Here is a 71128-nt window from a genome sequence, read left to right as displayed (position 1 = left end):
CTAAAGGAATGAAGACCAAAAAAGGATCCCTCAGAAAGAATTCTTTACTTTGTGACCTTCCTATATACAGCTTATTGCAGAGATCACTGGAGACAACACAGATTCTTTTACATTTATTTATTTAGCAGACACTTTTTTCCGAAGCAACTTCCATCAAACTCTGTGTAGTGTTATCAGTCCACACACCTTATTCACCGCGGTGACTTACACTGCTAGATACACTACTTACACTGGGTCACTAATCCATACATCAGTGGAACACACTGTCACTCACACACTATGGGTGAACCTGAACAGCATGTCTTTGGACTGTGGGAGGAAACCAGAGCACCTGGAGGAAACCCACACAGACATCAGAAGAACATGCAAACTCCGCACAGACTGAGCAGGGATCGAACCCACATCCTCTCACAAGGGTACTGTAATGCAGAGTTTGGGACTGTGGGAGGAAACCCCTGCAGACACAGGGGAACATGCAAACTCTACACAGATAGAGCAAGGATCAAGCCCACATCCTCTTGCAGCACAGAGGCACTGCGAGACAACAGCACTACTCACTGTGCCACCATGCCACCCTTTTCACCTTGAGCACAAACAGGGTTTCCAACCTCTGTGTGAAAAAAAGCATAATAATAATAAAATTTAGATTTTTGTTACTCTAATATTTCACATTTTAGAGACCTTTAATCTGAAACAAAATAAAATAGTGTGTGAGCAAACACATGTGAAAGAGCAAAGAACTTTAACCTTTAAGTAAGAGAAGATGTGTGTTTTCTCCAAGTACGCATCCAGTTTCAGCAATGTGATTACACTTTTCTACCTGCACGTCCTTATAAATCTAGCAAACGTGTACGAGTTCTCATTTGTAATATGTGTGCATCTGTATGTTTTCTCTATAATGTATTGTGTGTGCATGATATCAGGCATTTTTGCCAACCCTGATTTCAAGTCTGTGTCTTTCTGTTTTTAAATAAGGTGTGTATACTGTGTTCTCTCTTGCCTGTTTGTGTGCTGGTGTGTGTGTGTGTGTGTGTGAGGAGGGGGGGGGGTTGATGTGGTTTGCCTTGCTTTATTAGAAAAAAGTCATCTCTAAGGGTGTTTTCTGTTCTTGAGAAAATATCCTGTTTTTTCTCACTCACTGTAACCAGAAAACACCTTAAAATGTATTTAGTATGAGAAGCTGCACAACCTGCGCTGTTAGAGGCTTTCGGGTGATTTTTTTTTCTAAGATGGGTGCTGAGGAGCTGAAGATCACCTTATTCGGAAATTTAGGAGAGGGTTTGATTATGCTCGCGATGTATGGTTTACATCACTTCCTGAGTGGAAGTCGCAGCTCAGTGCTGAGTTTATCAAGCTGAGAACTTCCACTGACTGCACCCTTCTTGTCACAGTTAGTTACTTGTCACATTGTAAGCCACATGTCTATAGCGCAGATTACACAATTCCTTCGCCTCCTGTTACTTGATTACACTGATTTGTTGTATTTCACTTCTATATTATAAAAAACTGTAATTATTTTATTTCCAACACAAATAAATTTTATGCATGTTTTGCACTTTTTATTGTTTTTCAACTCCACTCTCACACACTACTGCCCAAAGGATATTCTTTTATATGCTTCATTTTTATTTCACAAGTTTCTTTCTTGAGGAGATGGTATATCTGTATGTTCTGGTATAACAAGGACAAAGAGAAATTCCAAAAACTCTAAGAGTAGCGCTGACTCTAAATAATGCAAAACTCAGAATTCGGTGCAAGGTTTTATGTTTACTGTAAAAAAAGATGAGGAATTTTTGTCCATTGTCTGTCTTACTACACAGATATGAGCATGCACACACTGAGGGGAGGTGGAAGAAGCATTAGTATTTCCCTTGATCTTCTTTGAGGATTTCCTAGTCACCTTGTCTCTGGGCCTCTGGGAAACATACCACTGCAGCCAACCACTGCAGCCAACCACTGCCATTTGCTACTTTGGTAGCATCACAAGTCATGTACAGTGCACCATCATCGTGGACATCTGTTCAAATTTCACACAAATGCATCAGGAGCAGACAGTGGAAATGTGGCTGCATAGAGAGTGCAGTTCCGGATTTGCTCTCTGCTATCAGCCAACATTACAACGACTCTTAGTCTGTATCATTAATTATAAGGAAGTTCCTTACAATACTTGTCAGATTTTGCTTAATATTCTGTATAAACCATTATTTTTTAACACAATGTGAAAATTAATCTTGACAAAAATGTATTCCGACCTCAGTAACTTTTCTTCTGGTAAAGTGACAGGCAGCTTTTTTTCTGACAGCTGCTGTTTACAAGTCTGTAGCAATGCGGTCAGTAATTTTCCATTGGTTTCTTCACCTCTGCAGAGCATCAAAGGCCTTTGCAGGAAGACTGACCGCCCAGCAGCGGGGCCCTCGCTTCACGAGTTTCAGTTCAGCAAAACCACACCAACATCAGGCCATGCTGTGAGTCTTCAGTCCAGCCCAGCTCTAAAAATAAATTATGACTGTTTGTCCCTACATGAGCAAACACAGCACCAACAGAAATGCATACATCAGTTTACACTACATAGAGTTCATTGGCAGTCGCTTTGAAGAAAAGCATCTGCTAAATAAATAAATGTAAATATAAAAAAAGAAAAAGAAATTTCAAAAAGAAATTTAAAAAAGAAGCTTAACAGTAGATAAAAATGAAAGAGTAAAAATCTGGACATCTCACTAAAATTTACGATCTGCTTTACATTCCTTTAAGAAAAAAGTGCAAATGCTGGACACTTCCAAAAGGTTTCAACTTCTAACCCCAATGACTGTTTGTTTTTAACAGCGACAGATCAAACTAATTTCTGTAAGTAATATGTCACTTAAACTTCCATCCTTTTTTAAGGAACTGTATGTTCAGTGTCCACAGTGAAGAAACATTAAGAAGACCCTTGATGAAACCCCTTCATCCTAGACCTGTGGCTTGGTCCCAGACTGGACTTCAGCTGGATGGATGTGGATTCGATCCCTGCTCAGTCTGACAAAACCTAGTGTTTCCACAGGCATTCCAATATACAGCATTTCTGAGAGCTTAACAGTGTGACCATTGATCAGTTTCAATTCAGTTTATCTTCATCTTCAAACCTGCACACAACACAGCTTGGAATGCGTGAGCAGTCATCAACTCTACCTGCCGAGAGTTGAGAGTAGTGCATTTAAAAAAGGGTCAAAATATTTTTCCAAGGTAGCCTGCTGCTCAACCCGCTGGACACAGTAACCCTGTGCATACAGGGAAATACACAATACTGCTGCTTTGACGTAGAAGGAAGATGTCGGATCATGGTGTATGGGGTCAGTAAATGGTGTATTTAACCCCTCGGTGGGACTGACTCTGAGATTTAGAGGTCCCAGTATTTGTACTGCAAGTCTCTGGGGACAACTGGTGGCATAGTGATCAGTGCTGTTGCCTTTGGACCCAAAGGTTTGAGTGTCACCTCCTGCTATAGTATCTATGAGCAAGGTACTTACCCTAAATTGCTCCAGGAAAATTACAGCTGTGTGGATGGGTAAATAACTGTAAGTAGCTTAGCCTTATAAGTTGCTTTTGGGGAAAAGCATCAGCTAAATAAGCAAATGTAATTCAGACAGAGACACACACCTATAGGAAGAGCATGGTGTGTTAGTGCAGAAAACACATGTCTATGTCCGTCTGTCTACGAGTCAGATATAGAGAGCTGAAGGACTTTCTCTGTACCCTAGTTAAGGAAACCTAGAGCTAAGGGCGCTGACACAAATATTTGTCTTATTTATTCTGGAAGCTGAAACAGCCTGCCTTTTGTGGTCATGTTCTAGTTTGTAGTTGCTAATAAGGTCAGTCAGGGTTTGGGGGGGCTTCAACTGCCGGAAGAGAGAATAACTTTGATGTCGGGTAAAGCGCCATGAGGTCCTACGTACAGTGAGTGTAAAAGGAGCAATACTGGCTTGCACACAGCACAGGGGGTGGAACGTTGCTGTCCCACCCACTCATAAGGAGTTCCACAGAAAACCACAAGCCAGCGCTGTGCCAATCAAGTTGCAGTGCAAACCAAGCAAGACAGAATGAAACTGTGTACAGTAGTGGCCTTATGTGCAACTCACTTGTAAGTTCCATAGCCCACATCTGCAAACGCCCATGTTCTATATTATATCATATTACATTATATCCTTGTCTTGTTCGCCATAATATTTTATTAATTTGAAAGTGCATGAAAATTTTGTGAGATGAGTCTTCAAGATGGTGCACATGTATTCACACACACACACTGTCTTAAACTTCATCTCAAGTGGGGTCACAGCGACCCGGAGCCTAACATGGCAACGCAGGGCACAAGGCTGGAAGGGGAGGGGACACACCCAGGATGGGACGCCAGTCCGCCGCAAGGCACTCCAAGCGGGACTCAAACCCCAGACCCACCAGAGAGCAGGGAGCCAAACCCGTTGCACCACCACACCACCAAGTGTACATGTGCTTTTGAATTTATTATATTAATACAGTGGGTGGTGCAGTGGGTTGGACCGGGTCCTGCTCTCTAGTGGGTCTGGGGTTTGAGTCCTGCTTGGGGTGCCTTGCGATAGACTGGCGTCCTGTCCTGGGTGTGTCCCCTCCCCCTCCGGCCTTACGCCCTGTGTTGCCGGGTAGGCTCCGGTTCCCCGCGACCCCGTATGGGACAAGCGGTTCAGAAAATGTGTGTGTGTGTGTGTATATTAATACATAACTTCATTCTGAGCTTGGCGGATAAGTTTAAAAGGAATTATTGCTGAACTAGAGGAAGCGCTAGAAGCCAGTTCATATCAGTGAACAGGTGATAAAATCCATCCTTCAAAGCTTTCTACTGCAGTGTGCTCTGTGTGTCTGCGCTGATCTGCTGTAACGCAAATAAACACACAGCTACTGCCATCTGTTGAGGGACCATCACATGACATGCAGTAAATAATGTTGCCACTGGGTGGTTTACCATGCCCACCGTGGGGATCTGCTCCTGGCACTAAACCAGCACATGTGACAGCTTCTTCATGTGCTGCATTTCTCACTGTATTGGTGGTTTGCAATGTTACCTGCAATAGTTAGCGCAATAATAGTTACACTTTAGATAGTTTAACCGTTCTCGACAATATTTTTGGAAAAATACGTATCTAAAGAGATACAACAAGAAAAAAAGATGGAATATTTAGTTTTTATATGAATTGCATATTCATGTAAAAGGGGTGCGGTGGCACAGTGGGTTGGACCGGGTCCTGCCCTCCGGTGGGTCTGGGGTTCAAGTCCTGGTTGGGGTGCCTTGTGACGGACTGCTGTCCCGTCCTGGGTGTGTCCCCTCCCCCTCCAGCCTTACGCCCTGAGTTGCCAGGATAGGCTCCGGTTCCCCGCGACCCTGTATGGGACAAGCGGTTCAGAAAGTGTGTGTGTGTGTGTGTGTGTGTGTGTGTGTGTGTGTGTATTCGTGTCATCATTAAAGTTGGGTAAGGAACAATGGTGTGACTTTTACATAAAGAATAATATCAGTGATGTGCCCCTGCCTATTTACCTTTTTATTCATACAGACCTGATTACACCGAGACGTGTAATGTTAAAATCTTGGCAATCAACATCGTTTCTATTCATTTTTGTTGTGTTCATTTAATCTTTTGATTTTGTTAAACCAATATTTATGATTTTGTAAGTGAAATAATTCAAAGTGTCTGCAGAAACAGAAGGGCACAGAGAAAGCAGCTGTGAGTACTGTCAGAATCAAAGCTCTGCAAGCCGTGGGAATTTCAGTGAGGTGGTGGTTTCAGCTGCTTCACTTTAACCTGTGAACCTGTGGTCTCTTCTCTAGCAGCACCACCGCCGAAAAAAGTACATTTCACTCTCTTGTCATAATGATGAGATATTTCCAAAAACCAACCACAAAGCATAAACAACAGCACACCGTTGTGAAGAACACTTCTCGCCGGTCACCTTTACTGAACTTTTAAACGGAACGTTGAAAGAGACGTCTTGAGCTGCCCTCAACCCTCCACAACATCACCTTCAGCGTTTTCATCACAGGTCCCTGACTTGCTGTTTGTCCTACAAGCTCACCATTGCACATTGTATACACCATCAGCTACAGCATACTGATTAAATTACAGTAACATAGACCAAATGTGAAAGCAATGCTCTATGTCAAACTGAACTGTCCAACAAGTCCTTGATAACCTTTACAGAATCATCTCAGTGACTTGATCTTCTCCCTCATATCACTAACTAAACCCTGTTAACAAAAACAGAACAATCATAAATGTCCTGTAGCATCAGAAAATACAATCTTTCAGCACTGTGGTTTTCCTGCCCCACCTCCTTTTTTTAGCCTCATCAGTTTGGTGCTGTTGCCACCACTGCTGGATGGTCATCCCCGATTCAGCTTGTTTAATACACGGTAAAATCCAATGCCTTGAATATTCAACCCCTCAGCAAGAACCTGTCAATACCAAACTATCATTAATCCTTCCCAGTTCATTGTTTGCTCCTCCTGGCAGCCCAGTAGAGGCTAGTTAATCTTGTTGGGCCACAGATGCAAGCCCTCCAGAAGGAATCAAGTCACAGTTAAAGGATTTCACACGTTTTCCTACAGCAACTTCCATGATCTAATACTTCTGATTATGAAATCTTCTCAAGACCTGACCATGCTTGTATGTTTTCAATGTCGTTTGTTTTTGCATCTCATGTTTCTTAAGATCAGGGGGCGCGGTGGCGCAGTGGGTTGGGCCGCAGTCCTGCTCTCCGGTGGATCTGGGGTTTGAGTCCCGCTTGGGGTGCCTTGCGACGGACTGGCGTCCCGTCCTGGGTGTGTCCCCTCCCCCTCCGGCCTTACGCCCTGTGTTGCCGGGTTAGGCTCCGGTTCCCCGTGACCCCGTGTAGGACAAGCGGTTCTGAAAATGTGTGTGTGTGTGTGTGTTTCTTAAGATGAGATTTCTGAGATCTGAAGCTATTGGCACTTTTTGCAGGTTAAAACAAGAGGGGAAAACCCTTGTGGTATTTTGCAACTGTATACTTTTGTGATGGGTAAACCACCAGGCTGACAGTGAGATTAATTTCACAGCAGAGCAGAGCGCCGGCTGAAGCATAAACTCAAAAATTTTGCACCCATGAAGCCATGTGGTAACCTCCCACATCTAAAGTTGGATGGCTGATGGGTCCATTATTAGAACTGTAGTACATTAATCTCAGGTGAAATTAAAACCCACTTGAAATGCTTTCAACGGAACAAATAACTGTCATATGGCAATCAGAAAAATAACAATTCTGAAGCCATCGGAAACCAGCCTTACAACCTTCCTGTCAGCTGATGTCAGCTTCCCAACAGTGCTTGTCCTCTTGGATCTCACTGCAGCGTTTGACATCACTGATCATAGCATCTTGTTACACAAGTTGGAGACTCACACACACACTTTCAGAACCGCTTGTCCCATACGGGGTCACGGGGAACCGGAGCCTACCCGGTAACACAGGGCGTAAGGCCGGAGGGGGAAGGGACACACCCAGGACGGGACGCCAGTCCGTCGCAAGGCACCCCAAGCGGGACTCGAACCCTAGACCCACTGAAGAGCAGGACCAGGTCCAACCCACTGCGGCACTGCACCCCCGTTAAGTTGGAGACTCTTATATCACAAATGGGCTTCGGTTCATATATTTGAATGACAATTCCTTGCAGTCCTCTCTTTCCATAGTCCAATATGGAATAGCTTAAGGTCTGGGGCTATAGCACTTATTTTTAAATATGCTACCACTAGAATATATTTCAGACAATATTATTAACAATATATTACACACAATGTCAATTTCCACCCTACGCCATGAACATTCAACTCTACCTGTTCATCAAGCTTGCAGATACACTTGCAACCAAGGGCATGTCCTGCTGTCGCTGTAGTATTAAGGCCTTCCCCTGAACCTCAATAAAACAGAGATCATGCTCCTGGGACCAAAATTTTCCCACAGCAAACTCTGTCAACATCAATGACTTCAATTAGATCATTACATGATCCACAGGGATTTCTCAAGTTCTCTTCGACCCATAGCTGTCTTACAAATCCTTGATCAACTCAGTTATGCAGACCTGCCACCTGTAGCTAAGGAAAATCTGCAAATTATAGTGCAATCTCTCTGCATTGGACACTGAAATACTGCTTCAGACCTTCATTTCCAGCAAGCTTGACTACTGCAAATCCTCGCTCTCTGGTTGCCCTGCTTACTTAGTACTTGGATCCCAGGGTTTTTTTTTTCTCCTCTTCCTTGCAGTTGGGAATTTTTTTTCCCTCTCCACTGTTTCTAGCTCTCTTATCCAATTAGTTTCCTAGGTCTGTCACATTAGTAAATGGATCACTTCTGTGTAGCCAATTATTCCACATATTTCACCTGTGTCTTCATTATGGTGATACTACACTGCCATACATTGATTCATATTTAATGTAAAACAGTCACACCGCTGTTACATAGCCCTACTTTAACGATTACAGTTCATGAATATAAAACGAATATAAAAATCACATTTTTCACATTACAAAAATTAAAATGGCTCGTATGTGGTTAAATGTGATCACTGATTTCTATTAGAAATATAAATATATTCTGAAAACTGACACAATGCATGCAGCATGAGTATGGAAGTCTAATAGCCTAAATAGAATGCATACATTAAGAAAAGTATTAGAAAAGTATTGGCAGTCATTTAAAATTCTTTTTATTGTAATTATTGTATGAATCATGCCGTCATACATTGAACTGCAGAGCATACATTATTTTTTTAAACAAAATGTATAAATCTTTGTATTTTATGATGTCTTTCATGAATGCCATTGTCTTGCATTTCTGCGTCACAAATCATGTACAACCTTTTCTGAATGTAAATTTCAATGTTATTGTTTTAGCTGCCCATAAGTGGTAAACAGCCAAGTTCCGTTCAAAGATTCTAACTATAGAAGGCAGTGGGTGTGTATATTACTGCAACTTTGGCAAATGACAGGTCAGCCAATCATACGTTAGACTGGTTGACACAAAGGTTAACAGAGTATTCTGTCCCGCACCTCGTCATTCTTACCTGGCAGGCTATTACACCAGATATAACAGAACACAAAAATGATAGGACCGATCACTGCCGTGGTGCTGCTGTTTCATCCAGGTATGGAATTGTTTCTTTTCAGCACAGGATATAATAATGGAGTGTTTGACTGACACAATGTATTATAGGTTGTAAATTATTTGTATTGGGCTGCATAAAATGTAACTGATCTCCACAGAGTAACAATAATGCCATACATGGGTAGAACACTGTCACAGCAGATAGAGCTTGGGCCTTGGGGCTCCTTGTTTATTGGTTCCACCATAACTTCGGGTGCAGCTCGGTCTGTTTCGTGTTCTGCCTGTGTTCATTTGGATTTCCTCTGTTTCTTCCCACAGTGCAAAGGTGTAAAGCTATGCATTTCAGCTAAAATGATCATTCTAAATTACTCTTAGCTAGTGTTTGAGTGTAATTGTCCTGTGAGGGACTGGGGCTAGTCTAGTGTCCTGTCCATGGTGTAGCCTTCCTCATGCTGTTCTACGAGGGCTGGCGTTGGACAGGTGTAATCCTGCACTGGAAAAAGCAGTTATTGATGCAGAATATAATGCAGTGTTTCATCAGACACACTCTAGGCATTTCTTTCCCTTCAGGCTTGACTTTTGCCATGCTCTCTCAGAGTGATGTGGTGAAGACCTTCCAACTTGGAGACAATGTCACTCTAATGTGTACCATATCTGTGGGAGCCGGAAGTTATTTCTACTGGTTCAAGCAGCTGGTGGGGCACCCTCCTCAGTGCATACTATCTCTCTATGTTCACTCAAGTGACCCTGTGTTCTACGGGGAATTCGAGAAAGATCGTCGCTTTATTCTGCAAAAAAACCAGACCAGCATGGGGCTCACAATTTTAAATGCAAAAGCCACCGACGCAGGACACTATTACTGCTGCACACGGAGCTATGAGCACATATTCTTTGCGAAAGGTGTCTTCCTGACATATGAGGGTAAGAGAAAGAATAATTAAATCAAATACTGCTGGTCAAAATTTCTGATATGTAAAGATTGAATTTTGCTACAATATATTTAGAAATAATTTGTTGGAAAAAAGAATGCAAAATAAAGAACATTGGGCTGATATTTGTAAATGAAATGTTTGTACATGAAGTAACTGGATAAGGAGTTTTCCTGGATGCGTGGAAGTATTTATTCTGATGCATGTTGTGCATAGCTTTAGTACATTTTTGTTCACTTATTGTTACAGGCACAGAAACTACAAACAGATATTTTACCGAAAACCTTGTACTTGACGCAGTAAATCCAGGAGACTCGGTGACTCTGCAGTGTACAGTAGACAGTGAGACCTGTGCAGGAGAACACAGTGTTTACTGGTTCAGACACGGCTCAGGAGAATCCCTTCCGGGACTCATTTACACCCATGGAAAGAGGAGCGATGAGTGTGAGAAGAGCCCTGAGGCTGGGTCTCCTACACACGGCTGTGTCTACAGCCTCCCCAAGAGGAACCTCAGCCGCTCTGATGCTGGGATTTACTACTGTGCTGTGGCCACATGTGGGAACATACTGTTTGGAAATGGGACAAAGCTGGAAATTGAAGGTATGTAAATTGGTTTCAACATTTAGATGTTGTGATACAACATTTAGATTTTGTGTATATGTGTATACATTTTGAGTATTACATAGTGTATGTGTTGTGTACCTAATGTAAATGTAATTAAGGTAAAACCATAAAATAACTGGGAACAACCCTTCTCAAGACGATATGTTGGAAATAAGGCAGTGGTGGAATTTCTAAGTAGAAAATGGCTATAAAGTGCTACATTATTTTTGTTTTGTTTGGCATTGTTTTGAAAAAAAAAACATTTGTTGGATGAACAAATACAAATGTTTTATTATTTCTGAAAATCTACTGCAATACATATAATTAATGTAAATTTTGGAAAATTTAGGAACATCTGAGAATGGTGATTGAAAAAAATTTAGATTACAAGCTAAGTCTAATATCAATGAAGCATATAGAACATTTTTCTGTAACTGCACACTTGAAGGTGAACGAAAACATTCCTGCATCCTGTATCACATCACAGGTTCAGACCCAAAAGACCAAACAAGTCCTTTAATCGTTGTGCTGGTGGCATCTAACATCTTATGTGTAGTGATAATTGTCATCTTCTGCCTGAAAAGGACAAGAACAAAAGGTTTGTGTTGAACAGACATTGTAAAAGAAACTTTAAAGTACAGTATTTTTTTGTTACTTAATGTTTTTTTTCTTAAATTTACAATAAAGATACCTTTTTTCTTTGTCCAGCAGAAGCAAACCAGAAATTATCCCCTTTTCCAAAAACAGAGGTACAGTACAATTAATTTTAAGAGTTATTTACATTAGAGCAACTGTGAATAAACATATGTAAAAATTACTGTGTGTGATAGAAATCAATGCACATGTTGCTGGTGCGTATTATTAAAATTACTTAGTTTTGCCTGTCATCACGGGTAGGGTATAGGCCATCAGTTTGCCCCACCAAGACTTTTATCCTATGTCATCTTCATGTTATGGAAAAACTGAAGGTATAATCAATATTCATTACTATCTAATCCACTAAGTTAGTTAGCAAGACATTTTGTCTTTGGGGAATATTTTCCAGTGAAATATGAGAACACCCTCTTTTCTAATATATTTAGCAGAAGCCAAATTTTAAGTAGACTAATGATGCTGTTATTCTCAAACCCAGGAGCGACAGCAGATCAACTACGCCGAGTGCAGTTTCCCAAAGAGGAAGCCCCACACTGGGACAAGGAGGGATCAGACTGAAAGCCATGTCCTTTATTCCGGTGTTCGATACAAAGAATGGGACTAAAAACTCACAATAAAAGGAATAAACTTCACATGGGTTCATGTAGAGGGGTCAGATCAGCAGCCATACTATATATTCAGAGGTTAGAGTTGAAGAGAAAAGCACCACAGGAATAACCCAACATTTCCTCATTGTCACAATGGCATCTTATCAGAAATCCCACTAGGAAATCTCTTGAATTCAAAATCTTGTGATAACCTTAAAGGAATACATTACAAGCAATAATGTTTCCTCTAAGTGTAAATCCAGGGATTAGTCAGACTTTTATACAAGAGATTTTCAATAACACCCTCTTTTCCAATATATTTAGCAGAAACCAAATAAGTAAACAAATGATGTTCTATCAAATTCACATCATCAACAATTATAGTCTGACTTTGCCATCTAGGAGCATATGAATTACTTGAACTGCTGTGATTGTCAAGTATGTATCATTCTTCTGTGATGGTTATTTAGGTTTGCAAGAAATAATGATATTCAAATCTATATATTTAAAATAATCCATTTCTTCTTATTAATTTTAATTTTTAACTTTTTCTAAATTGTCAGTGATTGCTCTTTCCTGTTAAAACGTCCTAATATATTTTGAAGACTCCGCTTTAACATGAGTTATGGAAAGGATTTTAAAATATAATACATACACTACATATAACAATATATTAGTCATTAAAACCTGCAAAAGCACTGGACAAGAAGATATTTCAAGTATAAAAACAGAAATCGTGTTTGCTGTGTAAATATAACAAATTTTGTACCCTGAGTGATATTTTTGGCTGTTTTGGAAATGATGCTGTTAGTACTTTAACTAAGAAAGTTCAGTTTGCACTATTAATGTCTGTCTTCTTGAACTACAAATATACTTGTTGGCAAAAACTTTTAACTCTGTAGCCATGTTTGTTTTATTATTTTGTTTCTTTGCTTGCTGATTAAAATTTTATGAATGGTTCTTCTAAATACAACCCAGACCACCAAGTAACATAGGATACAATTATCACAATCAAACCCTTTTATATTACTAGACTAGACTGCATTAGGTCACCTCACCATTCTTGGGATTGTACTTCCTCACCCAGGGAACATGTATAAAGATAAAAGACAATGATCTTTAAAGCAAGTTTAACTTATTAGGAAATTCTGGTTGTGGCAAATGATTTTCTTGGGGGGTGGTGGTTTAAGCGACCAGTTACCTCCAAGTTCACTCCAGTGGTCCTCTCACTCAAGCAAATAATCTTGAACTGAATTGCATTTACCTTTATATTTCCATTTACATTTATTCCTTTACCAGATGCTTTTCTCCAAAGCGACTTCCAATGAACTCTATGTAGCACCAAGGTGACTTACACTGCTAAACACACTACTTACACTGGGTCACTCATCCACACATCAGTGGAACACACACACTCTCTCTGTCACTCACACACTATGGGTGAACCTGAACAGCATGTCTTTGGACTGTGGGAGGAAACCAGAGCACCTGGAGGAAACCAGCGCAGACATGGGAAGAACATGCAAACTCCACACAGACTGAGCGGGGATCGAACCCACATCCTCTTGCAAGGGTACTGTAATGCAGAGTTAAAGACATTAGTGAGTTAATTATTTAATTATTTCAGCACTGAAAGGAATGAGGGGGTGTGGTGGCGCAGTGGGTTGGACCACAGTCCTGCTCTCCGGTGGGTCTGGGGTTCGAGTCCCACTTGGGGTGCCTTGCGACGGACTGACGTCCTGTCCTGGGTATGTCCCTTATGCCCTGTGTTACCGGGTTGGCTCTGGTTCCCCGCGACCCCATATGGGACAAGCGGTTCTGAAAATGTGTGTGTGTGTGTGTGTGTGAAAGGAATGAACACTATACAGAATTTTGGGAGTGAAACAAATAATCATTAACTAGCATTATGGTAGGGATGTCCAGAAGATACTCTCCAGCCCCTAAGAGGCTGGGGTCCTGCCTTCAGCAGCAGAGGTGCACTGTCATCTGGGCCCTGGACTAACGCTGCAAGTGGCTGGAGATAATCTAAGAAATTACAGTACAAAGAGCAGCAGGCAGAGGAGAAAAATGTAAGGATGTGGTTGGGTGACAGGGTTGATCATAGAGCGTCCTCAACAAAAAAGCAAATCTAATCAACCAATGCAAGCAGTAATAACAGAGCAGACTGAAGAATAAAACCAAAATCGGTACCAAAGGTTAAAAAAACACCCATAATGCCATGCAGTGATTGTTATGAGGCTTTTTCAAGACTGAGCACAGGCTGCCTCTGCTGAAGCAAGTTCAGGAAGTGGCCAACAGCAAAATGAAGACACTGTTACTGGACCACGGACAACCTCATCTGTTGTCCAAAAGGGTCACACTGCCCTCTTCTGGATGGAAGAATTCATAATAACTAAACATTTAGGAATATTAGATGCTAGCAGTTTCATATGTCTGAAAATGTTTTCTCTGTAAATACAACAAATTCATAGTTAATGTTATTTATACATGCATTATTTTTAATAATTTCACAATTTAAAAAAAGAAGTAATCAACAGTGTAATTGGTTTCATATTATGCAGAAGAACAGGTTGCCAAGTGTTTAATTATTCAGATTTGGTTGGTGCTGAGGATTGAGGGGTTTGCAGTGCACACATCTTAGTTTTGCTCTGGTTAATCACTCTGTGGTGTTTTATTATTTCTGAAAATCTACCGCAATGCATATAATTAAAACACTGCAAAACAGTGTAATATAGTAAATAAATAATAAATACTGTAAAACAGTACCATGCTCCTCCACCTCTGGATGCTTAGTGGTCCCACTCACAAATCATCCAAAATGTGGACAAACACAGTTCCACTCTCCCTGGAAAGTGCGAAATCCCTCCAACATTTAAGAAAAGGCTGACAAACCCACCGGCTTGGTGTCCTGTATCATTTTCCATGATTATCTGTGTATATCCTGATTCTTTTATCTGTCGGCAGCTGAGTGAGTGATGTGTACCAGCGAAATGGCACTGATAAAAAAACAAGCTGCACTTTCACAATTGTGTGTTTGTGTCTGAAGATCTTTGTTTTTGAATCCATTTCTGTTTACGATGAGGTGTACATCACTTTGGGAAAGTGTCTGCTGAATAAATAAATGTAAATGTTAATACATGCAACATAATGAACCCTCAAGCTGCTTACTAAACGTGTTGTTTTATCCTTATTAAATGGAAATAAAGACAATTCAATGAGCCACATCATCAAGTCTTGACTCAGTGTGACTTGGTTTGTCATTATGTTCCTGTATTTGAGCTTGTGAAACACTGCTTGGCAGGAATTACAAGTCATTTAAGCTGTCTTTCTTAGACGGAGGACAGTTTCTGCTTGTAGAGAGCGACATACACAGTGACCCAAATATGTCAGAGACATAGTCCAAATTCTTTACTAATAACTTAATAAGTTCACAGGGTCACTGTTCATAAAGCCATCAATTTAAATCTATATGGGGGATACTTGCAAAAAAATCATTATAAATGGTGTATTTTGGCTAGTAAGTGAAGAATCTGGGGGGGGGGCGCAGTGGGTTTGACCGGGTCTTGCTCTCCAGTGGGTCTAGGGTTCGAGTCCCACTTGGGGTGCCTTGCGACGGACTGGCGTCCCACCCTGGGTGTGTCCCCTCCGCCTCCAGCCCTGCGCCCTGTGTTGCCGGGTTAGGCTCTGGCTCCCTGCGACCCTGCATGGGACAAGCGGTTTCAGATAATGTGTGTGTGTAAGAACCATTCAGAGAGAAAGTTCTAATCTCTTGAACTGCCTATGTAGTACGAAAAGCTTTTAAAACAGCATTTAAAAACTAAATCACAATTCGACTTCTTCAACACCCTAATATAAACGTTTTAGTCAATAAAATCCATATTCAAGTGCATTAAGGCTGCCAAATGCATGAGTACAAATATTTCTGGTAGTGATATAAAATGTTGATTTTAGAAGTTCTGTGAGTATCACAATACCGTTGCGATACACATAGGTCAAATAAATGCCTTTGTCAAATAAATGTCATGAATTCCTGTAGCCAATCAGATGCGCTGTGAGTACCGTTCTGTTTCTTATGCCTTCACTTCGCTCCAGTTTCTCAGTCCTTTACACAGAGGTTCCTTCAAGAGGAGTGGACGTACAGAGACGATGAGGCTCTCTTTTCTTCTTATATTTTCTTGTAAAATGCTTCAATCCAAATACAATTTCTGTTTTAACTTTACAAGTCTACAGCAGTGCTACTGACTTTTACACTAGTTACAGTAGTGAGCAATGAATGTAAAACTGTAAATAACATCAATTTTTGTTTTGTCATTGGAAATTTTTCTTTTTCCTTTCTTCCAGGTACCACAGTTGCTAATGATATTTTGCAGCCTGAACTAATAACAGCAGAGCTGGGACACAGTGTGACTCTTACATGCTTCTCAAGAAAGGATGAAGTAACCTACACTGCCTGGTTCAAGCAGCAGGCTGTCCAGAAACCTCGGATCATGGCGAAAGCATTTTCCTATTCACAAACTCTCAAAGTACAGGGAGAGTTCAAAAACATGACGCGTTTCTCCTTCCAGTGGAGAGCAGCAAGTTTTAATCTAACTATTGCGAACATTGAGCCGTCTGATTCAGCAGTGTATTACTGTGCTACAATGTCATTCAATGAGATCAGCTTTGGAGATGGAACCGTCCTCATACTCACAGGTAGGTTTTGAACTCCCTTTTTATAAGATATTTATGATTCTTGCTTAACTATCAACATGTTTTTTAACGATTATGTTATTTCGAACCTTGTCTTCATGATATTTTCTGTTACGAGGGACTCTCAGTCAAAACAGTCACGAATACCATAGTGTGAAAATATCTGATGAAAGAAGATCCATGTATTTTTACACCATGTATCTTCCTTGTCTGATAGTGTGGGTGAAACTACCAAGGATAAAATGTATTTTGACAGATTATAACAGACGGACTGTGGTGCAGCAGCCTGTGTCAGACCCAGTGCGTCCAGGCGACTCGGTGACTCTGCAGTGTACAGTAGACAGTGAGACCTGTGCAGGAGAACACAGTGTTTACTGGTTCAGACACGGCTCAGGAGAATCCCTTCCGGGACTCATTTACACCCATGGAAAGAGGAGCGATGAGTGTGAGAAGAGCCCTGAGGCTGGGTCTCCTACACACAGCTGTGTCTACAGCCTCCCCAAGAGGAACCTCAGCCGCTCCGATGCTGGGATTTACTACTGTGCTGTGGCCACGTGTGGGAATATACTGTTCGGAAATGGGACAAAGCTGAACATAGACACAGGTAGGGAATTTACTGAGGGGAAAAAAATTGTTAGAAAATGTTCTAAAAATTTTTAGAATTGCAATGATGGTCAAATCTTAAATTTTCTACTGGACATATTTTCTGTAGCTTTCTGAAAAACGGTATTTGTGTTTTTCTATCTGCAGTTTAGTAGGTCTATGAAAGGGGACAAATTAGACTCTTCGAATGTACTGAATGTGCACTGTTCCCATAAGTTTGAATCCTATCACATTAAATATATCAAGAGTGCCAGGAGCAGCCAAGCATTTGAAACAAAACTGAGATATGCCTGAAATATAATATGAAAATGCGCTGGAGTGGGTTAGATTTTGCAAATAAAAAAATTACAAAAACTTGCCATCAGGTAAAGTTTTTAAGTACAATTACAGTATAAAAACTTGGTTTTTCGGAATGGATGTCTAACTGAAAATGATTTATACAATGCATATTCTATACTATAACTACACACACACACACACACACACACACACACACACACACACTTTTTGAACCGCTTGTCCCAGTCGGGGTCACGGGGAGCCAGAGCCGAACCCGGCAACACAGGGCGTAAGGCCGTCACAAGGCACCCCAAGCAGGACTCAAACCCCAGACCCACCAGAGAGCAGGACCCGGTCCAACCCATTGCGCCACCAAACCTCCAAACTATAACTCCATTAGAGAATAATATCATTTATTACCAATTTTTTTCTTTTAACTATTTTAATTTAATTATTTGTCAATAATTAATTGGATTGATATTTACTGTTTCAAACTATGTTTTCTTTGTTTTAGGCCACTGGAATTTGCCTCCTTCAGTTGTTCTTAGCTTGGTGATAACATTAGCTGTTAGCATATTTGCAAATGCTGTCTTTGTCTGCACAAGAAATAATAACATCTGTGGTCAACATGCAGGTAAGTGACTCTGTAGAGTAAGAAAAGAAGTGCACACCCTGTATTGTCCGCAGGTTTGTTCTTAGGTGCACTAAAACCAATGTAAGGAAATATCTGAAGATCAACCCATGAATTTTTGCACCTAATTTCGTCTTCCTGGAAGTCCTGTTGAGCATCTCATAATATTCTCTGTACCTTACATGTTAACAGACATCACTTTGTAATGCATCTGCATTTATAGCTTTATAAATGTAAAACAAAACCATTTAATTATTATAACCACAGTAATGCATATAGTTAAAATTTGCATGGGGTGTTTTAATAATTACTTTTCCTGGTCTACCATCTTGCATTTCATACTTGACATTTGTTGAAACATAATCTTTAAATGGGTCTTGTTAAAAAAAATCCAGAAATAACCACAGGTGACCAAATTAGCAAAGTAAAATTGTTCTGGTAACGTTTTACACTTTTGTAAATAATATATTGTGACATGTATAATCTGAGCTGTCACTGTGGATTAGAGTTAAAACTAAATTTTGTAGTTTAGTTAAATTTCTTGGCAAACAAAGCAGTATGTTGATTTAAGTTGATTAGTGAAATTATCATGCATAACATTGTGTGCACATAACACAGTAGAGCATACTCTTTTTTCTTCTAGACATATCACACTTATACATTTTGAAAATTTAAGGCAATGGACCTTTTAAATTGAAACGGAAGAAAGCATATTAAATATTCAACACAAATATGTCCTTTATAATAGATGGACAGTGGCAGAATAGTTACCTGATAATACTGTATACAGAATGCGAGCATTTTGTCTAAAGGAGGAGCGGCGCTGCCTCTGGCACTGGCAGCCACCAATTTATATTCACCTGTTTAAACAACCAAAGGATGGAAACTGCAAGTGTTCATACTGTCTTGGCTAAGAGGACTCACACTTGCCTAACCTGTGTGGCTCATTGTAGATACTGAGAGTGAGTTTTAGCCATGTGAAACTCCCAGGAGCTCGGTAAATGCTCTTTTAATCCATATATTTTTCACAGGTAAATCAGTTCAGGAAAGCCAGTGTGAAATCCTGATGAGAGAACAGTCAAGCAAACAGGTATGCAAATAAAGGTCAAAGCCATTGAAGAAGATTAATAGGTGCTCTTTTAAGAGTATGGATTTATGACACAGGGCTATTATTGAAATATCAATACCTGTATCAAAATGTGCTGTAACGAAATATTTTTACTGTACATGCTCACAGTGCCAGGATGTGGATGTCGTGAATTATGTTGCCCTGAATCTAAAGAACTCAAAAGCCAAGAGAAAGAAGAGGGAGACAACAAAAGACACTGTGTATTCTGACCTTAAGGGCCCAGACTGGGAGTGAGAGGACATCGTGGAAAAATGAACTGGAAAAGCTGGCAAATGTTTGATGTATCGTAACATCTTATCAATGTAAATGCTAAAAAAAATGCTTTACTTTATCATTCCAACAGGTTTCTATAATTTTGTTTCTCCAGCATTTAAGCAGCCTTAAAAAACTAGGATGTAAATATTAGCATTTTAAATCTAAATCTTAGTAAAAAACGTTTCACTAAAATAACGAACTTTAATCATACATTTGATTTTACACACATTATTGTCATTAACAGTATATGCAAAGTGGAGAGACTAATCTAATGCACAGTGCTAACCCATAATAGTGGCTGTGTAAATACCAAGACCATGATGCCAGAGATCTGCCTTCAAGTCTCTATACAACACCCAAAGGAGTACTGTGGCTTCTTCAACCCACAGTTCTACCTTATGGAGAGACCAGCCTCTATCATGCTGGCTAAGCTATTACACTGATCCCCAGTGTGCCAAAGATTTATCATAATTAAAGGCAAATGACTAAAGACATTGTTTTACTTTCTTTCATATCAATACCTTTCAGTCTTTTCAGAAAACTTCTACCATGTTCACCACTGCCTATTCTCAAAGACACCACCTGTATCCCAACTTAGACAAATATTATTCAGGCCTATACACTGAGAGGGGAATAGCATGTAAAAAGCTAAGTTACACATTTCACCCTGCATATAACATTAATTTAACTGACCTTTAAAAACAATGCAATGTGATTCCAAAACCACATCGGCATAATTAATTCACTGTAATTCACTGACTGATAGATAGATAGATAGATAGATAGATAGATAGATAGATAGATAGATAGATGAAATTGTACAAGGGTACAGCAGCACACATAAAAGTAGACAGATTACATAAGACACTGTAATGAATTAACATCACATTTCACACACACACAGTCTGAAACCGCTTGTCCCAAGTGGGGTCGTGGCGAGCCAGAGCCTAACCTGGCAACACAGGGCATAGGGCTGGAGGGGGAGGGGACACAGCCAGGATGGGACATCAGTCCATCACAAGACACCCCAAGCAGGGCTCAAACCCCAGACCCACCAGAGAGCAGGACCTGGCCAAACCCACTATGCCACCACACCCCATATTACATTTTGAGGGCTATAAAATACTGCAAATAAATAAGAAGTAATACTCACAGCTGAGTACCACTTAGACAATAAGAGGTCAGTCCCACTTCAATAGTGTGAGGGTTTATTACAGACTGGGTGGCATGGAAAGGGTGGGTCTTTGTCCATGATGGATGAGAGTTTCTTCAGGGTCCTTTTCTGTACTGTTTCCTTCAGAGAGTCCAGTGAAACTCCCTGGTTCCAACCCAATTCTTCTGATTATTTTATTCAATTTGCTGACATCACCTGTAGCAAGCAGGTGTCCCAACATGCAACTGAAGAGAAACCTGCACCCACTTCACCAGACCAGTAGAATGACCTGCTAGAGTGACCTGCAAAGACCAGAACCTCATCAGGAAGTAAAGACTGCTCTGGCATTACTTGATGCCAATGTTTCTTGAAAGATGATGCTTTGATTTTTAGTAGCTTACAGCATTTAACATATTTATACCCCTAGTACTTCACTGGAGGACTTTAAGGTATAAACCTTTTTTGCAGGAATTAAAGCAGTTGCAGGGCTGGGTCTTGAAAACTTTTTCACGTTAACCACTGCACAACCTACTGCCTAAGCTATACTGAATGGCACAAATCCATATTTCAAAACACTCATGACATTTTCCATTGACCAAATGTAAGACACATGGATGTTAAAAAGCTTTCCCACTTTAAAAACATTTTTATCTCTCACTATACCTATTGCAAAATGTTTCCGGTCAACTCTATTTGTTAAGACACAAATGAACGTGATTTCACATCACAGTAGTGTATCACGTTACCTCACTGGTATGATTTGGACAAACCAGGATATGTCTGCTTCACAGAGCACTCAGGCACAAGGTTCTTATGACTTTCAGCTTTTGTAACGTCCGATGTGGTGGAACAACTTCCCCCTCTCACTTAGAACTGCTGAATCTCTGTCCACATTTAAAAAAGGTCTTAAAACTCATCTCTTCCAGACTCACCGCTTCCATGATCTCTTAAGTTCATGTAATGTGTAAATGGTTATGCACTATAACTTCGAGATCATAACTGTTAAACAATAGAGAAACCATCACGCAGCTACTTGTGTGATGTAAATGTTTAAAAAAATATATATTAAGAATGTGATTAGGAAATGTCGATATTCGGATAAACTTTTATGCAGCTACTCGTGTGATGAACATTGGTTCATATGGCTGTAAGGAACAAACTAACTGCACATGAGAAACACATCTGCAACTATGTCTTTTTCTGCTAATGTAATGCACACACTGTTTTTTCTATGAGATGTATGTCGCTTCGGAGAAAAGCGTCTGCTAAATAAATAAATGTAAATGTAAATGTTTTTGCAGCCAACGGTAAGAATGAAACACAAACACAGTAAAGCAGAGGCAAGTTTACAAACAACAGAAAAACCAGCATGAATTTGTCAGGCTCTACGTTTTTTTTTTTTTCAAGAGACATTGCTAATGAAGCCATGATTGAAGTGGAATCAACATGTTGTACAATGTACAGGAAAGGTTTAATGCTAGAGAATCACTTGAATATTGTTTTTTTAGAGTTATGTAGCCCGTATCACAGATCCGCAGTATAATAAAACATTTTCTGCTAAGGTGTACTGCTTGTATTTTTGAACCGACTCAAAATAATTGTAAAAAGTTTTTGCCAAATGCTAAAATGAAACACTTGCTGATGTTCAGCTGTTGAAAACAGTTCCTATGAATCATTTAATGTTATCGTATATTTCAGAAAAAAACTGTTAAAAATAATCAAAAATGTATTCATTAAACCTGAACACACGCAAATGTGTTTCAATGAGATGCCAGTTGTTGGCAACTAGGAGGCTGTAAGAATCATCATACCTATGGCTGCCTGGGTTCTCTGCAAATTTTAATATTCTCTATGAATGGTAAGTATGATCATTCTAACTCTATCTGCTTTACTTGTATCTGGGTGCAGCTGTGGTTTAAAGTCTCAAAATATACTGTAATTTACTGTAAATGAGCTATTCATGTGTTCTAGAGATACATAATATTTTATATAAATTAACATTTTTAAAACTTTTAGTATTAGCCAAAACTTGTGGCCATTTTTTTATTTCACTTTTTTTAAATGGCAAATCTATATATGGTTCTGCAGAATATACAATATAGCTGAAAGTCTGAAACAATCGTTCGCTTCCTGTTTACTCAGCCAATGAGGTCAGTGTGAAGAGTGCCTACATTTTTTCTTTCACAGTTTGATGTTCTCCGCTCATATTCTAGTGAAACTCTCCAAGATAACACAAGACAGCCATGTGGTGAGAGGGCACAAGAAGATAATGAGACTCTGTTTGGCTTTTGTCCTTTTCATTAAAGTCTGTAAGTACGGCAGTAAACACCAATTTATTCTAATTACTGAGTTATGCCAGTGATATGTTTGAATAGAAGACATAACAATTGTTTTGGAATGGGTGTCTTTTATTTGTATAGTTGTGAAATAAGTTTTACAACAGAAAAATTGTCCAGTGTTGCTACACCGATTTACAATTTAGATTAATGCATAGTACTTTGTTGTTTCTGTGTAATACACCCCAGGCAAGATGCAGACTGGAGACATTGTGCAGCCAAGGCCGCTAAAGGTTGCCCAGGTTGGAGACACTGTGACTCTGGAGTGTTTCTACCCCAGGAGTGTAAATTACATATTGTGGTATAAGCAGTCTGTGGGACAAAAGCTTCGGCTTGTATCTACATTTTTTAAATACGATAATAATGCTACATTTTTTAATGAGTTTCAAAGAAACCCACGCTTCTCAGCAGATGTCAAGATGGGGATAAACCATCTGATTATATCAAACACACAAGTGTCCGATTCAGGAACGTACTACTGCGGAACAATAAATGTTAACATAATGGATTATGGAGATGGAACACTTCTGATAACAGGTACTGTCATTACAATCACTTGATCTGGTCATTCACAGTAAGGTGTAAAGTTCCTGTGAACATTACTTTGTAATCCATGATAATGACCTGGAAGCGAAACTTTGGAACTATTCAAAATAATATATATTTAGCTGATATTGAATATATAAACATTGTTATTTTTAGATAATAAGTGTCTATTTTTTTGTACATATTTGCATATGTATTCTGACTATAGTAGCTTCCATTAGGCATAACACCGAAAAGCAGGACTGTGGTGCAGCAGGTGGTGTCAGACCCAGTGCGTCCAGAAGACTCGGTGACTCTGCAGTGTACAGTAGACCGTGAGACCTGTGCAGGAGAACACAGTGTTTACTGGTTCAGACACGGCTCGGGAGAATCCCTTCCGGGACTCATTTACACCCATGGAAACAGGAGTGATGAGTGTGAGAGGAGCCCTGAGGCTGGGTCTCCTACACACGGCTGTGTCTACAGCCTCCCCAAGAGGAACCTCAGCCGCTCTGATGCTGGGATTTACTACTGTGCTGTGGTCACATGTGGGGACATACTGTTTGGAAATGGGACGGTGGTGAAGTTTCCAGGTAAGGAAATGGTAATCAAGTACTAGATGCAATGTTTTAAACATCATTTATTAAAGGAAATCTAGTGCATTTGAAAAATGCAGCCAGGCTAATGAAATCATATTATTCATAAACTTTAAATGTTTGAATTCCACAGTAATATGATATGAAGAGTCCATTGGAAGAATGATTAAGGTCATAAAATGTCAAAGGGGAGAAAACGTTAAAAATTTTGAAACAATATTTCATTATACATTCTATTTAATTGCCATACATGCAAAGTGGACAACACAAACAGATGATATTTGGCAGTAAGATACTAGATTTTGGTGCATTTTAGCCAATAATTGTCATATGATTTTAAAACTTGTTATGCAATCTGGACTACAATTGTTTTCCCTTTTTTCTATGAGTGAATTAAAAATTGACTTCTTCAAAATCTGTCCTTTGTTATTTGCATTCAATTTTCAATTTTATTGGAAAAATAACAGTACATAGGTTCCTGTATAAAACAGAAAATGGTTAATGGATGGTTAATTTATGCAAAACTAGAATTTATGATCAATATTGGTATGTCAGCATGAAAATGTACTGTCCACATAAGAAATTATGTATCTGTATTTTTTACATTGCTAAGTTTGCCAAGTCTTAATCTAATCAAACTGAGAAAGAAGAAATGCTGACAAAAATTAAACAAAATCTTGTGCTTTGAACATGTAGTAGTCAAGACTGTCTTGACTGTAATCAGTTTTCGATTGGTGATCCAGAGAATGAAGATGAACGCCTTTGCACATATTGTACTGGCACCTTAATGCACTGTTCATTTCTCTTGACATAAACATGACAGTCATAGGAATCATGTGGATTCTGCCCTCAGATGACATCTACTTATATTGTTGAAACAGAAATCAATAAGTTTGAGTCTTGTTCACGTTTTGTCTTCATCTTCAGGTTTTTCATTAATGCTGCTCTTTCTTCTTCGGCAGTCATAGCACTGTAGTCTTGTGCATTTGCAGTCTTCACCAGTAGAGTTTTCTGAAAGCTTACGAATTTTGTTGCAGAAGAAAACCATACTGGTCATTTAGTCCCTGTCTTGGAGATTCCTCTTATGTAGCACTATAATCACCTCCCTGTGTAAGAAAAAGTAACGAAATTTTAAATTAAACACTGGGTGGTACAATTTTTTAAATTTATTTTTTAAATTAATTATTTTTATTTGAACATCAATCATGGTGCAAAATTATGAAAGAGACACTGGAAAACAGAAAAATAATACAATTTTCTTCAGATACATTTAAACAATTCACAATTTCAGTTAGAAATGAAAACAACTGAACATAGAGACAGTGTATACACAATGACTGCTCAAAAACCAGAGTATTGACTGTCAAAGCATGCATGCATAAATGAAAAATCCACTAGCAACATTTATGCCTTACTGTGATTGTGTCATTGTCAAAATAAATGAATTCCACGAATATGCAATGTATGTAAAAATCTGACTGCCTCGCATGCATATGTTAAAATTTGCTAATAATTTCATTAGTCAAAGTCCACTTTGAATATCGTGTCTAAAGGAGCTGTCTGATAATCACAAGAAATGTTCAAGAAGAAAATCACACTGAGATTTTCTTCTGTAGGCATTTTTTTTGTTACATTAAGTGTGTAGTTTTCATTTTGATCAGCGTGCATGAAAAATGAAATACAATAAGCTTCATCTGACAAACACAAACATTGAATAATTTCAACTGACAGTTGTCCGTACTTCTTCAGGAGAAAATGTGCTCCTCCTTCGCACTGTTTATTGCCTGGGGGCCACATCGGCATTATGTGTGATCCTGATCGTCATCCTGATCCGCCTTATTAATAAGAGAACACACTGCCAATACTGCAGAGGTATGTGAGACAGTGTTACCACTACAGTTGTTACTTGTACTTGTCCACTAGTATTTTTTGAAAATGCTTATGGGTGCTTAATTTTACATTTCATTTTTTTAGTATGGAATATATGTAATTGTTATTTGTTGCAGAGGGTTTTATGTGAGTTCAGGAAGTTATACGGAAAAAGTACATGCTGTGTTCAATAAAAATCAAGAAGAAACTATTTTTTGCTTTTCTCACAAAAAAGGATTTGGTGTGGCTGCTTCCCAAGACGCTGAACACAGAACAAATGTGTCTGGCGAACAGGTATTTTGTAAAATGTTTTTTACTTGTTTTATTGATTAACTTTGAGTTTTAAGGAGAAAACCTTAATTACAGTAACAATAGCATTACTTTTCTGTCTAAAAAGCCCAAATACTACATACTCCACAAGACAGCTCTGGTAGCGTCAGTGATTTTAGCTATGACATGAAAACCAGCATGATGTTTCTCTTCTCACATTTCTGCAACTTTTCTTTTCAGATGAGTGAGGCTGACTCTCCCAACTATGTCTCCCTAAGCTTCGCTGGCACGGGACCCAAAGCTCGGTCAAAGAGGACGGTACTGGAGAGGGACATAGTGTACTCCGCTGTCAGATGTGAAGTTTCACACTGATACCAAAGTTTCTACAAATAACAAAACTGCAATGTTAAGGACTCTAGAAAAGAACCCATCCCTAAATATATAAATAAATATTCAAGTACAGAACATGAATTTTCAAATACACTTGTTCGTGTGCGCCACAGTATAAATTTACCTTAATCTGCAAGCCTTATACATAAAAAGTGATACCATACATAACTATGGAAAGCCTTTTCTGAATGAATAGTGGCATTTGAAGCCAGGTATCTTCTGTTTATCTCCTATACTGACAGCAACCTTCTATCTCAGGCTCTGTGGGATCGGTCTTCATAGGTTGTTAGTAGACGGATTCTGTTGCCCAGAAGAAAGAGGTTTTTTTGTGGGAAGGTCTTACCGGAGTCTGTGAAAAATGAAACGTGACTATTATATTGTTTATTGTAATATTGTTGGGGGTGTGGTGGTGCAGTAGGTTTGGCTTGTGCGTGCCCTTTGGCAGGTCTGGGGTGCGAGTCCTACTTGGGGTGCCTTGCGATGGACCGGCGTCCTGTCCGGGGTGTGTCCCCTCCTCCTCCAGCCTTGTGCCATGTGTTGCCTGGTGAGGCTCTGGCTTGTCGCAACCCTCCCCGGGACAAGCGGCTTCAGTCTGTGCGTGTATGAGTAATATTGTTTTTCAGCTGTAAGTTTGCTTTTAAGTTCTCCAGTTAGCCAATGGATTGCCTATGAAGTGTACGTATATTACCAATGCAAACGAGAAAATTACCCTCACTGTTATTTTCATCATTCAAATAAGACACGAGCATTGCGCAACATTTTCTTGAGGTCACCGTGATGCGATTTCTTGAGGGTAAACAGGTTAAATATACAGTATTTTAAACTTGTGTGGGTTCTTTCAGCTATTTTCAGCTTCTTTCTTTTCCTGCCGTGGGATTATGTAGTCAGGTGTTTTCCACCAGTTTTCATCACCCTTTCTCTGCACAGTAAGGCTGACCACATTGCTGCTTGTGTTTCACAGCTCTCGCTATGTGAAAGTCACACCAGCAGAACAACATCTCAGCTCTGAGCTTGTTTCCGCACAACCTCTAAAAATAAGGTCTGAGGTTTACAGCGGAAGGCCTTTTTTCACTTACAGCCCCATGTTTACATATTAAAAGCAGTTTGTTTGTGGCTGGTTTGTTATTTTCTTTTTTCATGTTTGTCTTTATTTCTGTTCATGTGTATTTCCGGCTCATACCTGCTGTAGTGCATATTTAAGCATAAACCTAAATAAACCACATCCAGTACTAAAATTTTCTAGGTTGTACAGTAAAACAATAATAGACTAAGAAGAATTAAATGTTTAATCTGGTTTCATCATTTTCAAATTGTTGGGTTGAAAATGTGTGATGTGTTATTTAATTACAGTTTGTGACGTCTTGTCTATCCAGCTGCATAATAAATCTTGATGGAGTTAAAATTCTATCAGCTGTTTTGTACTCTTTCAACTTGCATATGATTGTGTCTTCAGTGGCAAAAAGATCATTTAAAGAGAATTGAAACATATAAATATGCACAAACACACACATGTACAAAATGCAGAACACTCTGACCTTCTTAACCCTAAGGTTGTGGTTTCTACAGTTTCAGATTGTTTCGTTTTGTTAAATAAAATGTTCCTGGTCCTCCAAGATCTCCTGCCCAAGAACTATCCTAGACGGTACTCTCAGAGTTTCAAAAACAATAAGTATTTGGCCACCCTGACTGTGCAGATTGCATGGGTAAATAGTTGTCTTGCAGGCTGTGTCCCTAAATAAAGAATTTCTTGTCAAGAAAATACCCCCAGAATTGTACACAGGTTTCCCTGTACAGCCTATAGGTATAACAAGTTATATATCGTTCATATAACAATATTTAAGTTCCACTGAGTGCATTCAAGGGGGATGCAGCGGTGCAGTGGGTTTGGCCGGGGTCTGCACTATGGTGGGTCTGGGGTTCAAGTGCTGCTTAGAGGGCCTTGCAGTGGACTGGCATTCCATCTGGGGTGCGCCCACTCCCCCTTCGGCCTTACGCCCTGTGTTTCTGGGTTAGGCTCTGGTTTGCCACGACCCTGGTTGGGATAGGCAGTTGTAGATATTGAGTGTGATTGCATTTGTTTTAGTGGGTCATGACTGCTCGTGAAACAATGCCTGTATCCTGAGTGCCAGGAAGACATACTGCCTGATCAGTACAGGTATGACTGAGTGTCGCCCAGTGTCTGCAGTTTACAAGAATGACTAACTGTTTGCCACGTCCCAAGATGACAGACAGACAGAGAGACAGACTGGCTGATTGACTGACTGACTGACTGACGTGTGGCAGGTTATTCTGTGCCTGTAGATTTGAAAATAAATCCCTCTGTTTCATCTGCATGTTATTTGGAAGAATGTACTTTGGGGACACTTTTCTGACCTCTTGCACTGCCCTTTATTCATGTTCCCCACAGAGGACTGATAGGTTATTTAAATATATAAGCCTTTCGTGTCAGTTTTTATTGTGCTGGCACATAAATTTTTTGAACATCCTTTATTTTAGAATATGCCCATTGCATGAGATATCATCCATGCATCCATCCATCCATTATCAATAACTGCTTGTCAAATGCAGGGTTTTGATGTCCTGGAGCCTATTCTAGAAACAGAAAGTGTGAGACAGGGTATTGTCAGAAGAACCATTCAGTCTGTTTCTATATAAGTATGATCAATCTTTATTACGCTGCCAGAGCAGCAGGGACACAAGCAACAAAGCAATATCCTCCAAAGTGCATTGGGCTGATACCACCATAGACAGAGTATTCATAGGGAACCTGTGGTGTAAGAACCAGGGGTGTTATGTGCAAGGAGTCTCTTATCAATGACCTCATTTGTGTCTTATTTACATTTAAATTCTCACACTTAGTACCTCTGCTCATTCGGTGGTTCATCCAGCAGTCAAAAGAAATGATTAAAGGCTACGCATAATTTTAGTCTGACACCGTAAGGCCATGGGAAACCACAAGCTCAAATGTCAACACAGGCAAAAGCACAAGATTCACGTCCACAGTACCATCACAGAGTAATCACGCACAAACTTATCCGCATACACACACAGAGAGGAAAATGTAGCGTTATTAATTCACCCGAAACACACTTTTTTCATCTGTGGTAAGAACAAGAGCACCCTGAGGAGACCCTTGCAAACATGGGGAGAACATACATGAAAATATCTCTGATTTAAAATGTTCGTCATTAGTCAGTGTGAAAGTTACATTCTCTCAATTAGGAGAATATCCAGCTAATTCTATTTTGTCATAGTTATACTAAAATTACATGGTTTTCTTCAATTCTTCCTTAACAAGCAAAAGATCACTAAGCAGGAGTAACACCCGACAACTGGGACATTACTTATAGGAACCAGAGGCCGAGCATCAGCTGGGAGGACCTCCCAGGGCATTTTTCGAGTATGCTGAAAACCTTGTGATTAACTGTTCCAGTACTACAGAAGACTCTTTTCGTGCAGGAAAATTGCTTGGAACGTCAGATTGCTGGTCTTGGAAGTAGCACACTGGCATGCCTACCTGTATCTCTATCTACATATTGTGTCTCCGGTTTTATCCATAGGCGTACGCACACAATTTTGAGTTAGGATTTGTGGAGAGTGGTGAGTAGATCCAAAGAGACCAGCACTCAAGGACCTGTGCCAGACACAAAAGATTAGATGTTACCGTGCTGCACTTTGCATTGCAACACGGAAAGTGGGAGGCTGCTTATGATCTATAGCGACCTACTGCAGCACAGGGGAATGCTGGGCCAATCACGTGATATAGACCTTCACCTCGATTCTCTACTGATTGCTGAGGCTGAAGGACCCTGCACACAACTGCAGCGACCAGGTGCCAATTTTGACCTGTGAGACTAACGGTGGGGATGATAAAACTATTGAACTGTTTTATTCTCTTCCTCTTTGAAACTAGTAAGTGACAGCTGAATGAAACTGCTTGTAGAAGGTTAAAGAAATCACTTGTGCAAATACTACTTAGAGATATGCATCACACCTGCCTTACAATATATGAAAGATTAATTTAAATATGTACTAAAAAGTAAGATTTATTTATACTGGCAATGTAGACTGTAACTGTGTTTATTTTATATGGTACGTAGAATATAACTATTGCTATCTGGAAATGATCTCAATTTTTTATGTCTTCCAATTTTCTCTGTTACAGAAGCAGATCAAATTCGTGATGATTTTCAGAACAGGGTTTTCCACTCAGCAAAGCTTGGGCACAACGTAACTCTGGTATGTGAATTAAATGAGAAAAATTTTAATTACATGTTCTGGGCCAAGCAGACCACTGGTGAGAGTCCTGAAGCTATAGCAAACATTTATGACAACTCAAATGATCCGATGTATTTTGATGACTTCCGAGATGCACGATTTGTGGTATACAAACAGAATGGAAAACTGCACCTCGGGATATCCGAAACAAAACATGAGGACACCGCAACATATTACTGTGGCTATGTGTTCTTGACCTACATGAAGTTTGGAGCTGGAATATTCTTAATGCTTACAGGTAAAAATAACTGATTTGAATCTGTTTCTGTCATTCTCAAAAAACACTGCTTACATGAAACGCTATTTGTTACACTTTTACTGTAATGAAATGAAAAATAAAACTGTAATTTAACACAAAGTAATAAATGCAGTGGGCTAAATAATAAATTTCACTTTATTGATGTTTTCATCTCTAGTATATCAGAACAAAAAGCACTTCATAATTTAATGCATTAAATAGCATAAATTTACATTTATTTAAATTGGTCAGGTATAATAGTTGCATCAGATTTAAACTGAAGGGTAGCAGTGAAGCAGTCTGTTAGATTATAAAATAAATAGATATATTACAACTGGTTTTTTTTAAAACTTTAACTCTTATTTTAGGCACAGATTCCAGCAGCAGGACTGTGGTGCAGCAGGTGGTGTCAGACCCAGTGCATCCAGGAGACTCTGTGACTCTGCAGTGTACAGTAGACAGTGAGACCTGTGCAGGAGAACACAGTGTTTACTGGTTCAGACACGGCTCGGGAGAATCCCTTCCGGGACTCATTTACACCCATGGAAACAGGAGTGATGAGTGTGAGAAGAGCCCTGAGGCTGGGTCTCCTACACACGGCTGTGTCTACAGCCTCCCCAAGAGGAACCTCAGCCGCTCCGATGCTGGGATTTACTACTGTGCTGTGGCCACGTGTGGGGACATACTGTTTGGAAATGGGACAAAACTGGACATAGACACAGGTAGGGTGTTTACTGAGGGAAAAAAACTATTTTTATTTTAATTTAATTTACGCAACTGCTCACAGCAACACAGACACAGAATCAGTATACCAAGGATATACAAGTGCACAATGGTATTAGACAATATGGAACCATGGTGAAAGGTGTGTGTGTGTGTGTGTGTGTGTGTATGTGTGTGTGTGTGTGTGTGGGTGAAAGGTTACAATGTATAGAGGCCATGTGGCACTAAATCTACACATCTAAAGCTTAATCTAAAAGCTGACCAAATCTTCCAAAATGCATTAGTTATGATGCAAGTCATATGCTAACTTTTCGAAATGACATATTTTCTATAGCGTTGCCAAAAAACAGTATCTGAGTTGCAATTTGTGCAAAGCGGTGAACAAGTGGTTAAGGTAATGAACTTCTAATCCGTTGTCCTCTGTATGTGTGGACTTGAATCCCTTCCCAGTCCCCGATATGTTTTAGTGGGTAGTGTCTAGAGCTGCTGCCTTTGGACTTTTAATCCCACCATCTGCTATAATACCCTTGAGCAAGGTACTTACCCTGATATGCTCCAGTAAAAATTACACAGCTTTGTGAATGAGTAAATAATAGCAGATGGCTTAACATTATATTTTGCTTTGGAGAAGAGGATCAGTGAGTAAATGCTAATAAATGGAATTCAGTAGGTATATAAAAGAGCACAAATCAAACAATTTGATGGTGATTTTTTGTTAATGGGAAGAAAGCTGGATCAATGTAATGGGAGAAATGCCATTTATAAGGATGTTAAACAAAGGCTGTGTAGACTTAAACTACTAATAATAGTAATTTGAAGGAAATTAGTAACACTAAATAACAATGAATGCATTAAATTTATGTGGAAAATTGTTTTTTTTTCTGTCCTCAGGATATAAGTCTACATGGGAATTTAATTACATTGTGCTTCCTTTGGCTTTGCTGAACATCATATTTGCAATTGTAATCTTTCTCCTTGTATTGAAAATACTCAAGTGTCACAGTGCCAGGGGCAAAGAAGGTAAAGTAGATTTTTGCAGAGAGTTATTCATTGCCATTCATCTTGGTACTTTAAGCATCCTCAGGTTTATGCAGTACATTGCTGTCTTTTGTGTTATTGTAACAGTTGAAGGATTGAATGATATTAGTATTTCATGCATTCTGAATGCAGTTATCATGTGTTATGAATATAGTCACAAAATTCATCATATTTTAAAAAACATTTGGTACAAATGGGAATTTTCATTTGGATTAATATTTTATTCTTCTTCAAGAAACAGGGCATACAGCAAAGAATGAAAGTGCCCAGTATTCCAACATTTCTGATATCATGCGGGAGCCGGTAATGACTTTTACATGTTTCTTCCACTTTTTTCTTTCACTTATGTTGGAAAACAAACATAAAAGCTGCGTTTATTCGATACTTAAAAGTACTTTAATTTTTCTACTTTTTTCAGAATCAAGAAGCTGATCTTTTACAATATGCAGCCGTAAATATATCACAGAAGAACAAGCCCAAGTCAAAGTGCAGGGAAAATGTTGTCTATTCGGAAGTCAGTTACCTTCCACAGGACTGGTCACAGTAAATGCTTCCCATCAGTATCTGGAATAGCATGGTTTTTTTCACATTACAAAAAAAAAAGATTTGTATGACTGAGGAATTAAAGTCTTTCCGAAAAAAATGCAACAGTTTGTCCCAACTGCTTTGACAGAACATGAATGTACTCATGGTAATCTATTATGTGGTGTGACCAGTTTCGAATTTTGCTTGCTTCAGTTTGTCAGTAAATTCACAGAATAAAACACATGTACCTTTTTCATGTTTTTTTTGGAACTTTGTATTTCAGCATTTAGTGTGTTTCCATATTGTCCTCAAATTCAAGAATAAGTTGCTTACTCTTTCGTTTTGGACGTTTTCAGTTTCATCTGTTATTTATTTATTTTATCTTCCTTTGATTTACATGGACATTTAAAGAAGTAAATGCAAAGCACACTTTCTAAATAAAGCCATTGAATAATTCAGCCTTAATTTTATTTGTAGAAGAAATATATATGTAGGTAGCTAAATGTAAAGCACAATGTAATACTCGGATACGTGTCAGAATCTAGGTGAATTTTTTTCACGGAGTAAACGAATGTGTCCACAATATATGAAGAAACATTCAGCTGGGGTATCTCAAATCATCAGAACTGAAAGTAACCATTTATAGGCATTTTTTTTCTTATTAAAGCAAATGAAGGCATTTAATAACTATTTCCTGAAGGCTGCTCGTGACAAAAACCACATCACTAACTCTGCATCATCAACCTCATGTCTCTAAAGGTAGGTATGAGACTGTGAACTAGGACGGTAGGGTATGTGAGCAAGTGGTGCTTGTATTTACAAATACAAATTCAGAGTCAGTGTGCTGGTCCAGGTGTCTTCCTCCTTCTCTCGCCCCCTACTACTACTGCCAGGGACAAGGGTTAAAAGGAATGTATTACCTGAAAGAGATGTACATGTCCCACCTTACTCCACTCCCCTCCTCTCCCCTCCCGCACTGAGCGTGCCACACTGAACTTCTCCAGCACCAATAAATGAATGGCTCGCTGAGTCTCTTTGCATCAGTAAAACTATTTTATAAGCACCTATTCCTCACATAATGGTAATAATTCACTCAGGTAAATTCCTATTATTCTATTATTAGAATCAGAATCAGAACGAGCTTTATTGCCAAGTATGTTCACACATACAAGGAATTTGTCTTGGTGACAGGAACTTCCACAGCACAGACAGAATGACAGTGGCAAGATAGAGTATGTGAATAAGCGATGAAAAATATATAAAAATATACAGTACCCAATATTATATACAAAAATAGTCACTAGTTACAAATGCAAGGGAGTGTGAGAAGAGATATGATGTGATAAAAAGTTATAAATATAAATATAAATAGCATTATGTATTGCACTGGTTTACTCTCTAGGGGAGAGATTTAGGTGTTCATGAGGTAGATGGCCTGAGGAAAGAAATTTTCCTTGTGCCTGGCTGTCCTGGTGCTCAGTGCTTGTAGCGCCGGCCAGATGGCAAGGGTTCGAAGAGGAAGTGGCCTGGATGTGAGGGGTCTAGAATGATTTTTCTAGCCCTTTTACTGACTCCGGACGAGTGCAGTTCTCGAAGAGCTGGGGGGGGTGTGCCGAGTTTCTTTCAGCGAAAAACCTGTTACATAAAATGATATATTGAATATGCTGTCGCAGTACAGTTACATAATTGAGAGTTCTGATTGGTTGAGATTGTCAGTGTCAGTGTCACAGAAAGTAGGATGTGAGGGGGTGTGTACAGTAGGGTTAGGGTTAGTACAGAAGCGTAGCATCTTTGTCCCCTGCATAGTGAAAGACACAGAAATAAATAAAACACATTTTAACGGATCAATTTTTACTAGTGATAATGTCAGTTTTTGTTTTAACTCAATTGTTTTCATCACATGCAGCGTAAAAAAATACATCTACAGGAATATACTGCACTTTAGTAAACCTGAAATCTCTCTTTCTCCTAATGTAGTGCACACATTGTATTTTCTATAAGATGTACGTCGCTTTGGAGAAAAGCATCTGCTAAATGAATAAATGTAAATGTAAATATAAATGTTACATAGAGAGCATTTGGCGACGATTCAGTGACTGCAGTTTTCTACCAGTTTAGTGTTTCACGCCTGCATCTCTACATAACATACATTACATGTATCAAGTTTCTAGTAATGACTGGAGCACAGCCTCTGTGTGTGGATATGTATTTAAATATCCCAATTGGTTATAACAAGTGCAACACATGACATTTTTAGTCAGTAAAGCTATTTTCTCCAGATGCTCATTTCTGTGAATTGTATGGAGCTTTTTTTGATGGAGTCAATATTGTATGACAATCACCAGTAGTATTAAGGCTTGACACAGGATTTTATGAGAATGTGGGATCTGATAGAGTTTCTTGGTTCCATCCGGTATGGTAGGGTAAGTACTGCTGAGTCAAACTGGACCACTTACATGGTTTTCATGGTAAGGGAGGGTACAGAAGTAGTGTACCATTCACATCTTCTGCACAGGTCTGTGGATCGTAGGAATGAACCTTTGTGAACACAGGGAGATCATTTATTGTCCATAATTGTGGAGTAAATGAGCCATCGCCCAGTCTAAGAATTTTGAGATGCTGTGCTGTTTCAGCAGTACCCATGATGAGTGCAAATTCCAGGAAATACAACAAACCAACACAGACAGAAGGAGACATAGTAGGACTGCAGGTAAAAACCACTAAACAATAACCTAGAAAGCGAACTGAACTGAATAAACACATCCGTAACCCAGCCTCAACAGAACGTGTGCTTTGAGCGTTCCTCAAAATTCATGTTTATCACAGGATTTACATTTGTAAGCATCTTGTTTAAAATGCCAGTGATGAAAAATGCATAATCTGCAGTAATTAGGACTAAACATGTTTTGATGGTTGTGTCCGGTCACTGCTCTGCGTTTAGTAATACGTTGTAAAAGAAAAATATGGAAGGTCCTTGAGCAGTCAGCTGAAAACACTGCTTCTTCACTGTTTTCCCACATTCAAAGGTGAATACACACACACACACACACACACACACACACACACACACACACACACACACACACACACACACACACCGTCTGAACTGCTTGTCCCATACGGGGTCGCGGGGAGCCGGAGCATAACCCAGCAACACAGGGCGAAAGGCTGGAGGGGGAGGGGACACACCCAGGACGGGATGCCAGTCCGTCGCAAGGCACCCCAAGTGGGACTCGACCCCCAGACCCACCGAAGAGCAGGACCCGGTCCAAACCACTGCACCACCGCACCCCCCAAAAAGGTGAATACATTTCAACACTTTATTTATCATTCTTCCATGTCGTACAGTGTCCTGAGGAAAAAAAAACACCGTATGCTTGTTTCTGTCTCTTTTTGTTCCCCTGACAACTGTAAATTGTACCCAGCGGTAAATTAGGAGAACACTAGGAGTGCTTAAGGCATTACTGTGGTATTAAAATGCATTGTCTTCAACTGCGTTGTTCATGAAACATGTTTTTACATCCCAAACCCAAGTAAAAGTATTAAAGTTAAAAGCAACAAACTGAAAAACAAGAAACTTTAAAAAATCTGATACTATAAAAATGTGTAAGAATGACATATACAGTATGGCATGGTGTCACGTGTTCCATTATGCACTGTGCATTTTAATGAACAATATTGTTCTTAATAACAGTTAAACTGTTTAATGTGTCATGTTTAAAGGGATACAGGCTAAAGATAAAAAGGTAGTAGTTTTGATTGTTTGGCATTCCCTCTGCATGTAAATTTAGCAGGGTCCTCACAAACTGAGCTGCTGTCTCACAGCTGAGTACAGAACCTCATTCTCCGCTTTCCGTGTCCTTCTACTCTGGGATTTGTGCGACGTGAAGCTCAGCGCAGCATAATTTACACAGTCTGCTCGGTCATCCTACAATAAACAACAGGGGTATATTTAGCGTCCTTATCTCCTGCCACTCAATCCTACAGCATTGAGGTTTTAATCAAGACTGTAATAATGCACAGTGACTTAAAATATAGGCTCTGCATTACCTCGATTGTTCCAGAAGCATCACCCGCTTGGTAAGTTCCTTTAATAGAAAGAAAGTGCAATGTCATGTAACAAACTCGTGGCCTTAGATGGCAAAGAATAGTTCCAAAGTTCTTCTCCCCATGAGATGTGGAACAAAGAGACTTCTGGAGTGAAAGAACCTCTGTCCTGTTACGTCAGCATAAACAGATAGGAACAGTGTTGTATAGACAACAAATCATTAAGAAAAATGTGCTTATAATTTTAAAATGTTTCTTAAGCATGGATTGAAACTACAGTTTACATGATCAGTGAGTTTATCAGGGCATTATTTCGCCAAGGCGTGTGTAGAGTGTATCGTTCCAGAGAAGATTAGGCTTGTTGATGTTTGATGTGTTAAGTGATAAATTAATGGTAATTGTAGGCTTCTGTAAAACCTTTGCATGTTACTCTGGAGAAATGAATAATCATTTTAACATCTATGCAAATCATACTAAAAAAAAAAAACCATTTAGACTGCTTCTGACCTGTGTTGCACACCAGCGAAAATAGGCAGGACCCATTATAAAATCAAGTAATGTTTGCCTACCTGTTCGAACTTGTCTTGCTTTCCTCAGCAAAGAAATAAGGATGATATTGACAGTGAGAGACACGATGATAACAGCCACAAGGTTAAGATAGATCAAAATACTATTATTGACATCTGTTGAAAAACAAATAGAATTATGAATCAATAGACTGCTGGATATTTGTTTTGTCTTTCTTCTCAACCAAGTACATGTCAATTTACCTTGAAGCAATTTGTATTTAGTAACCTCAGGCAAGTTATTTCAGATCTGTTTAGGCATGAATCTAAGGCACTCATACTGCCTCTTTTACAAACTCATTACATCACAATTAACCTGAATGCTGTATTGTCTGTGAAACTGTGTTTAGTATACAAGCATGAAAGGAAACACCAAACATAAAAATCAAAAATCTGTTGTGTAATATATCACAAGCTTAATACAGTTTTAAATTAATCACAGTGGAAGGAATAAAGAACTTTCTTGCAACAATTTCTAATGGTAGGAAATGTGGAATGAACTGTAGTGGGTAAATGAGTACCCAAAGTCAATCAATAAGTTCCTACCTTCAGAGCTTTCATGATTTTAAAATAAGAATTTAGAATTTCAGATCCTGGTCATAACAAATAAACTAGGTTTCTTATTTGTATTAATGAAACATCATCCAAACAATATATCCATTAACCCCATTATTGTACTGCACAGCGCCTGTAAAAAGCATTCAGCCCCACCTTCTTGGACTTTTTCATATTTTATTGGGTGACAGCATGGAATCATAATGTATTTAATTGAGAATTTCTCAGACACAAATGCACACAGATGGATTCCAGTGAAGTAATTTTGTGACTTGGAGAAGAGAACTGGTTACTTAGGGGATCATTTCAGAGTGTACAAAAAGGGGGGGTGAATACTTTTACATTCAATTTTTATTTTTAACCATTTAGTAAAGGAGGGGGTGCGGTGGCGCAGTGGGTTGGACCGGGTCCTGCTCTCTGGTGGGTCTGGGGTTCGAGTCCCGCTTTGGGGTGCCTTGCGGCGGACTGGCGTCCCATCCTGGGTGTGTCCCCTCCCCTTCTAGCCATATGCCCTGTGTTGCCGGGTAGGCTCCGTGACCCCGTGTGGGACAAGCGGTTCTGAAAATGCCTGCCATTTAGTAAATGTATTGTTTTCATTTTGACATAATACAATACTTTGTGTTAAAGAGTACTAAAAATTCTTGATTAAATATACTGTATAACAGTTCTGTGGTGTAGAGCACTAAAATGTGAAAAAGTCCACGGTTGTGAATACTTTTCACGAACACTGAAGTGGCACTGGTCAGAGCTGCTGCCTCCGGACTCGGAGGACTGACATTCAAGATCTACCTCTAGCTGTAGTACCACTGAGCAACGCACTGATACTAAAACTGCTCTGGTAAAAATATCCAGCTGTGGGTAAATTGCAGCAAATACCTTAATGTTATATGTTGCTTTGGAAAATACAGCTTAACAAGAGAGGAAAAATTCAAAAAAAGTTTTTGAACTAAACTGGAAATCGTTTCTGTATGTATTATAATAAGAAATTATATATTCTTCAACGGTCCATTTTATTCCTTCTCTTTCAACAATGAGTTGATTACATCAGCAGAAAGAGACTTGGATGCAGACGTGTGATTCTAAAGCACAGTTGTGAACTATGTGAACCAATGCTCATCACACAAGTAACTGCCAAATGGTTTATCAGTAACTGATGATTTCTAGTCAGAAAAACTGTAGGAAACATTAAATACTTAGTGTAGATTTATATTTAACATAGAAGTACATTACCTTCAGTGTCCAATTTTGTCCCATTTCCAAACAATATATGTCCACACGTGGCCACAGCACAGTAGTAAATCCCAGCATCAGAGCGGCTGAGGTTCCTCTTGGGGAGGCTGTAGACACAGCCATGTGTAGGAGACCCAGCCTCAGGGCTCTTCTCACACTCATCGCTCCTGTTTCCATGGGTGTAAATGAGTCCCGGAAGGGATTCTCCCGAGCCGTGTCTGAACCAGTAAACACTGTGTTCTCCTGCACAGGTCTCGCTGTCTACTGTACACTGCAGAGTCACCGAGTCTCCTGGACGCACTGGGTCTGACACAGGCTGCTGAATAACTTGTAATGGGTCTAAACAAAAGTATTTACAGAAGATCAAATCATTTTGGAATGCTGAGGTGGCTCCGAGAGATGTAAATGATGCAAATAATACCTTGCAAATAGGATTCTGACATTTTTAAAATCCCCATTATCTATTTTTTTTACTGAAAATGAATCTCAGCTGCTTTGGTGTTTGTTTGAACCTGCTATTACAACTTGTATTTCATCATATTATATATTTCAGTAAATATGAACTGGCTCAACTTCATGAGTTAAAAGGCTGTGCAATGCAATTTATGCAATTTCTGAATTATGTTGTTGGTTTTGAACCTGCTGTAGTAGATTTAAAGAAATATCAAAAATGTCGAAAAGTCTTTCAGTAATTCTGCTGCGGTTGATGTTTTTCTTTCTGTGACTAATATTAATGCTGTCAAGTCTCAAATGTAGTGCAATGACAAACATATTGCACACAATCAAATTAGGTCTCACAAATACATGACTTACCTTTGAGCACTAAGAATGTTCCAGCTCCAAAATACCAGTTACCAAACCTGTGTATTCCACAGTGATATGAGGCCACATCTGTGACGCTGACCTGTGACAAACTCAGGTTGCAATATTGATCACTTCTTTGAACTGCTATACGAGGATCGTTTGCAAACTCCGCGTGAAATTGCTGATTTTCATAATTAACTGTTATCATACTTTTTAAGCCGTGTTCCATTGTGTCTTTAAACCAAATCCAAGTAATGACATTTTCCATATCTGTGTAGCACTCTAGAGTGACAGGATCTCCAAGACGCACCGACTTTGACCGGTGAGGCTGGAAAACATGCTGATTACCAGTTGCACCTGTAAAAGACACCACACTATGGTCTACTCATTGATTATGGCAAATAGATTTTTATCTATTTAAAAATTCACATTAACTGGAACAAACTATTTGTAAAACTCAAAAAGTGCTGAAGGAAACACATTTAGGCATAAAATACGGTAAACTGCGATCTTTACATATTTTCCATTCTTTTCTTACAGCATGAGTAACGTATATTAAACAAAATTCAAACACGTAGACTTACATGGCTGGAGTGGAATCAAAATTAATATACAGAGTGGGATCATACTTGGGGCTGCCCTTGACTTCTCGTCATCACCTCATCGCTCTTCAGCTCACTAACTGAAAAAGCTCCTCATTTCACAAGGCAGTCTGGTACAGGAGGAAATTCAGCAGCTTCCTCTACTGGTTAAATACAGCACTAAGACACACCCCTTGAGAAATATTCAATGCTGTCTTCACATCTTTTCAGTATAAAATCATACATGTGCCATTATCATCATGTCATGATAATGATGATGATGATATTGATGATTATTCCCGATCATGTGAACAATCATACACTTCATTACTGGATTACATAATGTATCTTAAGAAGGCAGTTCACTTATTGCAGGTGCTTTGTAAGGTTCATGCCACTTTTTTTGCATGATTTTTGAGAGCACAGTGAAAATCAGAATGAACATTAACAAAAACCAAACATGTTTTATGTAATTTTGATTGCAGAAAATGAAGGAAACATGTGACATGTATCTGTGATTTAGGGGAGGCCTATGTGTGGTCACATGAAATGCAGTATTGCTCCGGTTCTGATGTCACTTGTTTCCTTCTTTTCTCTTCCTCATAAAGAACTTCACCTATCATTCAGATTTGTAGATGCAGTATCATATATAGAGTCTGGAAAGCCTTTTTCCATTTAAATTCCAGTTGCAGCCCAGAAGTTTAAATAAGGTGATTTTGTTGAAGGGGGTGCGGTGATGCAGCGGGTTTGGCCTTTGCCTGCTCTCTGGTGGGTCTGGGGTTTGAGTCCTGCTTGGGGCACCTCCCTACAGCCCTGCGCCCTGTGTTGCCAGGTTAGGCTCCGGTTTGCTGCGACCTTGCTCAGGATAACCGGAGTGTGTGTGTGTGTGGTTTTGTTGATTACTTTCCTTGGCTCAGGACTGTCTCTCCGGCTTCAGAACGTAGCATCCTAGTGGTACAAGCTGGGAGTGGTGGTCACAATCTCTCAAATACAGTGTTGAAAGAAACAGGATGGTCGAGATAATCCCTACGGAAATGTGCAATGAAAGAAAGGTCCAGATTTTCCTGGAATGATACCCAGAACTGTTCCACCAGTCTATAACTCTTCCAGTCGAATAGGTAGTCTAGTCTTCCACCCTATTACACTTAGTCTAGGACAGCTTCAACTATAAAGGCAGGAGTCCTAGCAACCACAACAGGATGCAGCAGATCAGAGGGAAAGGGGGTTTATGAGGAACACACACACACACACACACACACACACACACACACACACACACACACACACACACACACACACACACACACACACACACACACACACACACACACACTTTCAGAACTGCTTGTCCCATACAGGGTACCAGAGCCTACCCAGGAACACAGGGGCATAAGGCCAGAGGGGGAGGGAACACACCCAGGACAGGACACCAGTCCGTCGCAAGGCACCCCAAGCGGGACTTGAACCCCAGACCCACCGGACAGCAGGACTGTGGTCCAACCCACTGCACCACCACACCCCCCTCATGAGGAAGACAGTGGTAATAAAAGGTTTTAGCTGGGATACATTAAAGGTAAGTGACAGATATGCTGAGTCAGAAACATTAAGTGGTAAGATGACAAGGTTTACTTGCAGGATGATTTTAAATGGACCTATGTACGAAAAGTTTAGTTTCTTTGATGAAAGCTTTATTTTAATGTCCTTGGTGGGCAACCACAGCCTAAAAAGCAGGGTAGAGCATCTCCTGTCATTCTGTTTCTTTTACTGTTGAAAAGCCCATTGCTCCATACTGCCCTACTAAACTTCATCCACTCATCAATGTCTGGGACATCTCTGAGACAAAGGAGAGTGGTATCCAAAATATTTAGCAGAGTATTTCTACAGGAGCAACAGGAGTGGGATTCAAACCAGGGAACTTCATACAGTAAGGACATGGCTCTAAGCAGTACACTCACTAGTGGCTGCCTTGGTAGCCTAAAAATACAAAATAGTTTCGCTCTAATTTAGCCTGCTTTGATTTATACATTAAATACACACACACACACTTTCAGAACCGCTTGTCCCATACAGGGTCACGGAGCCTACCCGGTAATACAGGGCGTAAGGCCAGAGGGGGAGGGGACACACCCAGGACGGGACGCCAGTCCGTCGCAAGGCACCCCAAGCGGGACTCGAACCCCAGACCCACGGGAGAGCAGGACTGCAGTCCAACCCACTGCGCCACCGCACCCCCTCATACATTAAATAGTAAAATGTTATTGCACTTAAACTCCTGTAGTGAGACCATGGTTTCAGCACCCATTTCTTCTTTAGAAAAAAGAAACTGGATGCAGCTGGGCACATGGACAACCTCACGTACCTGTGAGCCAATGCCTCATTAAGCTGGCCGGTTGGTACAGCTGGTATCACGTAAACAAGAGTGAAATTCAGAACCATGGACAGCGGCATGTCACACCCTGAATGGCACACTTGCACAGGAGAAAATTCACTGCTGTTTAAAATTTTAAAATACTATATTAAAATATATTAGGACATTTTAACTGGGAAATTAAAACGTTAAAATGGAATTTTTTACTTAAAAAAGTGGTAATTTTATCCTTTCACAATTGGAATTTGCCTAACTAGATGATTGCACATTACAAAACCCATTATGTCAAGGACAGATATACAGAAATATTTAGGCATAAACGAGGATGGAAAAGGCACTATAATTGGGTACTGTAAAACCCAAACCTTGATTCAGGAGGGACACTGATGTGCTATCTCACACACACACACACACACACACACACACACACACACACACAGTCTGAAACCGCTTGCCCAGAGTTGGGTCGCAGCGAGCCAGAGCCTAACCCGGCAACACAGGGCGCAAGGCTGGAGGGGGAGGAGACACTTGCTGGCTTACATGGCTTACCTTCACACTGTAGATTTTATTCTTCTCCTATGAATCTGCTGTAACTGTTTTTGGTCCTTGATGTCTCTATAAGCACCATCAGACAGCGGACACAATATTGAAAGCAACAAACAATGTAAGACTGTTCAATGGAATATTGTGTAGTGGGATCTTCTGTTCAAGAAGAAAAGTCATCAGTTCTTTCAGAGATGAGTCAATTTCCCGTCAGGTATATTCAGTAAGCCGGGGGGCGTGGTGGCGCAGTGGGTTGGACCGGCTCCTGCTCTCCAGTGGGTCTGGGGTTCGAGTGCCGCTTGGGGTGCCTTGCAATGGACTGGCGTCCTGTTCTGGGTGTGTCCCCTCCAGCCTTACGCCCTGTGTTGCTGGGTAGGCTCCAGTTCCCTGTGACCCTGTCTGGGACTAGTGGTTCAGAAAATGTGTGTGTATATTCAGTAAGGTTTACATGTATAATTTCAGAGGATGTCCAATTAATTTGAATTACATTTATTCATTTAGCTGATGCTCTTTTCCAAAGTGACTTCTTTAATTACTCATTTATTCGGCTGGGTAATTTTACTGAAGCAATTTAGGGTAAGTTTATCAGCATGCATTTGATAAAACTACAGACACAGTATTAACACCATGGAGTACATGTACACACATACAGAGCTATGTAGCATTGCAACCAACAGTTCCCCACAAACTGGGTGTTGAAAGCATTGCAGATCCACCATTATTATAGTCTTGGATGTTGAAGCCATTTGTTGTCTTTCTAAAAGCATAAATCCATCCAAAAGTATTGAAAAGATGAAAGATGACTTTGGCACAAAGGATTTTCTGCTGCACCTGGCTGATTTGAGTCAAACGAGACCTTTCCGACATAGAGGTTTTGCCTGTGCTCCTATGTCCCTCTCTTTCGACATAAAGGACATGATAGTCAATCATCTTCTTCCAGCTCAACAGGAGAGATGGATTTGTAGGATATAACAGACTGCATGGATGAAGCTGAGCCTCTATTTTCCAAAGATCTCCCCAAGACATCTTGCATTCCAGGCCTTGTTCTCACCTCATCAATATATTAAACAAAGAGCACAAAAACTTAATTAAGTTTATGCACAAACTGATTTGCACACAACAATGAGATGAAGGCAAGATTGAAACGTAGGAGTACTTGTTCAGCAGTCCTTTATATGTCGCTGTATTCGTTGGCCAAAAATCTGCCTCTAGTCAAAATATTACGCCCACAAGCCCAGCAGCTGCTCTTGATGCTAATCAAGACCAGGGATAAAGGTAGCGCCATCCCAGCACAAGGTTTTGGAATCTTGCAAAGCCCCGGCTCACCAATTCAGCGATTCTTCCCCAACGTCCTGTTCCTAGTTCTTGTTTTCACCTATCTTACGACCTCTGCTTGCCTTCTCGTGTACTGAGTATTGTCTTGCCCCCGAAACGACGCTTGCACACCAGAAGACCCACGCCTGCCCCGGACCATCGATTTCGTCTGGCCTCTGTGTCGTTGGATTCAGAATAAACACACCCGCGCTTGGATCCAAACACCCATCCCAGTTCGTGACACAAAACTTAGTTCATTTATACTGGTTTATTGATTCTGAGTTAAATCTACTTGTGAAAGTTATATTGATTGCATTCCAGAACTGACATTATCAACCTCAAGATAATTTATTGTACATAAAAACAGTCTAGATTAACTGCTTTAATTCAGCTTTGCGTCTGTGATGCAGGCACAGATGTCATCTGTTCCCTTATTGCAGCTAAATGGATGAACATCACGGTCAGTCCATATGAATTCAGTCAATAGAGTTCAGGTGTTCTGAGATGTTCTCAATAACCCATAGAGGATGGTGAGCATTAACAGGACACAGAAGAGAACTCCAGTCCTTATGATGGAAAGCCAAACAAGTGCAGTCTTCTCTGAACCCCAGTCAAATCCTGGAGGAAAATAGATCATTTCAGGTTTTAAAATCTAAATACACTGTATGCAAAAATGTTTCAACATTGACTGTCCTTTTTAAATAGATTGAAGTATGCCTGAACATAAACAATAAAATGTATTGTTCTTGATTTAAGCAAAAGAGAAGCTTGCTGAAGTCCACTAATTTTTCAGTGTTACAGTGTTGTTCAGTGTTATAGTTTAACATTTAAACTCGACATCGTAAGTGATTTTTTTTTTTTTTTTTTTTTTTTTGAAACAGCATGAAATCATGAGTATGTAGTTTCCTTAAAGGTATGTATGGGATAAATCAAATAGAAATAGAAATGAAAATCTGAAAAAATAGGGGAAAATGTATTTGAACTAATGCGGAAACAATGTTAGGTTATATATGATTATCATAAAAAAATTGTATATTCTTCATTCATATGTATGACAACAACTTTCATCCTTTTCATCTTTTCCTCCCTTATTTATTCATTTCAAGTTACAATTATTTCTAGTGTATTATTTAGTGTACATAACCTATAGTATATTAAACATAGATATTACTCCAGAGCTATCCCATTTCCAAACAGTAGAAACTGGAAATCGTTTCTGTATGTATTATAATAAGAAATTATATATTCTTCAATGGTCCCATTCATTCCTTCTCTTTCAATGATGAGTTCATTAGATCAACAGAAAAGACTTAGATGCAGACAAGTGATTCTAAAGCACAGCTGTGATCCATGTGAACCAACGTACATTGCACGAGTAACTGCCAAATGGTTTATCCATTAACTGATGATTTCTAGTCAGAAAAACTGTAGGAAACATTAAATACTTAGTATGCTTTTATATTTAACATAGAAGTACATTACCTTCAATGTCCAATTTTGTCCCATTTCCAAACAGTATGTCTCCACACGTGGCCACAGCACAGTAGTAAATCCCAGCATCAGAGCGGCTGAGGTTCCTCTTGGGGAGGCTGTAGACACAGCCGTGTGTAGGAGACCCAGCCTCAGGGCTCTTCTCACACTCATCGCTCCTGTTTCCATGGGTGTAAATGAGTCCCGGAAGGGATTCTCCCGAGCCGTGTCTGAACCAGTAAACACTGTGTTCTCCTGCACAGGTCTCACTGTCTATTGTGCACTGCAGAGTCACCGAGTCTCCTGGATGCACTGGGTCTGACACCACCTGCTGCACCACAGTCCTGCTGTTGGAATCTAAAGTAACAGTTAAGTTTATAAACAATGCTGTCACATAATTTGCATTTGTCTCAGTATATTTATTGCAGAAAGTCTTCCGTTCTTATAGCACACTAGTATGCAGAAGATTAAAGAAAGTGACATTTGTAGTCATACTAGTACTGTTAAATACACAATATGCAATGAGTTCTGAGAAATGTGCTATATAATTAAACAGATGATAGCACAGGAATATTATGATTTAAGCTGGTGACCTCCTTGTGCTGAAAAATTGTCATGATGTGGACAGCAGAATAATCATTGAAGACAGGGTAAGAAGTAGTAAAACAAACTAGTAGCCTGGACAACTAGCATGAATGATTTTTTTCAAGCTATATACACAAAATGCTTAGCATATAATGCATGCTATTGCACTTGGTTATCAATATAACAATTTGTTTTTCTCTTCCCATGTCTTTCAGACCTTGCAGGCTGCTAATATAGTACCAGAGCTGTATCTAAGGAGCATTTTTTTGGTACTGATCTAATGCATGCAGCAAAATTTAATTCACAGACCATGTCATTACGCTGTAAAAAGAACTACCAATAAACACTTGTCAGTCAACTGCAGCAAATAATACATCCATTCAGAATAAAACTGAAGTGCTATTTACCTGTGAATTTAAGAAAGGTTCCCTGTCCAAATGTGATCTCATAATAGAAAACTGCAGCACAGTAGTAAACTGCCGAATCGGATCTCTCTGTTTTTGAAATGGTCAGATTAAAACTTCCCTGTTCTTTACGTACGTGGAAACGGTCCTTGTTTTTAAGCTCATCTGAAAAGTCACCATCTGCTAAATAATAGGCTTTCACTATGATCTGAGGCTTCTGGCCAACAGGCTGCTTGAACCAAGCAATGAAAGACACCTCATCCTTTAGACAGAAGCACGAAAGAGTCACGCTGTCACCCAGCTGAGCCGTTATCAGGAGATCAGGCTGAACAACCTCACTCGCAAGCGTACTATCTATAACACAAAAGAAACCATGAAAATCCATAAGCAATTAATTCAGATTGAAACATATGCTATACAGAACATATATATATAGACATACAGAAGAATGTCTGTGTAGAATAATAGACAGAAAATGGGTTATTTAACCCAACGTTGACATTCATCCCATATGAGCTGTTATTATATTAACATGAAATAGAGTTCAATATTGCATCACTTCTATTCAGATGCTCTGTTAAAGGAGGGAAAAACAATTAAATGGTTGTATTCCCTTGTCAAGTTCCAAAGTTTCTGATTCTAATTCTGATGTATATTCATTTCAGTCATAAAGTTAAATTTTTTTCTTCGGAAATTTGTCACATTAAATTTTAGAACTATAAAAAGCATTTCACTTTTAGAACTACAAAAAACATATACTACAATAGACTTAAAAATGTTAAAATCAGGTTTTGTTTTCATTTTCTCTAAAAAGATATCACAATAAAATATACATAGTAAGCTAATAATAACAGGTTCGATGCTTGATTAAACTTTTCGGATATATCAGAGTAAATCGTTATTAAAATGTTAAATGTCAGAGGAAAATGTATTTATTATATTGTTTTACTTCATATAGTTATTGATAGTTTATTATAGTCAGTATTAAAAGTGCACTTGTATCTATGATAAGAACCGTTGTTTCTGTTCAGCTGTTTCATTTTGTACATTTGCACTTACATATATAACTGAAGAGCACAAGGGAAGTGTGAAGTCTTGTTGGTTTCATTGCTTCTGTCTTTATGGCCTTGCTAAGAAAAACTCTGCAGAGCAGCAAAAATATCAAGAAAAAGTCCAGGTCAGAAACCACACCAGTCTCATACAATTGGATGACCTGATTCGCATAAAAAAATGTCACATTCTGTGGTATTCTGTAGTACAAAGGGGGGAGGGACTGATTTTTATTTTGAATTCAAAGGGTCGGAGTTTCTCTTGCTTCCATGTCTGTAAATGGGAGAAAGAGCTCTTCAGTCCAGGAGCAACACCTTCCTCCACAAATGCTGGTTTATACATGACTGTTTTAGGGTCTTTCTTTCAAAAGCTTCTGAAACGTTTTGATATGCAGATGAGTCCAGAGTGCTGAGGCATATCTATTTCTTCTTGACCTGGATCCTGACCCACAGCTTCTGAAGTACACAAGCTCGTAGTATAACTGGGGCACGTGGCTGTGGGGTTAGCGCTTAGATCTATCAAATGTCTTGCGTAAGTAAAACTATTAAAGCCACAAAGGCACAATAATCTTTTCCTCGCCACAGAAAGTTTCAAATCCGTGTCAGTAAACTGAAAATGTTCAACGAAATGTTTTAATATTTGTACTGCTTTCTCCTAATCTATTGTTAATCGAAAAACCGTAAACATTTATAAATGGAGAAAGTTTTTAAGGAAAATAGCACAAATTTTACATTTACATTTGTTCATTTAGCAGATGCTTTTCTCCAAAGTGACGTACATCTCATAGAAATACAATTTGTGCATTACATTACTTTTTAATTAATTTTAAAGAAGAAAAAAAAGCCTGTAATATACAGTAGACTTAGGCAATGTGCAAAAAATTTCATTTTATTTTGTATCAAGTGGAACATCTTGGTATGTCACCTGAGAAAAAATTCTTACCGGAGTTCCCTGCTCATTTTCCATAACAACATAATAAGTGGGTACCAGAAAACTAGCTGCATTTATTGATGACTAACTGATTTATTATGATTGTTCTTGAATTATTTCAGACTACTTATGGAGTTGCAGTCTCATCTGAATTTATAGCTCGTCAAGTAATTTTACACCTGATCAACGAGCAAATCGCTAAATGTTGATTGGTACTGCATTATTACTTTATAATATCACTAATCTTTACCACACCTAACACAAAAGGTCATTTGAAACAGTGAAAAACAGACAATATGTGAAAGAGACTCCTTAGGAACGTGCTATCATTAAAACCACTTTTACCACTTTAAGAGAAAAAAAGAGGCAGTGTCTATTAAGCATCTCTCCGAAAGAGCAGAACAGGAAGTGTCTCTTGAAGCCCACGCCCAGAAGTGTCTCTAAGGAAACAGCAAATCCTTTAGATTTATTGCAAGCCACAGCATAGGGCCCCTAGGAGGTGGGCAGCCACAATACCATTTTGCTGCATAAACTGTCCATCATATTCATCCCTGCCCCATGCTATGGTTCCACACAACTCTGTAGGTCCACCTATTTGTTCCAGTTTTCATATGATGCAGTCAGGATCATGATTCCAGGCCAGCCAAGGAGGCACAGCATGAAAGGTGGTGTATAGCCTCGGTAGGGCACAAGTCCTTCTGAGACACTACCTCTCTCTGACACATACATTCCCTGGCATAACTACCATAATGTGGAGTAAACAGTTCACCTGAAGCCCATGTCTTTGCAAATGCAACTGTGACCAACCAGACTGTGCTACCAGCACTTTAAAAAAACTGTAGAATTTTTTGGAAAGTCCAAAAAGTTCTGTTTGGAACAGAAACATCAAAAAAACACCAGTGGTTTCACTGTATTTTTATTATGTTTATTTATGTCACATGTATAACGTTAAAACTTGGGAAACATATGGTATGGCAGGTAAATACCGTATATTGTTCACATTAGGATGAAATACAAGTTTTTCTAAGTCTATACAAGGATAATAAACTGACTGGAGCATGATGTTTAGAACTCAGGGCTATTGTTTATATGCGATTCGGACATGATGTACAAATTTTTCTTAGTAACACACAACAGTACAGTTATTTAATCATATTTTTCAACTGAAAAAAGTATTGTGTAAATGGCAAATACATATTAGAAATGTAATTTATCCCCTATAAATCACAAAAATATCTGTTGATTACCTAGATACAGGAAAGTAGTTAGCCTAGTGCTTAAGTCTAAAATCAAATTCAAGGTGAAAATCTACTGCGAAAAAGGTATCTCATCCAAATTTCTGCAACATGAAATACAGCTACATATAAACGCCATTGTTTTTTATACATGGTAGCTAAGCAATGACATATGAATAAATAAAACTTGTTAGCTAATGATACATTTTATCGCATAATGTACAGAAGGATCTACTTTTATTAACATATTAATTATTATTAATATATAACATTTAACATAACAATGTTAAATGTTAATATGTAGCATATAAGAGAATAGGAATCATCGATATTCTGAGTTTTATGCAGCTACTCGTGTGATGAACATTTGTTCATATGGTGAAGGAAACAAACTATTTGAGAATCACACATCTGCATCTATGTCTTTCTTTTTCCTAATGTAATGCACACATTGTATTTTCTATGAAATGTACAACACTTTTCAGAAAAGCGTCTGCTGAATGAATAAACGTAAACGTAAATGTAAACATACTATTATTCATTATGTTTTAATAGTCATAACATTTTGCTACTTTAAGACATTTTAAATGACGAAGGACAGTAAAGCAGACCAAATTCATCTAACATATTCCCCTTGCTTTTGGGATTGTTTAAGAGTAGCATGGTAGATGGTGAACATTAGCAGGACACAGATGAGGACTCCAGTTCTTAGAATGGAGAGCCAGACAAGCAGAGTCCTCTCTGAAGAACAGTCAAATCCTGAAGAAACAAATATTACGTCATAATAAATACAGGACATGGTCAGAACATAATTTTCTTGTTTCTTGTTCTTGAAGGTAAATGAATGAGTACCAATGCATGTAAAGCAGAGTAATAATATAATGATCCCCAGCTTACAAAATTCTGATTAATGAACTTTTCACCTTTAATCCTTTTGGCAAGTATCCACTATTTTTTATAAAGAGCGCAAGCATAGCAGAGATGTTAACAGTTACATTTATTCATTATGCAAAGTGATGTCGAATGCTGGAAACAAAAGTGCATTTCATCAAGAGACAATGATCCAGACACACGATTGTCAAAGTACAGTAATTTAGTGCAATACCACCATTTTCCCATCACGTACTACATTGGCCGCAACAGCTGGCAGCATGGTGGTTAGAGTTGCTACCTTTCAACCCAAAGGCTGCTGGATCAAAGCCTGGCTGTAGTATTCTTGAGCAAGGTACTTACACTCAGTTGTTCCAGTAAAAATTACCCAGCTATATAAATGTGTAAATAACTGTATGTATTTTAAAATTGTAAACTGCTTTAGAGAAAAGTATCAGCGTAGTAAATTAATGTGCATTTATAGCTTCACAGATACTTGATAAGAGAGTCATCATGTGCTTTGTGTTATATTCAAGTAACGAACCAGCTCTTGGTCCCAATTAAGCTTGTAAGTCAGGGGCGAAAAGTTTAATTTTGAAATAAGCTTACCTATGTCCAGCTTTGTCCCATTTCCATTTTCTGCTTTTGTTTCTTTTCCTTCTACCTTCTCCTGTCCTTTCTTCAAGTTACTATTATTATTACTGTTATTATGACTGGTGTAACATTTAGTGTACACAATGTTTAACATAGATATTACCTTGAATCTCCACAACTGTCCCGTTTCCGAACAGTATGTCTCCACACGTGGCCACAGCACAGTAGTAAATCCCAGCATCGGAGCGGCTGAGGTTCCTCTTGGGGAGGCTGTAGACACAGCCGTGTGTAGGAGACCCAGCCTCAGGGCTCCTCTCACACTCATCACTCCTGTTTCCATGGGTGTAAATGAGTCCCGGAAGGGATTCTCCCGAGCCGTGTCTGAACCAGTAAACACTGTGTTCTCCTGCACAGGTCTCACTGTCTACTGTACACTGCAGAGTCACCGAGTCTCCTGGACGCGCTGGGTCTGACACAGGCTGCTGCACCACAGTCCTGCTGTTGGACTCCGTGCCTAAAAAAGATTTATGAACACAGTTATGATACACTGTACCACAAAACAGTATTTCAATCAATCAGAGTACTGTTAGCAATTTCTGTCAAAAGCATTACATGTATTTTTATATTTCTTTTAAAATGTATCTCAAATGATCATCTATAAGGCAGCACTGCTGACTTTGGCCTCAGAAGAGCCAGGTTCTTGAGCAAGGTACTTGCTGTAGACCATTCTCCCAAATACCACTCATACGTGCAAGCTGTATAATGTGAAAATGTGTTTTTAAATATGAAATAGCTTTAAAAATCAAGTTAAATTTTTAATTCAGCTGCAGCATTAAATTACGTTTTGGCTCAAAACTGGGAAAACAAATGACTGACAAGATTTCTTGGAAAAAAAAAAAGGCAGTAATTATGAAAATGTTATGCCATATTGTATTTTAAGATTTTTTTAAAATTATTTTTACCCAGTGAAACATATTTTTTGTGTTTCTTCTTCTGAGCTCATCTTTATTAACTTTTCCAGAACCAAAGAAAGCAGCAAATAATTTCCTAATTTCAAAACCAATTACTTATTAATTACTGTGCTAATGTTCTATAATTCTCTCCAGCACTAATTTATTATTAAATTTTTCACACCTACCATATTTACAAATACAAATTTAACTCAACAAACATGAATTTTTAAACCTTTCATTTTACATTATTTCAGTTGCACTGTTCATTGATTTTGCAGTTCGGTCAAGGGTAAATGAGAGATGAATAAAGACAAGTACAACTACGCAGTGGGTCTCCAGAGCCAGTCTTGGATCTACCAGTTTGGTGCCAGAGCTCCTGTTTCATGGATCAAGTCCAGTTACTCTTTCTGTATCAGTCTGAGTTTACAATAAGTTACAAACCGTCAGAAAGCCTGGTAAAAGGGGAATTACAGTTCTACTTACCTGTCAGTATGAGGACGGTTCCGTCTCCAAAAGTGGCCTCATTTAAGAACACTGAAGCACAGTAATACACTGCTGAATCAGACAGCTCTGTTTTGGAAATAGTCAGGTTAGAACTGCTCTCACTATGTTGTAAGGAGAAACGCGCCACGTTTTTAAACTCTTCCTGAAACAGGCTGTCTGGAGAACGACTGTACGCTTGCACCATGAGCCGAGGTTTCTGGCCAAAAGGTTGCTTGTACCACGACACGTAGAAGAGTTCACTGCTTTTAGAGATGCATGTAAAAGTCACGGTGTCTCCCAGTCGAACCTTCATCAGGACATTGGGCTGAACAACATGAGCAAGTGCTGTATCTGGAAGGAGCAAAAGAACCAACAGCAAAAATGGAAATTCAGCTAACAGAAATTGAAATAACCATATAAATACATAAGGGTAGCCTGAATATAATATCTCTCTTTGAGTACTATAATGTGGCATTTATTGGAACAATGCGTTCAATCAATGGATTTTTCAAGATGACTTTTCCAAGGAGATTTCCATGTTTGTTTATCAAACTCACACAAATTCAGCGAAATTAGAAAAAGGGCAAAAGGATGTACAGTACATAAATTTGCACTTACATGTATAAATGAAGAGAACGAGGGAAAGAGAAACTCCTGCCATTTCCATACCTTCCTTCTCTGAAGTCTGTAAGGTGAAATTCACAGCAAAGTTCTTCTATCGCAGGGCCGCCGAAACAGACGTAGAGGAAAAATGGAGAAAGAGAAGGAAAAGCGAGAAAAGTGACAAAGGAGCATGATCTGTACAATCACGTAGAGAGAAAACCAAGATATGATTTAAACCAAGAAACACTACCCCATAAACACATAGACACATTGTACAGTTCCAGTCTTTGGGACGTGAGGACTTAATTAGCTGTCAAATATAATGTGGCTGACATTCAAAAGATAGTCAGAGATGGTCAGAGCAGAGGCGGAGGGCCTGTGTCTCATACCTGAGTCTCTCCTCTGCTGTACTTGTGCCCTGTTGCCAGTAGCCGTGTGTATCTGAGTTTACCGTCCAGTGTACGTGTATGTCTTCATATATCGCTTTGTGCAGCCCTAAGGGTGGCCTCGTATTTGACCACAATGTTTAGTATGTGTGAAATTCAGCCCACAGTGCCCTATATCAAAGCACAACTTTTTCTTATACGTAACATTACATTCAATGGCACTAACCCTCAGCATCAGGAGGGACTGGCGTCCCGTCCTGGGTGTGTCCCCTCCCCACTCGGCCTTGCGCCCTGTGTTGCCGGGTTAGGCTCCGGTTCGCCGCGACCCCACTGACTCGGGGCAAGCGGTTGTTGACATCGGTTTGTTCGTTGGTTGGTTCACATTCAGCATTCAATGGTTGTGCAGTTGTCATATCCGGCAAGTGTGTCACTGGATCTGTGTGCTCTTGTGTTCCCATGTGTGTTTCTGTGTGCAATGCTGTATACATGAGTATCTATAGCTGTGTACTTCTTCAGCGATGTGCCTGTCTCTATTTAAAGTACATGTGCTTCTCTATCCTTGTGTACTTGTGCAGCTCTGTGGCAACTAGTACAAATCCCTGTATTTGTGTACCTTTACTGTACCCTTATATTTATTCATTTAGCTGACACTTCTTCCAAAGCTACTTCCAATGCCATGGTACTCAATGATTTACTCATTGATACACCTGGGTATTTTTTACTAGGCCAATTCAGGTAAGTACTTTACTCTAGATTACTACACCAGGAGGTGGGATTTCAACCTGACATACCTTATATTTGCATGAATCTGTACCTGTACCTGCTTGTATACACCTATGCCTGCATCAGAAGTTGATCAGATCCACACACACACACATTTTCAGAACTGCTTGTCCCATACAGGGTCGCAGGGAACCGGAGCCTACCCGGTAACACAGGGCGTAAGGCCGGAGGGGGAGGGGACACACCGAGGACGGGACACCAGTCCATTGCAAGGCACCCCAAGCAGGACTCGAACCCCAGACCCACCGGAGAGCAGGACTGTGGTCCAACCCACTGCGCCACTGCACCCTGATCAGATCCAATCACACGTTATTTACATTTAACAGAAAAAAGGAAAGGCTCTTACCAGAACAGAGGTTTTTACATTGAGAAAGACACAGAGAAGGAAGTGTGTCCATGAGGAGATGGAATCTTGTGGTGAGAGTCAATAGAGAAAGATGGGGGGAGGTGTCTTCTTTAGAAGCCCTCAGATTGTTAATATTTTGCAGTTTTGCTCTCGCTTATTCAGTTACTATATGTTATTTCTGTTTAAAGAAATCTCATCCTCTCCATGCCAGCATTTATTCCATGTTGAAACAATCAATTGTTTCACGTGCTGCACGATGACACCCATTTAGAGCTGTTTAAAAGTATGTGAACCCTATATGGATGGTCAATATTCTTGTATAAGAATATTAAAAGAAATGTAAAAATCCAAATCTACATGTTAAAATAAGCTTATAAAATGCATAAATGGTTATGATTTACACAGCCAATTCTACTTACCTATATGGTTTAACCAATGCAACTTGGGCTTCACTTATTTTTGCACCTGCAGCACCAGAGAATTCAAATTTCAGTTCGGTTCAATGTAGTTTTACTGAGTGCTCTTTTCACACAGCGACACAGTGCACTGAACAAAGCCCGAACCGGATTCACACCCATTAATCTAGAGCTGTGGGGTTCGAACACAACCCAGTGCCCCATCAACCCACTCTTCTCAGTCACAATGATAACTGCTACTTTATCTTTCTAATGCTGATTTATTTCTCTGATGGACAGTGTATTATGTGTACTTTACCTGTGGGGTTTGTCCTGTATATTATTCATGCTTTTATAGGCATATTTGTTAAATTGTACCTTTTATGAATATATGTTATTTACATACATACATACATACATACACACAGTCTGAAGCCACTTGTCCCAAGCAGGGTCACGATGAGCCAGAACCTAACCCGGCAACACACAGGACGCAAGGCTGGAGGGGGAGGGGACACAACCAGGACGGGACACCAGTCCGTCGCAAGGCACCCCCAGCAGGACTCGAACCCCAGACCCACCGGAGAGCAGACTCTGGTGAAACCCACTGTGCCGCTGAAGTTAGAGTTCAAGGCCACATGTAATTTCTGCTTGTTTTGCCATCATATCTGGTCCTTGTCGCAAGACATGGTGTTTGGCTCTGTAGCACCACCTGCTGATAGCCCTCCAGTAACATCTGTCACGGCTAACAGAGCCACACATCTAGATGGCATTGTGGTTACAGCTCCTGTCAGTTGAAAAGCACCACCTTGCCTGTGGGTCACTTTCGTATTGATATGAAGCTTTTGTTATATCTAACCTTCTGCTGCAGTACAGATGAGTTGCACAGATCACTTCTGTCCCACATTGTGAACAGGAGGTTCCATCAACAAGCACAAGTCTGTCTATAAGACAACAAGAAATGTCATGATGAACCTGAAGGCCCAGATTCCCAGAGAGACGCAGTTGCTTTTTCCAAGGGAAGAGAATAAAGGTGGATGGAAAATGCTTCCTGATGCCAAAATCATTGAAAAGAACAAGAATTCCTATGTCTTGGTCACGCCCAAAGTTTTCTGTCTCTCTTTGACAGAACTTCACACCCAGAACTGCAGGTTTCTTTTTTTTTTATTCTGTACATATCCTTTTTGTGTACATATGCATTTTATGTTTTTCATATGTGTGCTTGTGTATATTTTATTGTTCCAGGGATTGCGCATACATGTGCTAGGTTAAAGTGTGTGCATTTTGTCACGTGTTTGCTTTTGTGTCTCTTTTATTGCGCAATCTATTTTTATATTAGGTACGTGTGTTGTGTGTGATCTCAGATGAGAACATTGAAATGCATGTGTTTGTAGTGGTCTGTTGGTTTGGTTTGTCTTGCTGTATTTAAACAAAATCACTGTGGCCAATGTCTCCTGTGGACACTGTAGCCATCAAACACACCATGAAACACTTTAAATATCAGAAGCTACAAAACCACAGGGTTTGAGGCTTTGAGATGAAAGGATGATGTTTTTCTGAAAAAAAAATCTTTAATTACACATCTCTCAACTGCATTAGTGTTTCCATCTCAGTCCAGACTCCAATAAGAGCTATAAACAGGACCCAACATATGGAAAATTCATGGCTGATCCTGTAAACATGTCACTTCTGTAGTTATGGATAAAGTTTAACTTTTCTATGCATTTTTACCGGAGTATGTGATATAAGGGAGAATGATAGACTTTGGCAATCAAATCGATATTGAGCTCCACCTCCACGATTTACTCTTTGACATGCATGCAGCCCTATTCTGAGAAGCTGAACACCACCTTATTAGGACATCTAAGAGGGGCTTGATTTTGGCCATGATGATTGGTTCATGTCACATCCTGTGAGGAAGTCTGTTCAGTACTGAGACCATCATGCCGAGATGAAGTTCAGTCCTTCTCAGTACTCACTGGTGTCAATATATAGCGACTAGCACTATACCCCGTGTTTCAGAGCCAGTATTCAGTTCTCGCCAGCTGTGACAACCCATAATGTGTTGCTTAAACACAAATCACAAAAACCTTCCCCTCCTCTTGCTTGCATTACGTTTGCCTGCTGTACTTGATTTGTGTAATTAAAATATTATTCCATGCTATTTTTATATTCTGCGTACATGTTTTGGAATGTTGTGCTGTCTTCTGTTTCTCTTAAATATACCTCTGAAGGACCGAACGTGTATTGAGAAAGCAGATGATCCCTAGAATAAATAGGTTTTGTCTGTTTTTAATAATGTGTTTCCTGTTTAGGAGGCTCTAAGACAGAAATCTGAGAGTGAGAAATAAAGGAGGTGTCTGCATTCTGGTTAAATCAGGATTTAGTAAAGGTTTTTTGCTTACTGTAAAAGACACAAATTGGGAGGTTATATCCACGGTGTGTCACGGACAAATAGGCATACAATACATGTACAGAAAGCAACACAACTTTTTTTCAAAATGTGCATTGATTTTCCTTTGTCTTCTGTTGCCTGTCCGTTTACCACTCTATCACTGTAAAAGGTGGAGTAAAAATGCTTTTGTTACACCCATGAGACATACATTGAGGGCTACCAGCACATATTTCTGTTCAAACTTAACATGAATATTATAGGACCACAAAACTCTCTTTTTAAGAGTTTATTCCAAGCAGTCTTCCCCTCCTCAGTTCATGCTGTCCTCTTCCCTGTGCTGTAGTGCTTCAGATTGGCCGACTTTACGGGTAATAACATGGTATCATGAAGAATATATCACGCTACATTAATATATTTTAAAATCTGGATAAAATATTTTATTTATAGTCTATTTTTCTTTACTATCTTTTACTTCACAATATTTACAAGCGAAAAAAATTCTAACTGAAGTGTAACGCAATGTTTGGTTGCGTGCAGCTTGTTTCTGAGAGCTGCTGTTTACAAGTGTATAGCAATGCGGTCAGTAATTTTCCATGGGTTTCTTCACCTCTGCAGAGCATCAAAAGCCTGTGCAGGAAGACTGACCTCCTGGCAGCAGGGCTCTCGCTTCACGAGTTTCAGTGCAACAAAACCACACCGACATCGGTTCACACTTCAGCTCAACCCCATTCTGACATTTAAAATACCGCATGGCTATTTTACAGCACATGTGCGACCGGTGCCAGTAGAAATGCAGACATCAGTTAATGAACAAATGGAAAAATAAAACAGTGTATGGCCAACAATAACTTTTTTTGCTTTGCTCAGTCATCTGCATTGTATCAGTTAACACATTTGTGAAAGCAGCAGCAAATTTTCTAACCGAGGCTTTCTAACCGAAATGTTGGAGGAGTGAAAAAGCTCTGATAGTCTGTTTATTTTTCACAGCAATGGACTGGCGTGTAAATTGAGCATGAAAACATGAGAACAACAAAATAAAGTCTTCAATCCCGTTCATGAAGAGCGCTGTGCCTTGTACACTTTGCACCCTGCGCCACATGGGCGATACGAAAACAAGTCCACCAGCATTTTGAGCTGCAATGAACAAACTTCAGCATGAAAGTTATTCAGTTTCAATTCAATTTATATATGTCTACCAACTAACGTATAGGCTAATGGGGTATCAGATTTCAACATCACATCCACAAAGGCAATATTTTGGAAGAATTATTATTCAATTGAGGGGGTGTGGTGGTGCAGCGGGTTTGGCCGGGTCCTGCTCTTTGGCGGGTCTGGGGTTTGAGTCCTGCTTGGGGTGCCTTGTGATGGACTGGTGTCCTGTCCTGGGTGTGTCCCTTCTTATTTGGTCTTGCACCTTTTCTTTTGCCGGATTAGGCTACGGTTCACCACAACCCCACTTAGGACAAGTGACACTCTGTGTGTTTGTGTGTGTGTGTGTGTGTGTGTGTGTGTGTGTGTGTGTGCATGTATATATTATTCAGTCGCTGGATGTATTAGACCGTCGGTGCTATAGCTATTGGGGGTGTGGCAGCATGGCGGGTTTGGCAGGTGCCTGCTGTGTGGTGGATCTGGGGTTCAAGTCCTGCTTGGAGTGCCTTGCGGAAGACTGGTGTGCCGTTCAGGGTGTGTCCCCTCCCCTTTAGCCTTGTGCCCTGTGTTGCTGGGTTAGGCTCCATCTCACTGCGACCCTGCTTGGGACAAGCGGTTGTGGACGTGGGTTGCCATAGTTATGAGTCAGTTGTGACAGTCACTGCAGGGGAATGTCTGGTGTACTTCCATTTTGGTTTAAAGTCTACTTGGGCTGACACGTGGGAAGGGTATCACGGGAAACGTGATTCAGCCCCTCCATGCTAAATGTGTGCTAAAAAAAGCATACAGCGTCAGTGTTGGGTGAGGCAAATTAAATGGACATAGGAAGAGGACGTCAGTCTTCGCAATATGGAGTCAGTCAGTGGGGTACTGAACCCTTTGACTAGACTGCCTCGGAAGGTGAGAGATCCCAGTGTTGCTACTGAGGACCCTACAGAATTGACAAAGAGACACACAGCTGTAAGGTTACTATAGTGTGTTAGTACAGAGCTGCAGATAGTGGAGCTGTCATCCAGAAAGAGATCTAAAGGGTATCTAAAGGCCTTCATATGTTTTTCAGGGGCTACCACACTCTTCTACAGTTGGGAAATCCTACCAAAATCCTGCCACATGCATTTCTTAATTTATTCACAAAGTTGAGACATCATGCATCCTATTAAAATTGTAGACATAAGTTCAGTTAGAAAATGGGGATAGGGCTTTTAGGTACTCTACTTGCTGGGAGAAGATCTTTAATATCTATTGATGGACTTCAAGAACTGCAGTTAAGATCACATTACAGTTCGCTTTCAGATGTCCATCGTTCTCCACTGTGTTTTCGAGACAGCAGTGCTGAGGTCTATTCGAGGCAGGGGGGCTGGAACATTCTCATTCAATGCTGTCATGATGAGTTCTTCAGAATACCACAAACCAGCCTTGTTTACGTGGTGGAAAGCGTGCAAGACAAAATACGGAGGTCTTTATAGCGGTGATCTTATCTGCGAACAGCCATGGCTCTGCTAGAGTTGCCTAAAATATCCCATGTACTGTGATGGACTAGTGCCCAGTCCAGGGTATACCGTGCTACACACCTTGTGCTTCTGGGTTGGGCTCTGGATCAGTGTGACCCTAAAGCAGACATGCAGTTACTAAGAATGAATGCATGCTTAGATAGATAGAATCTTACATTGTATTATACTGCATTATATGATGTATTATGTTTTTGGTTGTGCATCACATTTATGCACATCAGTGTGGCTGAGGACTGGCCACAAATCAGAACATAAGAGTGAAGACCGTATGAACTATGTCAGAGCTTGCATCGGCCCTGTAGTACTGTGCTGTTTGAACTGATCTGCTGTAAAAGTGAGGGAACACACAGCTACTGCCATCTGTTGAGGGACCATCAGACTACATGCAGTAAATACTACTGCTGCTGGGTGGTTTACCATGTCCACAGCAGAGCATCAAACCAAATTCACACAATCCAAATTGCAGAAAAACACCAATACTTTGGTATGGTTATGATTATGCCCAGTAGTTTGTCTCTATTAGGCTTAGGGTTTTCTCCACATTCTTCTATACTAACTTATCAAAAACTAATATCTTAGGAGAACATGCATGGAAAACCTTCAGTGCAAAAATATCGACATTTTGGAAATGTATTGCTTTATTTCTGATAAAAATCTCCTATCAATTTTTTCAGGATTTTACACCATAGAAGAGAAAAATGGATATTCTTCATAGGTTTTTCCAAGTTGAAAAGAGGTACAGAAGCTGATAAAGAATTAAAACTGGAAAAGAACTGCAGAATCTATTGTCATTTTCTTCACTGCTGACTCAAAGCTCTGAGACCTGTGTGTATTTCAGTTAGGTAGTGGTTTCAGTTGCATCGACTTGTGGTCTCTCCTCTCATGCTACCAGTACTGGAAAAACGCGCATTTCAGCCTCATGTTGTGACCCTGAGATGTTTCCAAAGACCACCCACAGCGCCCAGACATGTTTTGAGAGTTACTTTTGATTGGCTATCTTTATTTTAAACAGGATACATGACTCGACTCTTGCGTTTTCGGTCGTCCGTTCCTAAGATCACTGCGGGGGCTGCTTGTTTGTTTCTAAAGGCGTTCAAGGTGTGGATTGCTGTTAACTGAGCTCTTATCTGATGGTTGCTTACTGCAAATTCAAATGAGAGTGCAAAGTCTTTGTGGTTTTTTTGTAGCCTTGTGTCTTTGCGATGCTGCAAACCGCAAGGCGTGTTAGATCATATACCCTGTTTAGGTCAATGCAAAGAAGATGCAAATAACATAGCGTTGTTCTTCAGTGTAAACACTGATTTTTGCTAGTGAGCATACTATATGACAGCAGTGTTACTATTGGCCAGTCTTGTGCTTTGCTTCCCCCATTGTCATTTAGAGCTCAGCAGGTTTGACACATGATTTTTTTCTGTTTTAAGGTCAGTTAAATTTAGTTCATTACATTTAAAGTTGCTCTTTGTTTTTGTCTTTGGTTATGTGTTGCCAATACAATAAAATAATACTTCAATAAAACAAACAAACAAATGGAACTTCAAAAAAATTCACTAAAATAATACTTCACTTTCCCATTTATGCATCTAATAGGGCACATTCTGCATTTATTTACATTTAGTCATTCAGCACATGCTTTTCTACAAAGCGATGCATAATGATTGTTGTTATTATGTAGTATTTAGCTGACTTTTATTCTAGGTGACAAACAATGCTAGACAAACTACACTATGACATATTTATTCATCCTATGTATACAGTAGGTCAATGTAACACACATACACACGATGAGCAGTTTAGGACCACCAAGCCACCTGAAACATATGAAATTGAAGCACCGACTGGAAATCCACGCAAACAGTGGGTGAACACGCAAACTACATATATGCTGTGCTGGATTCAAACCCTCAGCCAAACAAACAGTCCAGGAGCTCTGAAGTAACAGTGCTACCTGTTGCTCCACCATGCCACTCACAGTATAGTGTGAGTCACAGATAACAACAGTAGCTATAATGATAATAATATAATGTGGTATGACAGCATGATAGACTTAAATTCACAGACTGAACATCTACATGCTGTTGTAGACAGAGTTCAAATTCAATGAAAAGATCACAGGAAGTGTCTTTTATAGCAGGAAGTTATGACATCACCCCAACTAGAGGTCTGTGCAAAAATGGCCTTTGCTTCTATATGGAAATCATCACGAATGCAAGAGGACACTGGAGTACCCTGGCAATACATGTGCAAGTATGGAGAGGACAGGGCCATATATAAAAAAGTTTACCCTTGCACCCTGTGTTGCCGGGTTAGGCTCTGGCTCTCCATGACCGCGTTCGGGACAAGCGGTTGTAGACATTGGTTGGTTGGTTGGTTGGTTGGATCTGGAAAACTCTGGAGCACTAAGTCCACATCGATACCCACTGGGAACTGACATGCAACCATCACATAATGTTACATAAACTAACTTCTAGGTATAATTTACATTGAACACCTATAAATGCACATGTCCAATAAATACTGCCCTAATTTCCTGTTTCGATCATTTGAAATATAGTTAATTTTATAACGAAAACAGGCAACGTAAATTGTTTTTCCCTGCAGTGCCACAAAAGTATTTTTGTAGATCATTTCAATTCAGTTACAATCCATTTTATTTGCTACAATATGTCTGGGTGTTATTATTTATTTTCTGAACTCCCAGAACTCTCAGCCCCATTGGACATGTGATGGCCCAGTCTCAGACAACTGCATAGCACGTGCTAGAAAACCTGATGTGGACATATCCTGCACAAATGTTTAGATTTTCTACGTGCTCTCCCATAATAAACGTTATGTAATTACTTCCACATGTTAGCATTTTGCAGTGGTAGGGCGGTAAAGGGGTTGGCTCTATTGTAAGAGCCTTTGAACTGCTCAGGGCAGTGGGTGTCGAACCTGATGCACCTTAGCACTGATCACATATCAGCCAATCACACTTTACAGAGATTCTGAATGTCACACATGGCTTGAGCTGTCTGTCAGAAAGAGTTCTGACCTACGCACTGTTGCTTAAACCTGATGTGCTGATGGACAAACTATACAAGAATTCATGACATATTTGGAGATGCTTATTCTACATACGACACTACTGTTGGTTCAGCCAGGTATGGAATTCTATACCGATTGCTTAAAACTTTCTGTTAAGTCAATGTGAGTGATTATCACGGTGTATTTCAAAAATGTATCCTGTGTTTGACTGCACTGGATTATTTCAATAAAACCATTATGCATAATATGTCAGCGGTTTTTGTATTATCTTAATGAAATGCTTCATTCATCATGGAATCATTCTTTCCCTCTCAAGGACTGACCCTTGCTGTCCTCATTCAGAGCAACGTGGTGAAGATTTTCCATCATGGAGATGATGTGACTCTGTCGTGTGCCATACAAACAGCTGATAATTACCTCTACTGGTTCAAGCAGATGGTGGGGCAGCCTCCACAGAGCATACTTTATTTTTATGCTCACTCACCAGACCCTGTCTTCTTCAAGGAGTTCCAAAATGATCTGCGCTTTGCTGTGCAAAAAAACCTGACCAGCATGGCCCTCAGAATTTCCAGTGCAAAGGCCACAGATGCTGGATATTACTACTGCTGCACCCGGGACTATGACAGCATAGTCTTCGGGAATGGTGTCTTATTGATATACAAAGGTTACGCCTTAACTAGTGGAACCAATAACATTGGTGAGAATTTCAAATATTGTGAAAGGCCTTTACTAAAACGTTGTTAAAAGACAAAAGCTTGAAATTTTCCTCTTCGTAAAACATATTCGGATACATTTCTGAAAATTTAAGTGAACAATTGGTAGCTAAAATGACAGGCAGTGGTAAATTAGGTTTGCAAAGGAAAATATGGTGATGAAGTATGATGAGTATTCCTAATATTATTTTCAATGCAAATTTTTGAAAATATTCAATACCTTCTCCAAGAGACATTTTACAAGCTAAAATAAAATTCTGACCTTTTGAATATTTAGCATATTTCATCATGATGTAGGTGTACCGGTAATTGGAATCATAATATTAGTTAATTAATCAAGCCTTGGGATTTTGGTCTTATTACAGGATAGCTGTTCCCAATGAATTATTTTTTTTAAATTCACTGTGGGAAATTGAGAGCAAAAATCCAGAATTTGTGTTTGTTGCATTGCTGGTGTCTCTTCCAGTCAGGCAGAGACTATTCTATTGTTATTCACTTATTCTCGTAGGTGTTATGTCAGCAAGCCAACATTTTATTGAAAACTCTGCAATAAATATACTGAGACAAATGCAAATTATCTGAAAGCATTGTTTATAAACTTAACTGTTACTTTAGATTCCAACAGCAGGACTGTGGTGCAGCAGGTGGTGTCAGACCCAGTGCGTCCAGGAGACTCGGTGACTCTACAGTGTACAGTAGACCGTGAGACCTGTGCAGGAGAACACAGTGTTTACTGGTTCAGACACGGCTCGGGAGAATCCCTTCCGGGACTCATTTACACCCATGGAAACAGGAGAGATGAGTGTGAGAAGAGCCCTGAGGCTGGGTCTCATACACACAGCTGTGTCTACAGCCTCCCCAACAGGAACCTCAGCCACTCTGATGCTGGGATTTACTACTGTGCTGTGCTCACATGTGGGGACATACTGTTTGGAAATGGGACGGTGGTGAAGTTTCCAGGTAAGTATAGTAGTTAGTAAAATACAGTTTTTTTATTTAATGTGATTATTTGTACTGCTTTTCAAGACCGGCATCAATTTAAGATGAGTTAAAAGAGGACTGAAGAGGTTATTGAAACAATAAATTCTGTATATTTCAATTTAATGGTTTTCCGCTGTACCTTACAGCCCTTTTAAATCCTTCTTTAGATGTTTATTACATAAAATAATAATGACTTGTTGGAACTCAAACTAAATATCTATTACGCACTGGCTTGGTTGAATTAATAAAGCTGAAAGCAGGACTTTCATAAGATATTGGTGAAAACCAATAAAAAATAATCAGGAGGTGAAACTAAATATTTTTGAAAAGCCAACAATGATATGAGTAGAGACAAGTCTTTTATTTAATTTATGAGATCAGCCTACCAGTAGACAGAATGTCACTTGAGTCTATGAGTGCTGTGTAAAGGGATCAGTAAAGTGTACAGAATGTGTTCAATCACAACAAATCAAAAATGTTGTTCTTGTATCACATCGCAGGTTCAGACCAAGAAAACCATATTGATCCTTTAGTACTTGTGCTGGCAGCATCAAACATCCTATGTGTGCTAATAATCGCAGTCCTCTGCCTGAAAAAGACAAGCACTTCAGGTTTGTGTCTAACAGTCATTTCGCAAGAAACTCTTTAATGTATAAATTTGTGTAAATTTTTATTGACAACTTTTAGTTTGTTCTTAAAGTAAAATAGATTGTTGTTTTATACATAAGTATTCACTTCATCATTAAAAGATTTTCATCCATATAACTTTTTCTCTGTGTAACAGAAATCAGCCAGCAGTTATCCTCTCTGCCAGTTTCAGAGGTATGTTAATATTAATTTCATGAAATAAACAAGCTGAAGGTACTTTTACGTTCTTTACAATCGGAAACAGACATGTTGGAATAATTTAATAATTCATAAATGACAAATTCAATTAATTTTTTTTTCCACTTGCACAGATCACACACCTATGCGGGGTTATAGCAGAATGTATTTCTATTAATTTAATAATTTTATAATTAATTTATTGTAATTTTGAATGATTAATAATTAAAGCTTGTCAGGGGAGTCCTCAGTACAGTGAATTAATGGTGTTTCCCTGGTTTTTCTTCTCATACCCAGGAGCCACAGCAGATCAACTACGCTGAGTGCAGTTTCCCAAAGAGGAAGCCCCACACTGGAGCAAAAAGGGATCAGACTGAAAGCCATGTCCTCTATGCTGGTATTAGATACCAACAGTAGGACTGAAAATTAACAAAGATAAATGAAATGTTTGCTACAGCAACATCATCTTCTAAGCATAGTAACAAGTGCTTTGTTGTTCATATACTGAATATTACATTTTATGTTCCTGTTTAGCTGAATTTATCATTTCATTTAAATGTAAAACATTCTGGAACGTTTCACACTACTTTCACCTTGATTTCGAACTGCGCTGCCAAACCTGTTTCCAGCAGCATGGTATGAAATATTGCTCCAGCCCGAACATAGAAGTCCAGCTTGTGTCACATACTGTGTAATAATATCCTAAATAAACAGCTTTGCAAATCTTACAGTTCCAAAGACATTTTATTTATATTGTATATTTTCGATATGTATTTCACTCAGCACTAAGAATGTCTACTGTACTACTAAAGAAAATTTGAGGAATTTTCTTCTGGAAGAATGGGTGGTGCGGTGGTGCAGTGGGTTGGACCAGGGTCCTGCTCTCCAGCGGGTCTGGGGTTCAAGTCCTGCTTGGGGTGCCTTGCGATGGACTGGCGTCCCATCCTGGGTGTGTCCCCTCCCCCTCCGGCCTTACGCCCTGTGTTGCCGGGTAGGTTCCGGTTCCCCGCGACAAGCGGTTCAGGAGGTGTGTGTGTGTGTGTTCTGGAAGACAGGAAAACATACGTTTCAGTCAGAGTTTATAGCAAAAATCCTTTCTCAGATCACTACCTTTCTGTATTTAGGAAAGTAAATAAATGTGGTGTCAGAACTGTGAAGCGTATCGAGATATTAGTCAAGTGCATCAAAATGTTTGTTTTAATTTGACTTATTTTTCATATCCAGTAACCAGCCTGCTGTAGTTTGCTTTGGTACGGTACTTTTACCTTCAGTCTCTTCTCTTTGCTTGTCATGATTGCCATGAGCAGAGTAAACAACGGGAAGGCGAGTCTATGGCAGACATGCAAGGACATCACACGTAGCTATAAGGATGTAATGTTACTTCAGGGAGACTGAGGATTTGTCTTTATGTGACACTTTTTATGTCTCATTAATGATCATAGACTGTACTTGTATAATGACTGCTAAACCAGCTTTTTCTTGACAGTGATGTGACTGTCAGCAATCTTCAGTATGCTGTTGATATCACACTAATAGCACAAGTTGCAGAACAATCCTACTTTGAAAAGCTTAAGCAACACTGACTTCGATTAAATTTAAATAAAAATGAAGTCATGGAAACTGGTGCTGAGTAGCGAACTGCAGATTTGACAATGAATACAGTGCGGAAAAAGCAGCTGACAACTGTATCCTGTTGAAATCAATGATCGGCAGTGAGCGATCTAGCTGTTAGAGTTATGCAGAAGACTAGCAGAGATGCTGTAAAAGATCTGTGCCAAGAAAAGAACAATCCAAAAACGGTATTTGAGTAATTAAACTATAAGATTGAATTGATTTGTACTGAATAGAGCTGTGTCCTTTGGATTTGAAATTTGGAGGTTTAGTGTTAGGTGTTTAGGTTAGATACTGCTGTAGTACTGTTAACAAGGCATTTGCCCTAAAATTCTGCCTGTAAAATTTACCCAGCTATGTAACTGGGTAAATAATTGTATGTAATTTGACATTGTGAACTGCTCTCGAGAAAAGCGTTGGTTGAATGGATGAATGCAAATCACAAACTAATCAGGAATGTGTAAAGTGGATATTTAAGAAGACAGGCAGGAAATATGTTTTTTTTTTTTGAACTGTGGTCCTGAAGGTACCGTTGATAGCCGGGAAGACATATATGTGGATGTTGCATCAAATCAAGACAGAACTCTCAAAGGAAGTACAAATAATAAGTCTCACATGTCTGCAACCATGTCTCTTTCTCCTAATGTAATTCACAAATTGTATTTTCTGTGAGATGTACGTCACGTTGGAAAAAATGTACATGTAAATGTAAATAATAAGTCTCATTACCAATGATTGGGACACATAATGCAAAGACTGGAATCTTCTGAAAAAATGATCATGCTTAGAGAAGAAGACAAAGAGAAGAACCAGCATCCAAATGGATGGAGTCAATCACAGAAACAATTGACTCTCCCCTTGCAAGTCAAAGCCGGCAAGTAGAGGACACAACATTCTGGAAACTTCTTTATGTTGTTGCTTAGATTCAGCATCAGCTCAGTGGTGCTCAACAAAAATAACAGTTATGCTCTGCCCAAGATCAGAACTAGAATACAATGGCTACTATTAATGGCTCACAGTATTCTAAAATACTGCAAACAAAGAGCCAATTAATAATTTCAACATTTCCAATTTTCTCAAAGTTGTTATGGATAAAATTACTTTGTACTGTTTTACAACCTTTTAGCCCATATAAATTATATTTTGGGTATATTTCAGATCATGCCACTATTCCTCTATGACTTCAGCCCCTATAAAATGTATACTGTAACAGCTCAGGTAATACAGCACAGTCAGTGTCGAATAAATGGGGAAAGAGAAGTCATTAATACATAGCTGGATACCCTCATGTTCATAATGTGCAAAAAAGTAAATTCACCATGTTTGCCATAGGGTATTATTGTCTCCCTTGCAATAACACCTATTTTCCTTTAAAGCTTTTTGGGTTTCCCTTTTATTGTAATGATTCCGTAGACGCTCTGTGTTGCACTTTACCTGATTGTTGTATTGCCTGGATTCAGAAAAGACCCAAAATTGTCAGCTTCCTCAGAGCGGTATTGAATGGACCAGGCTTTGTTTTGGATTACACTGTGTTCTGAATCTTATTTTACATTTACATATTATAAAGCAGGCAACATTGCTGTCTGGGTGGTACAACAGGCCATGGGTTTGATCCCCGCTGAGTGTAGGACAAAACCCCCCTAGAATAAAATCCCCCTGAGACAAAACCCCCTAGGGCAATACCCCTTAGGACAATACCGATCCCCACTCATCCTGTATGGAGTATGCGTGTTCTCCCCATGTCTGCAGGGGTTTCCTTCAGGCGCTCAGTTTCCTCCCACATTCCAAAGACATGCAGTACAGGTGGATTGGTGACTCTAACTTTCCCTTAGTGTGACTGTGTGCATGTCTGGCTACCCTGTGATGGACCATCATCCCATCCAGGGTGCACTCTCCTCAGCCTTGCACTCAATGCCTCTGGAATCACCTATAGATGACTGAGACCCTCCTCACGGTATGCAGCTACTGAATTTGCATGGTTATTACAAGGCAGTGGGTTTACCACGAACTAAAAACATGTTTCCTTTCAGTTTAAAAATGTATAATGCTCAACATGTCTAACTTTTTTCAAAGTCAGGCATCGTAACTGATACTTATTCAATGATCTCTAAGAAACAGAATATAATGACACTGACTTCTCTTGCTATGATTAGTCAAGTTACGCGTTTTAACGGTGCAATCATGACAAATTAAATAAAATGAAACCCTTTTTCAGAGGAAAACATGCAAGCAAAACATTAAGGCAACTTGCTTCCTAAGTGCTTCCAGCTCTCATCTGGTGTGTGTGGCTGTGATTCTCACAAGAGATAATTAAGCTGAACGTGGAGAAAAGCTGACAAACTTTGTACAAGTTTAGGACGTGAATCAGTCCACAATCAGCATTAAGCAGCAGTCTGTGGATTTTCAT

General features: G+C 39.5%; 6 protein-coding genes and 1 pseudogene across 6 annotated transcripts; 4 read left to right on the top strand and 3 right to left on the bottom strand.

Moving 5' to 3' along the window:
* The window catches only part of LOC108929671 (uncharacterized), a 13179-nt pseudogene extending 9051 nt beyond the window's left edge, over positions 1-4128 (bottom strand).
* Positions 4129-9114: 4986 nt separating this feature from the next.
* Positions 9115-12204, top strand: LOC108929670 (uncharacterized). Its single transcript, XM_029257516.1, has 6 exons — positions 9115-9157; positions 9688-10038; positions 10296-10646; positions 11137-11247; positions 11358-11398; positions 11782-12204. The coding sequence occupies exons 1-6, from the start codon at positions 9115-9117 to the stop codon at positions 11905-11907; spliced, it is 1023 nt and encodes a 340-aa protein (XP_029113349.1). The 3' UTR covers positions 11908-12204.
* Positions 12205-16020: 3816 nt separating this feature from the next.
* LOC108929669 (uncharacterized) lies at positions 16021-19455 on the top strand. Its single transcript, XM_018744360.2, has 6 exons — positions 16021-16067; positions 16232-16582; positions 16836-17183; positions 17976-18095; positions 19124-19182; positions 19330-19455. Exons 1-6 carry the CDS (start codon positions 16037-16039, stop codon positions 19453-19455), a joined length of 1035 nt encoding a protein of 344 aa, XP_018599876.2. The 5' UTR covers positions 16021-16036.
* Positions 19456-22914: 3459 nt separating this feature from the next.
* On the top strand, positions 22915-26597 carry LOC108929668 (uncharacterized). The gene is made up of 6 exons (XM_029257515.1): positions 22915-22938; positions 23155-23502; positions 23733-24083; positions 25836-25958; positions 26191-26249; positions 26466-26597. Exons 2-6 carry the CDS (start codon positions 23160-23162, stop codon positions 26595-26597), a joined length of 1008 nt encoding a protein of 335 aa, XP_029113348.1. The 5' UTR covers positions 22915-22938; positions 23155-23159.
* Positions 26598-29559: 2962 nt separating this feature from the next.
* LOC108929667 (uncharacterized) lies at positions 29560-33439 on the top strand. The gene is made up of 8 exons (XM_029257514.1): positions 29560-29630; positions 30414-30475; positions 30781-30854; positions 31011-31131; positions 31500-31853; positions 32746-32874; positions 33128-33195; positions 33311-33439. Exons 1-8 carry the CDS (start codon positions 29560-29562, stop codon positions 33437-33439), a joined length of 1008 nt encoding a protein of 335 aa, XP_029113347.1.
* A 4111-nt stretch (positions 33440-37550) lies between these two features.
* Positions 37551-49276, bottom strand: LOC108929666 (uncharacterized). Its single transcript, XM_029257513.1, has 7 exons — positions 49249-49276; positions 47888-48238; positions 46908-47252; positions 40629-40976; positions 39816-40154; positions 38034-38147; positions 37551-37633 (listed from the first exon to the last, which is right to left on the bottom strand). The coding sequence occupies exons 1-7, from the start codon at positions 49274-49276 to the stop codon at positions 37551-37553; spliced, it is 1608 nt and encodes a 535-aa protein (XP_029113346.1).
* Positions 49277-51715: 2439 nt separating this feature from the next.
* Positions 51716-59610, bottom strand: LOC108929665 (uncharacterized). The gene is made up of 4 exons (XM_029257511.1): positions 59553-59610; positions 54000-54350; positions 52727-53077; positions 51716-51858 (listed from the first exon to the last, which is right to left on the bottom strand). Exons 1-4 carry the CDS (start codon positions 59608-59610, stop codon positions 51716-51718), a joined length of 903 nt encoding a protein of 300 aa, XP_029113344.1.
* Between the last annotated feature and the right edge of the window lie 11518 nt (positions 59611-71128).

The sequence above is a fragment of the Scleropages formosus genome, chromosome 13 (assembly GCF_900964775.1).
Source record: "Scleropages formosus chromosome 13, fSclFor1.1, whole genome shotgun sequence".
Lineage (NCBI taxonomy): Eukaryota > Metazoa > Chordata > Actinopteri > Osteoglossiformes > Osteoglossidae > Scleropages > Scleropages formosus.
Note: the sequence above shows the minus strand (reverse complement) of the source record. Positions and strands in the feature narration are given on the sequence as shown.

What these genes read in the sequence shown, in the direction of transcription:
- LOC108929670 (XM_029257516.1), top strand. Translation starts at nt 9,115, where the DNA reads ATGATAGGACCGATCACTGCCGTGGTGCTGCTGTTTCATCCAG. An exon ending in GGTGCTGCTGTTTCATCCAG is followed by an intron (nt 9,158 to 9,687) that starts GTATGGAATTGT and finishes CTTTCCCTTCAG; the next exon opens with GCTTGACTTTTGCCATGCTC. An exon ending in GACAAAGCTGGAAATTGAAG is followed by an intron (nt 10,647 to 11,136) that starts GTATGTAAATTG and finishes ATCACATCACAG; the next exon opens with GTTCAGACCCAAAAGACCAA.
- LOC108929669 (XM_018744360.2), top strand. Translation starts at nt 16,037, where the DNA reads ATGAGGCTCTCTTTTCTTCTTATATTTTCTT. An exon ending in TTTTCTTCTTATATTTTCTT is followed by an intron (nt 16,068 to 16,231) that starts GTAAAATGCTTC and finishes CCTTTCTTCCAG; the next exon opens with GTACCACAGTTGCTAATGAT. An exon ending in GAGAACAGTCAAGCAAACAG is followed by an intron (nt 19,183 to 19,329) that starts GTATGCAAATAA and finishes ACATGCTCACAG; the next exon opens with TGCCAGGATGTGGATGTCGT.
- LOC108929668 (XM_029257515.1), top strand. Translation starts at nt 23,160, where the DNA reads ATGCAGACTGGAGACATTGTGCAGCCAAGGCCGCTAAAGGTTGCCCAG. An exon ending in TGGAACACTTCTGATAACAG is followed by an intron (nt 23,503 to 23,732) that starts GTACTGTCATTA and finishes AGCTTCCATTAG; the next exon opens with GCATAACACCGAAAAGCAGG. An exon ending in ACACTGCCAATACTGCAGAG is followed by an intron (nt 25,959 to 26,190) that starts GTATGTGAGACA and finishes CTCACAAAAAAG; the next exon opens with GATTTGGTGTGGCTGCTTCC.
- LOC108929667 (XM_029257514.1), top strand. Translation starts at nt 29,560, where the DNA reads ATGGGAAACCACAAGCTCAAATGTCAACACAGGCAAAAGCACAAGATT. An exon ending in GTCCACAGTACCATCACAGA is followed by an intron (nt 29,631 to 30,413) that starts GTAATCACGCAC and finishes CTGATTGCTGAG; the next exon opens with GCTGAAGGACCCTGCACACA. An exon ending in CTGATATCATGCGGGAGCCG is followed by an intron (nt 33,196 to 33,310) that starts GTAATGACTTTT and finishes TACTTTTTTCAG; the next exon opens with AATCAAGAAGCTGATCTTTT.
- LOC108929666 (XM_029257513.1), bottom strand. Translation starts at nt 49,276, where the DNA reads ATGTATAAACCAGCATTTGTGGAGGAAG. An exon ending in AACATTCTTAGTGCTCAAAG is followed by an intron (nt 40,155 to 40,628) that starts GTAAGTCATGTA and finishes ACTTTTGTTTAG; the next exon opens with ACCCATTACAAGTTATTCAG. An exon ending in AGCAAGACAAGTTCGAACAG is followed by an intron (nt 37,634 to 38,033) that starts GTAGGCAAACAT and finishes CTGACGTAACAG; the next exon opens with GACAGAGGTTCTTTCACTCC.
- LOC108929665 (XM_029257511.1), bottom strand. Translation starts at nt 59,610, where the DNA reads ATGTCGGTGTGGTTTTGTTGCACTGAAACTCGTGAAGCGAGAGCCCTG. An exon ending in GAGAGCCCTGCTGCCAGGAG is followed by an intron (nt 54,351 to 59,552) that starts GTCAGTCTTCCT and finishes TGCTCCTTCCAG; the next exon opens with ATACAGCACTTGCTCATGTT. An exon ending in AACCGTCCTCATACTGACAG is followed by an intron (nt 53,078 to 53,999) that starts GTAAGTAGAACT and finishes AATCTTTTTTAG; the next exon opens with GCACGGAGTCCAACAGCAGG.